Genomic DNA, 71,178 nt, shown 5'->3' with positions numbered 1-71,178 from the left:
ACGAGAAAGTCATCATTACTGATGAGATCTGCCAATAAAAATCTGTCATATGATTCAGAAGTGAAGTGTAGTCATATAGACACACACTAGAAAAACTTTTCGATTAACTATAATAAATAGTTTGCATTCATAGTAATCTCACTAATTAAAACCCAAACCGACATATTATCAATACTATGCCTTTTGGGAAGAATTTTGATACCCGAATTGGGTTCTCTAACATCACATTTTGTAAATTTCAGGCTTTAAAACCCCAATAAAACGCAAGTTCCTGTATCTTTCAGCAAAATCAAGTCCATAGCCCACCACAAAATAATCCGGGCACTGCCAACAGAAGAGAAGATAGTGTTATCTGGTTTCCTATTAGCCAGAAATAATAGTAAAGATACAAGTGAGGAATGACAACTCTTAGTAGGAATTTCATTCCAACAAACAGATGTATCTCTACTTGCAGGCACACAAAGGTGCCACTAGTATGAGATAGAAACAAGAATGCAAAATGATCACCTACCCCAACAAGATATGACCATATATAAATCATTAAAATTTTAGTAGGGAAATCAAAGATCATCCCAGCTTAGGGTAGTTTCTTGTTACATTGATGCACTAACAACGAAAATGAGTCTTCCAACATGTATTCAATCAAAGATCATCCCAGCTTAGGATAGTTTCTTGTTACATTGATGAACTAATAACGAAAACGAGTCTTCCAACATGTTTTCAGTCGCACAAGCCAACATATAATTTATATAAAAAAAATCTGCTAAAATCGTAAATTGCAACACTCACCAAGTGAAAAGATTTAGTTGAACACATTGTCAAAATGGTAATAGAATGCATTACCACCAGCTATATTTGTTTCTTAAACATCACACAGTTCTTCAAAAAAAAAACACAAAAGAATGCTGGACCATCTTTACTGCAAATTTTTCAGTTTGTATGAAGCTAAACAGAAGATGATGGATCTGTAAAAGATATTTGTTTCTCATAGAACGTTATAGCGGGAAGTGATTATAACATACATATAAGTTTATGATGGCCCCCACCCAATTTTTAATATATTGAGAACAAAAATAAGAGACTTGTGCTAGTACATTTATCCATTCCCTTGCAAGCATGATATAATTGTAGTGCATACATCTTTATTAGGTTGAGACTGTAAAGAGCTTAGCAGGCATAAAGCTTATGACATTCATCTATTTAGAGGGGCCATATCTTTTCATCTGCCACAGCGTGAAAGTTAATCACCCAAAAGTGACTTTTAAAAGAACAAGTAGAGAGGATGTATCTGAGGGTAAGATCAATTGACATAGAATATCTGCAAGAGATTGATTTATCAAATAGTTCTAGAAACAGGTGACATGGAAAATAAAATTACCTCAAAACCACAATAGTATTTTCCGTTCCCCACGAGCTCAAAGTTAACCTTTCGTCTCGATGGCTTATCAAGGAGAGTACACACAGATATGGAGGACGCCCCCTTCTTTTTCAAGTGAGCCACGAGGCAACATAATGTGTTTCCAGTATCTATTATGTCCTCAACCTGTTGCATCAACAAACAATCTTAACAAAAACAAAATGCAAAACAACCATTAAATATAATTAAGATGTTCCGGTACAAGCAAAAACGAGCAGAGGACAGAAAAAAGATAATCATAATATGACCTTACTTCAGCCGCCTAACCTTACTGCTAATTTCGTGTCAGGTTTGTTGACATTAGTGGTGGACCTATTACCAGCCCAGGATATGTTTTGGCCCATCTTGTTAGGCCTTCTATAAATAATTTTAAGAAATTGCGCACAATCGTAGCCCAATACATGTTCATGCAAATGCACAAAGAAAACCAGGTTTAAAAACAAGAATGCAGATTTAAACAATAAACATCTAACTGTTTGTTGATACAGGTATCCAATTTAGGTTTTCTCATCATGTAATCTATTGCAGTTTGCTATAGTTTGGAGGGTGAGTGCATCTTGAGGTCATTAAATACTGGTAAATTTTCATTTATCCAAATCTTTACTTAATATTTCAACTTCATTAGCAATGCGACCTTCAATTTTAACTACTGCACAACTTATATAGTAACTAGAAATTTCATTTTGTGTTAAATAACTATAGTTTTCTTGGCCCTTGAAAACCTCTTTCTAGGTCTGCCATTCCCAAATAATTGAGTAAGAAAAATCTTAACTAGTGATACAAGACTTATAGGGTTGTACTCTAAAGGATTTTTAGGATTTATGAAATCCGTACATGAAAATCTTAAGGTATTTAATGTGGATTTTAATTTGTCTTTAAATTAAAATCTTCGGGTATTTAATGCGGATTTTAGATTATCTTTCAGATTCAATCATGATTTTAAGTAAACTTTACATATCTAGTAGTGCTACGTACTCCAAATCTTGTCCTACATATCTAGTAGTGCTACGTACCCCAAATCTTGTCCTTTTTTTTTTTCTCAAAAAAATTGGGTCGTGGCGGACAAATGGCTTATTTTGATTTGTTGATGCATATATATTCGGACGTGGGGTCATATTATTATTAAAATGACAATTCACACATCAGCATTTGGTATAAATCAATGAAATTTATAAAAATTTGTGCTTAAATCCTTAAAATTTGGTATATTTGTGATTTTTGGTTTTTGTTCTATAACATAGCTATTGAATAGAATGGAAAACATATATGAGCAAGTAATAATAATCATATACGCCCAATGTCAAACAGGTGGTGTGCACTTGTAAAAAACAAATGAAGTTGTTATCATACCACAATCACATGCTTGTCTTGGATATTGAGCTTGACATCGAGTGAAAATTTTGGAGCGCCATCGGAATGAGTAGAAGAACCATAAGAACTAGCTCGAATGAAGTCAACGGATACGGGTAGATTGATTTCCCTGACGAGGTCAGCGAGAAATATAAAAGCGCCGGTGGCTACGCCGAGGAGAATGGGAGGAGATGGACATGATGCAAAATCAGCGGTGATTTGTGAAGCGAGTTGAGTGACTCGTTGAGTTAACGCTTCTTCGGTCCATAGAATTCTATCTATATCTTTCTCCATGCTACTACTGTGTGTTTAGTCAAAACATTCGGTTCAATGTCAATTCTTAAAACCCCTCCAAAACTCACACACATATGATTTTAGTAATTAGTTATTTTTTAATAAAGTAATTAGTTATTAATATAATTTATACTGAAAACACGGTGAGAGGGGTATATTGAATTGAGATTTTAAAGCATTTTTTTATTCATGAAATCCGAGGTATTTGATTGGATTGTTTGAAATCCATTAAAATCATGAGGTATTCAATTGGGATTTTAGATTATATTATAAAATCTGGTGGTATTCAATTGGGATTTTAAATTATGTTTTAAAATCCGATAATATTCAATTGGGATTGTTTAAAATCCATTAAAATCTGATGGTATACAAATGTTGATGATTTTTTTGGATTTCTCAAAATTATGTGTTTTGTGGCATTTTTCAGTGTATTTTAAATTTTTTGAAATCCCATCAAAATTAATGGGATTTTGAACCATTGTGCTTAAATCCTATCAACTCTGCGGCATTTTATCAATAATCCGCACAAAATCAAAATCACATACAATCGATTAATATACATCGACTAAAACAATCCATTAATATCCCAATCAAATACACCCCGTAAAACTAGATTTTTTATGTGTGCACAATCGAGTCCTAATTATATTATAGAAATATTATAAAAATAATAAATATATTATATATATATATATATATATAATATTATTTAAAAAAATCGGATCGGATCGGTTCCTAGTTACAACCGGAACCGAGTAATCGGTTTTGGGTTCGGATTTTATTTTTTCGGTTTCGGTGTGGTTTTATACGATTCGGTTTTTAACGGTTTTAAACGGTTCTAGTTCGATTTCGGATTTATTCGATTTTTTGCTCACCCTGTAATGGACTTCCATCGGCAATTTAGACATAAGGATTTTCTTTTTCTTTTCACAATAAAATATCACAATTTATGTTCAGCAAATGACTATCATGAACCATTATCACAAAAACAAAGAGTAGAAGGGCATTTTTCCTTTCTTTTATTTAGTTGAGCTCCAGAATCCAGATTCAGAATTATTTTTTCTGCTTGTATTTATATAGACATTTCTCCAAAATATACATCCTTATCACATTTTATACCCTTCATATTTAGATATGAGTAAAGTGCACATGGTGTACTTCTACGGGACACCATTTGTAATACTGTAATTCAAAATCGAGCACTTGAAATATTAATCTTTCTATTTCATTACATTTTGTTGTATTCCGTTAATTTAGGTTAACTCGTTAGTAATTTAAGGAGTGTACTCGCACTTTACTCAATAACATCACTTGCAATACTCTAGTTGAAAATTTACGTTCAGGTGCGAATACGCAAAATCACTTAAGTAAAGTGCGAGTACATAAAGTGCACTTTACTCTCTAATTATTAACAGAGTAAACCCAAATTAACGGAATGCAACAAAATGTAATGAAATACAAAAATCGATATTGCAAGTGCTCGATTTTGAATTACAGTATTGCAAGTGGTGTTTGAGTAAAGTGCGAGTAGAAAAAGTGCACTTTACTTTTTAGATATTCCGCTGAAAAATGCACCTCCAATATAAAAATATAACAATAATCTCAATAACCTCCCCCCTGGAAATAGAGAAAAGGTCCAAAAGGTAACTATTTTAAATCAAATGGGTCTGAATGTCATTTTATGGAAAAATGGCTCCAACTATCACTTCAAAACATGACTTAAAGCGGTTTTTTGATTTTTCCGAGTAAAACACGACTTCAAGTTGCGTTTTTAGCTTAAAACACGACTCCAAGTTACGTTTTGAGCTGAAAACAGGACTTGAAATTATGTTTTTGTCAACACAACACGAAGTTGCGTTTTGAAGTGACACTTGGAACCATTTTTTCGAAAAATAACAATAAAAACTTTTTAGCGTTAAAAAGTGACATTTGAGGTCAACACTCATAGAACAATATAACTTGGATACTCTTTTCTAAATATGCATACCCAGGATTCTCTTTTCTAAAATATGTTTGTCATCTCCAAAAAAATTTTAAAATATCCTTGTCATCTCTAAAGTTGATGTTATTTTTTATAAATCATGACCTTTATAAGGCTTGCTGTTACTCAGACAAAATATATTTATACTCTCAATTAACGATAATTTCCATCATTACAATTGTTCTATTCAGAAAAATATTTTGGAAGAACTGCTTCTCCGAAAATTTAAACTCATTCATTTTTAATCATTCTTTTCTCATACTTTATTCCATTTTCATAAAAAAAAATTACAATTTTTTCACTCTGTTCTTTCTCATTTCATTCCGTTCACTTCCGTCCAAGTAACCGCAATTCAAAACTACAGATATTTTAATCCGATACCTAAAAGTTGGTCAAAGACCACCGATATCATCGTCCCCTAATCATTTTTCAGCAAGAAACTAGATAACCCAAAATGAAAAACAATCTCTTTTGGCCTTCTGGGTTTATTAGTTGAGATGAAATTACAAACAAATACATTTCTCAAATCTTCTATAACATAAACAAGATTGTTTTCATCATCCATCAGTACTATAATATGTTCTTATAATATTACAACGGAAACCATAATCAATAAACAATAACCCTGACCAGAGAATATTCAAACCTAATGAACCCTGAGTCACCAAATTGAGGCAACTAACAACCAAAAAGTCTGCAAACCCCTTGGTGCCAAAGAAATATTGAAAACTAGGCAACACTAGTAGACTAAGCTTAAGATATACTGACCAAAGAAATAACCTATTAAACAACTTTTAATAATAAAACGCAGTCAAAATTATGATACCTATTCTTCCTTTTATGAGAAAGAATGCAAGTGAATCGACATGCCTTTTCCCTCTTAGGCAATTGCATATGGAATTGTCACCACCTCATTAGGACGCCACATGCTCTTTTTCACACACAGCAGGCCTTCACTGTCCCTAGTGTAGGTCATGCGGACCTCCCAATGCATAGACTTAAACATGTTTTCTAACTCACTGATGCTCTCTGCTTTGTCCCGCACAAGCAAGTGTCCTTCTGGTCTTAGAATCCGATCAACCTCTGCCACAAATGCCTCGAAATTACATCTGCGACACCAGGAAAATATAAGGATTTGCAAGGTATGTGCTCGTAAGATCTACAGCAAAACTTTTTAAGCAAGTAAGCTGTTGTATGAAAAAGATGCTCACTTCTGTTTTATCTTGGAGAAGATATGATCTGCATGAAGAAGATCATATGTTCTTGGATATGTGCTAAATGACTGGCACCAGTCGTGGTATATTCCAAATAGCCCTCTTTCAAATATTATAGGTAGTGTGTCCGGAGCATCAATGTTAACTACATTCATGACCCAAACATTCATGTCTCTCAGAGCAGCAGCAAATCTGCAGCAATACATATATTCACTTACAGTAAAGTAACACTATTCAAATAACAAGTACATCATGGTATAGGTAAGTCACATATATCCAAACTAAAGTTAAAAAGGGAACAAAATGCTTGAATTTAGACAGGTAAACTAACTTCATGTGAGAAACTCAACAAACAATTTAAAAATAAGTCCAGTAAAATATCTGATATCAAATGTATTTATGAAATTTTACTATTATAATAAAATTTGATTATGCAAAACCGCTCGGGAGCTGATGCTATATAATAATTAGAACATCATACTGTTAGGCCCTTTATTTGAGTCAAACATAACCAATGCTCTCTACTAAAGGTTTGAAAAAAAGGACGTGCTGAAACTGAATTTCAGGAGGATTTGGTGAAGTTAATTGTGTATTGTATCAATTACAAATATAAAAGAGAGGATTTGTTGGAACAAATAATATCTTGGTAGAGTATAAAATATAAATGGAAAAAAGGTTTGCAGGTTGAGGTAGGCATGAATAAGATATTAATGTGTGTGGGAGTGGGTAATCTCACGAATATCACCTAGTTGTGTGTGGAGAGGGTGATCTCTCAAATCCTGGTGTGTGCGTGTGTATATCAATAAAGAACTGTTCTTATTTGTAAAGATTTGCGGCACTGGCAGCTTTTATATATATAGTAGGCCTTGAGACCTGCACAGGTCACATACTAAAAAATTTAATATTTCCCAATAACACATTATCAGAAATTGATCTGCCGAAAAAGAAAAACCTAAAATTTATATAGTCTTTATGATGGAACTTAATCACTCCAATTCCTCAAAGAAAATGTCATACTTATTCATGCATATTGCCCATGAAATTATCACATAGCAATATAGCATCAAGACAGAAATACATAAAATTATTGGCTTACCCTCCGTATACGGCTCTCATATCCATTACATTTCTCACAGTAGACCAATTTATCCCCATTCCACTGATATATGATTTTGTTACAACACGTTTCCAATGTTCATAGTCTGCCGTGAAATCCTCGGGTGCAGCTTTTCCATAAACTCCAACCTGTGAACTTGATAACCAGTAAGGTGGCTTCTCCGCTCTTGCAGGCCACTGTTCTGGCCATTGTGACCCTCGCTCTGATGCACCAACAGGCACTTTATGTATGCACGCTTGTAAAGGCACATTCCTGAAATTAAAAAAGATGCAATTGAGCAACCATGAAAAAAGCTAACATTGAAGATTAATTTTTTTTCAGCTACACAGAATACCAGGCTGCATTTGGATCATCAAATTCTTTGCATAGTGGTGGCTCCATCTCAGATCTTGTCTCGTAGCACTCGTTAGAACTAGGCTTCTGATATATAGCAACACCAACCTTATTTACTCTATCTTTGCTAATAGACATAAGTTCCCAGCACAATGCCTTGGTTAGCTTCTTCATTGCTGCCAATAATTGCAACAAGAAAGACAGAATATGTAAGGCTTGTTGCATAACATGGCAAGAAAGGAACGTAAGGAAACTTCGTACCTTCCCAAATCTCAACATCTTCAGCAAGTTTCTGGTAGACAGGTGTAGCAGACCATACAAAGAAACCACCTGGGCGGAGCATTCGATTCAGTTCTAATAGAAGCTTACCGCCTGAAATTTCATGCCAAGCAACCCATTAATTAAGAGTAGAGGGACAAGCCTCCACATAGAAGCCGCCCATTATGAAACAAAGTCATCAGAAATAAGTAAATGATCAAATGAATCAAGGATTACCTTCAATGTGCCATGGTACCCTGCAACGCGCACAATGAACGATATCAAAAACTCTCCCAGGGAAAGGAAGTCTCTTTGTGCCCATCACAGCAGATAAAGCTGGAATTCCTCTCTCAAGGGCGAACTGAACTTGGGCTTCATGTTCATCTTTTGGGGCAAATGACATGGTCAGCACATCTCTATCGAAAAGAAAACCTCCAAAGCTAGCAACCCCACATCCAACATCCAATATTACACGAGAGCGCTTTCCCCAAGCAATATCAGGTACTATCTGAAGGAACCAGTAACCACACATACATCCATTAAAAATCAGGCTCGTCTTTAAGCAATACCCGCCAATTTCTGAAGGTTAGCAGCTACTTAACAAGCAAAACTAAAAAAAAATTACTGTTCTAATAGAAATTTCTGTTTTAGAAAAGTTTGTAACATTTTCTTGGTATCTCTCCTAAAGACAACCTAAACATCTACTTGTAATGACAGTAAAATAATTATAAAAAATGACATGATACAGTTAAATTTGGTGCACATCTCTTCTGATAAGAAATCATATCCTCAATCCATATATTGTCAACATTACCATTCTAGCTTAATTATTTATCCTCTATGGTCACAAAATAAGACTGACTTCTAATGTTTTTCTAATGTCTCCTGTGCACGCTTTATATTCTATAGTCCTTTTATTAAACTTCGCTTTAAAATTAAGGTTAAATAATTCAATGAATCCATGTAATGACTTAGTATTTAGTAACGACTGCATTAGAATGGATACAATACGGCTATTTATCAAACCCTTTTTCAAGTAGTGCAAGCACAAGTTTCTTTGATACCATAAAAAGCATATTTGGTGGCAGTATATTTGGCTATGTACAGAGATACTCTGTCAAAGTTGTATGTTGACGGTTCAGGAATTTCAAGCACTCAGGCTACTGTACAAGTCAGAGTTCAACTTTTTTTATAAGATGTATTGAGAGTCAGACAGAGTCCAAAGGATTTCAGTTCCAGTGATCTACTAGCATAATTATATATATATGAACAATAAGTTTCAATTCATGATGACGCTGAGTAAATTTTAGGATGATGAAACTGAATGGGTAGAAAACAAAGAATGACCACAGCAAAGTCAACGTATTAGGTTACAAAGTACACAACCACCAACTGCAACTGCAAAAAAATTCTGGCTCTTCAATTTTTAAGGCCATCTTATACTAAGATCATCCCCAAGCCCCCGACTTGGGAGAAGAAAGTTGTTGAACTAGGAGCAGAATAAAAGATTTAACAAAACAATGATCGAGCACAAAGTAGTGACTACTGACTATTATCTGAACAAATATAAAAATACAAAATAGAAGTAACAATAAACGATATTATGTGGTACACCTAGGATAATGTTTTGCAGTTGAAATATATAATGCAACTAAAAAATTCTTGACCTGTTGTATGAAGTCAATGTAATGTAGAGCACCATGCTTAAACTGGGTCCCTCCCCCAGGAAATGTAAGATATTCACCGTCAACTTTCACCCAATTTTGGTGTCCCTTTATTTCTGCTAGCTTTGTGTGTGGAACATTGTGATACCAGATCTGTAGTACCAAAGTTGGAAGTTCATGTAAAGGTATCGTCAAATATAGAAATAAAAACAGATCAATTAAAAAAAACACTGATACATTGTTGATCGAAATCGAAACGCAGCCACAAAATTAAAAGCACTGGTAATAAGTTAAATGCTATACCTTTTCCCTACTCGTGGGCCACTCAATTGAGCGCTGATATCCTTCGGGAAGAGAAACAAGGCAGGTCGGAGGATCCTCCGGACAATGCCTCTCCCTATGTTCATAATGCTTAGTAGATCTAAGGCTCCTGATTGCTTGCAAATTGTCAAGGCATGGAATGTAATCTGGCCCAGCAGTTACATTGCAAATTTTCCAGCTGTAACCGGTTTTTGTGTCTGATTCTAAAGATCCAGTTGTTTCCTTGTTGGACTCTGCTGCTTGAGTCGCCCATGAGGCATCCTGGGTCACAGTTTCATTTGAAAGCTCCGATTGAGCTCCAGAAGGAAAAACCTCCTTTTTCTCTTCTGGTGTCTGACTTTGAGCTTCATTTGTAGCCTTGGACTCATCAGATTTTTTGCCATCAGAATCCACTGGGCTCTCCGTAGTGGTGATATCCCCCTTGGTTGCATCCTCAGGTAAATCCCCAGGATTATCCTCAAACTGCTTGGACTGGTTGTCAGTGTTTACGTTGCTCTGAGTGGGTGTGTCGACCACCACATTTGTCTCGCTAACTTGGGTGCTCTGCTTCACCTCAGTCTCACTGTCAAGTACATTCTTAAGAGGGACGATGGATGATGATGACGACGACGTCATTATCCACACGCCAAGCAAACAAAGCGCAACAAAGACGACAAAAGTGATGGATGAGATATAATTGGTGGATTTTCTTCCATCGACCCTAGAATATTTTCCCAATGCCATGGTAATAACAACAAATTAATTTAGCTTTATTTTTCGTGTCAGGAAGAAATGAATTTAGTCGAGCAGCTGCAGGATGAAGAAGAAGAGGCGATGAATGGAGAGCAGACAGTTCCTAATAGTAAACAAGGATAAAGATGTAGTCGTTACTAGCAACAGTGAATTGATTCAGAGTATTAACACACAAGGCGATGGATGAGGCAGATCCGGGTGGGGAGGAGAGAGAGAGGGAGAGAGAGAGAGAGAGAGAGAGAGAGAGAGGGAGAGAGGGAGAGAGGGAGAGAGGGAGAGAGGGAGAGAGAGAGGGAGAGAGAGAGAGAGAGAGAGGAGAGGGAGAGAGAGAGAGAGGGAGAGAGAGAGAGTAGATAGATCTAGATGAGCTGAAGAACAAGAGAGATATAATAATCAGCAATCAGAGCAAAACAAAGGAAAGATGATAGCAATATTGGAGTGTGACAAGTAGAAGTAGCAACTAACTAGTAGCGGGGAGCAGATCTACGCGAAACACCTGCTGCTCAGATCAAACACACATATCTCCATCCATCCTTCAACTCGTTTTCAATGCGTGTCAAAGTGAGAGAGAGAGATATATAGATTTGAGGAGGGTCGGGGTCGGCCCTAATTTAGGCTTAAGTCTAATAACAGTAATTAAATTACTAGTGTAAGAATTAACAAACAGGAGAACTCACTCGAGAAGAGACCAGAGACTAGAGAGTAGCTCTGCTTGGACTGGAGCTTCCTTGTGTTTATTTCCCCATCCCCCGGTCCCGCTCCTTCTTTATTTCCCCACTCCTTCTTCACTTTTCACCTAAAATACTTACTCCCCTTTATTATCATGAATAATCATCAGTGTTTCACTGTCTATTATCCCTTTCAATCACTTTATGTTTTCTCAATAATTTATTTACACATGGTGTTTCACTATTCTTATCTTTTCCCATCCTTTATATTCTAATAATAATTTAGCTAAATATGATTTTTTTAATAATACTAGCCTTTAACCCGTGCGAAGCACGGGCGGTTATATAATTTGTGATTTGTTTTTTATAATTTAAATTTTAACATCATTTTATTAGTATTTTAATATTAGTGAATTGAATTTTAATTAAATTATATTAACCAATGGATTACATTTTCTCACGAAAATTTAGTTTTTACAATTTATTATCTATTTAAAAATATTTCTTTGTTATTTTTTTTTGACAAATTATTTTTGTTATTAATATGGGATGATTTATTATTCAATTGATTTTAAATTATATTTTTCATATTTCGTATAAATTCATATGTATGAAAAAAAGATATTTGTCGTGTAACGGATTAGAGTTAGAAAAAATTATGTAATTATTCGTGTTTGTATTGATATAGAACATGTTAGAATTCGAAAGAGTTATATGAAGGGTCTTGTTTAAAAAAATAATTCAAATCGATCCATCGACACCGCGATGATGTAGCCGCTCATCCTCGCGGGCTGCCCGCCACCTATGATCATCTCCAAACCCGAAAAGCTTAGCCATAAATGGCCCATAATCAGCCTCGTTGAAAGCGTTTCTCCGCTGCAGATGATCACATTTGATAAACTCTAAATTCAGAGTCACATTGTTAATCACGGTCACAGGCACATTGGAAGCCTGGAATAAGCTGCTTTGATCCTCAAAGAAACGGTAATATACATCTACGGGCGGCAGTGGAAAAGAATACTTCGCATAGTCTCTCCGCCTTCCTTTTAGATTAATCAAGGGATTGGCCTTCCCGTCACCTGGTCCCAATAATCCTCTCCCTCCATGACTTCAATCTCCTCTGTTTGGCAATGGAGGAGAAGTACTTCTTTCTAAAGAAGCTGACTTCTACTTTCCATGACTCGTTTGTGTAAAAAAGGAGAAGCACTTTTTAGAAGTGATAAATGCTAGCTTTTCTTTTAGAGATTCTGCTTATTTCCCAAACACTTGAATCACTTATAAGTCTTAACTTGTTTCTAACTTCTACTTTACTTTTTTACTTTAATCAAGAAGCATTTATTTTAAGCGCACCCAAACTACCCCTAGATTAATTTATTGAGCCCCGCGCACACTGCCTTAGTTTTGAAAACCTTTTTCTATACCACATCTGGGGTGAGCATTCAGTCAGTTCGGTTCAAAACCGGACCGAACCGAATAGACCGAGAATTCGGTTCGCTCCGGACTAAAAGAACCGAACTTTTAAAACTATGATAAAAATTATATTATAAATAAAGTTAAATTTTATGAATTTTTATAAAAAATAATATTTAATCACCAACACTTCATCAAACATAGATTTAATTAATTTGCAAATTATATATTATTATTATGATATATAAGATACATATTATATAAATATAAATATATAATATATATTATTTGGACTATTCGATGTATCGTTCCGGACCGAACATACCGAATTTCCAGAAAATCAGGACCGAACCGAAACGAATTTGCACTTTTCGGTTTTTTGGTTCCGATTCGGTTTTCTTACCCCCTCTGTATTTTTGTGAAGTCTTTCCATTTTCTAGTTGGGCACTCACATAAATCAGTTCTACACGACTCTGTTTTTCTCTTTACTCCTAAATTCAAATACATCTGTATACCGCCTTTATCTTAAATCTTTAAACCCCAGCTAACCCCATGTTATATCTCTTCCAAAACTTGTCATTTTCCCATCGAATCTCTTCCCTTGTTCTTGTCCTTCAGTTTAAGGTAATGATTTGATCTTGCTTCTCTTTCTTGGTTTTATATATACATACATACACTTCCATACTAGAAATTGGGAGCTCAGATGTTGGATTCTTGAATGGGTATGTGTATTATTACGAGTTGTTATTTTTCTTAAAATCAGTGGCCAGGGCTTTTCAGTGATTAAATTGATTTTGATGAAATGGGTAATTAGTTTTTGATACATGTGATTAGTGTGTTTTTGTGGTTTATAGTGGCTTTACATTTTATATCATATCTTTTATCATACCACTTTAGTGTACACAGGTACCACTATTTGTGATTTGACTATTTTCTTTATAAATGTGCTTATAAGTAAAAATGGGTCTGATTTTTTGTTCGGCTTTTGGATAGAAGTCTTTGATTGTTGCTGGGGGTGAAATAATGATAAGCCAAGTCCTGTAAGCTGTAATTATGGAATTTGTAGTTTTACCTGAGTTGTTACTTTTAGAAAGTGTGTTTAGGGGTCTATGATTTGTCATTTGAACTCTTGAAACTAAAATGTGGTTTGCAGCTTCACATTGTGATGGGCCAGTAAAAATTGTAACTAACTATTTAGATGGAAAAGAAAAAAGGCTCCGAGAAAAGCCCTGGTGATACAGGCAGTTCCGGATCTATATCTTCACATTCTGAGCGATACTCGGGTGAACAGGTATGTGAATGTCACCTGACTAACAAGAATACATTAGATACCCATTGTAAGACCATTTATAGGGAGTCTTTTGACTTTTTTGAGAATGCATTCTATGTCCGGCTTGATGCATCCTTTCCTATATTTTGCAGGATACTCTGAAGGAATATTCAAATCATTTTCTCCAACCAGAAGATACCTCAAAAATGGCTGCTCCAAATGGAGAATTTGATGATTATATTCAGATTCTGACAGAGAAATTATCAGCTGCTCTTGTTAATGTAGGTGTCAAAGAAGACTTGGTTAAGCAGCATGCTAAAGTTGCAGATGAAGCTATTGCAGGTCAGTTTTTCTAATTGCCTAGTTCTGACAGAACTAGCTTGTATGATTACCCTCTTACAGGGTTGTTAATATCTTATCAGTTATCATGGGTAATTATAATATCCAATTATATGTCACCGCCACACCATAAAATTGTTCAAGTTTTACTCCAGTAATTTTATATTGTCTGTAGTTACTCTGAATTGTTCTATGACATGCTACATGATCAATTTTGGAGAATGAAATGAATAAAGAACTAGTGACTTTTTGATGAAGTTTGGCTACATTCACTTAGACTAGTATTCTGTTTTACTTTCTGGAAATGTGTTAATTTTATCTCGATGTTCCACTTAGGCTGGGAAAAGGCAGAAAACGAGGTGGCAATCCTGAAGCAACAACTCGAGGCAGCAGTTCAGAAGAACTTAGGTCTTGAAGTTAAAGTGAACCATCTTGATGGTGCTCTCAAGGAATGTGTCAGGCAGTTGAGACAAGTAAGAGAAGAGCAGGAACAGAGAATAAATGAAGCTTTAGCAGAAAAAACCAATGAGTGGGAAACCACCAGAGTCAGTCTTGAAAGTGAGCTTCTTGGTCTCCGGAACCAGACAGAGGAACTTAAAGCTAAAATTCCTGTTCATACTGATCTTGGTGTTCATATTAGGCTGGAGTCAATAGTGAAGGAAAATGCAGTGCTAAAGCTGGAACTTACATATTTATCTCAAGAGTTGGATATTAGGACCATTGAAAGGGACTTGAGCATACAGGCAGCAGAGACGGCTAGTAAGCAGCAATTAGAGAACATAAAGAAGGTGGCAAAGCTTGAGGCTGAGTGCCGCAGGCTTCAATCTGAATTAAGGAAATCATCACTGGTTAATGAACACAAGTCCCCGGCTGCATCTTCTTTGTCTGTTGAGTCTCTGGCAGATAGTCAATCTGATAGTAGTGAACAGATAAAAAATTTTGAGGTCGATATTTTCAAGATGAAAGGAATAGATGCTTATGGCGGTGAACTTAAACGCTCTGACTCATGGGCCATGTCTGAAAGTACTTCAACTAAAAATCAGACATCCTGTTCTTTTGACATGGATATCATGGATGATTTTTTAGAAATGGAACGACTTGCTGCACTTCCCGAGGCCAAGAATAAAATCTGTGCGATTGGATCAGAATTTGTTGCTTGTCAAGCAAATACCAGCGAGAGCTCTTTGAGAGCTGAACTAAAAGCCACCAGTCAACGTGTTACTGAATTGGAAACTAACTTGCAGCAGATAGAAGCTGAGAAAAATTGTATTGCTTGTCGAGCAACTGATATAGAAAACACATTGAGGGCTGAACTAGATACAATGAGTCAGCGTGTTGGTGTATTGAATGATAAGCTGGAGAAGATAGAAGCCGAGAAAGCAGAACTAGAGAATGCCTTGATTGTGAGTACACAATCTGTTGAAGCTGCAAACACTCAGCTAATAATAACTGAAAACAAGCTAAAAGAGCTGCAGAAGGAGCTTACTATGTTTAACGAGTCAAAGAACTTACTTGAGTGTGAACTGGTTGGTATGGAAGTCGAGACACGTACTATGTCAAAGGAGCTCTGTACATCTGAGTTGGATGCAGAAAAAGAGCAAACTTTATCTGCAGAATTGGTAGCCAAGTGTCAAGAAATGGAGAACGAACCAACTATAAGAACCCAGGAAGCTGAGGTTTATCAGACTACAAATTTAGATGGTGAATTAACAGCAAAACAGGTAAGTTATGCATGCGTTGCACTAAATATATAGTTTGTTTGCATATATGCATATTGCCTCATTTTAGTGCTTTTATAGAACAATGGCTGTATTTTAGGGAAAAACTGTAATAAGAATTTAAATAAGAGTTAATTGCAAAACGCATCCTTTTACTTTGGGTCAACTGCACTTTATTGTCTAAACTTTAGTTAAGTGCATATTGCATCCCTTAACATATTTTAGCGCCACATGTTGGACCCTTTTGGCCCATCTTTGTCTATTTTGACCTATTGCTTTGTTGAATTAAAAGAGTTAAACAGGCTTAGGAACCTTTAAAATGTCATTTTAGTTAATTCTTAAGTCTATTTCACTCTTTTAATTTACACTATGATAAGTCAAAATAGACAGAAGTGGCCATAAGGATGCAAAATGCAGGGGCAAAACATGTTAAGAGATTCATTGTGCAATCATCTAAAGTATTGGTAACAATATGTAATTGATCCGAAATAAAAGGATGTGTTTTGCAATTAACTCTTTAATTACTACAACATATAGAGGCGGAATAAAGTTAAATGTATACAAAAAGATCTTACAACTTCTTACTTTTTAGAGACCTTGAATTTTGGTATTTCTATTTCTTAATGATTCACTCAATTAGAGAATCAATGTAAACAATATTTCTCTTTGAAACTTTTAAGTGGATGCAAGTTTACATGTTCACACAAATGTGATCTTTTATGATTGTTAAAAAATATTGTTCTGATGCATATCTATTGCAGGAAGACGTTGCTGCAGCTGCTGATAAACTTGCAGAGTGTCAAAAAACAATAGCATCTCTCGGGAGACAACTAAAGTCTCTACCAACATTGGAAGACTTCTTGACTGACACCCCAATTGTACTTGGGACTATCGGAGGGGGAATTTAAGAGTCCTCCAGCAGTTGGAGCAGTGCCATTGAAGCCTCATTTCAACAACAAAGTTGTGCCAAAGCATGATCAAAGTTCAGAACTATCTGCAGAAACTTGGACTCCTCTAGCCAATGGTAAACACAAAGTGTCACTGGCATCTGTATCATCGTCAAGTTCATCGGGTGCTTCACTTAATAATGCTAGCTCTGGTAATAGCACAAATTGTTTAGGGAAGTTATCTTCGAGTAGTAGTAGAGTAGAACTTGAAAATCATCAAGGATTATGATAATTGTGCGTAGGATTGACGGAACGTGTATGATTGAGCATAGGCTGTGTTACAAAGAAATTTTCAGTATCTGATAAAATTGATTTGTAGGCTTTTTTTTATTTACAGAAAATATTATTTGTAACGTGGCCACTCCTGTATTCCGATAACAACTTTTTGTAAGAAGGCTAGAAGAGTTTTTCCCCTCCGCCCGACTCCTGCTATGAGATATATTTAAAATTTGGATACAAGTTAGAGAATCAAAGATTAGATGTCTTTAAGTACCCTCATAAGTGGCAGCCTCCACCAGCGGATGTGCTCAAAGTCAATGTGGATGCATCAGTCAAGCCAGGGGAGGATTGTTTCTCAATAGGAATGGTTCTCGGGGACCATCAAGGCCAGTATTTAGATGGTAAAGTTATGAGGTTTGCTGGGTGTATATCAGTTTTAGAGGTTGAAGAAGTCGGGATTTAGAAGCTCTTTTATGGACAGAGAGCTCTCTAGCTCAAACCATTATTGTCGAGAATGATGCTCAGCAAGGAGTTACTGCGATCAACAGGATGAATGAGAACCTCTTGGAACAATGTGATATCATAAAGCACTGCAAGAGCATCTGGAGAGGAAAGCTGGAATTTCGGTTTAGTACATTAGAAAGCATGCGAACAAGGAGACACATAGTATGGTTAGGATTCCTTGCGAGTTTAATAGCTTTGTTAATACATATATTAAATTTTTGATAGACAACTTCATACTTAACAAAAATTATTTATTTGTAAACTTCATACTTATTAAATTTTTGATGAACTTTATTTGTAAACTTAATCTCTTATTAAAATTTAATAAGTTTTCTCAAAATGGCCTTAATATATATAAAACAAAAAGAGATAAATAAAGATTAAATTTTTATGGGTAAACTATTGATTTTGTGTGTGTGTATTTGTTTCATTTGTTAATAAGTTTCAAAATTTTTAAGAGAGAAAAATAGGTGATGCATGATAGATTTTAATTTTTTTTTAATTTTTAACAGATATTATGATAAGTATCCTAAATGAAAGTTTCTTAAGTTTGATGACCCGATTGCAAATTTGTAGTCAGTTGAGTGATCAAAATGCCGCTTCAGCTAACTATACATGCTATGATGGATTTATTTAAACCAAGTCACGGCGCTTAGTCAGCTTTCCATCAAATTTTTAACAGAGTGTAACGCTATGACTTGAATGAAAATTTTTAAGAGTATAGTAATGTGACTGAAAACTTTTTGAGTTGGATGACCCAATTGTAGGTTTCCGGTCGGTTGAGTGACCAAAACGCCTTTTAACCCAATTTGAAAATAAAGAGTGTTCACTATTCTGAGCGGCAACAACCATCCAAGTAACTGAGGGTACTCCGTTATTATGCAATCTTAGGTAGAATCGTAAAATTAATACACTTCAATTTACAGGTAAAAAACACTCATAACACTGCTAATATAGATGCTTTGGCATCACAGCTCACGTCTTAGTGCATAATCAATCAATATGACTGATATAGATCTAAGCCCGGTTAACTAGTTGAGCTGATCTAATGATATCAAAATTCGTCTCACCTCTTCTCACCACATAAGCTCCTGGCAGCTTGTAAAGCAAAATATGTAAGAATGATGTCAGCACCTGCACGACGGAGACACATTAATGACTCTAACATAACCTTTTCTTCGTCGATCATTTTAAGAACACCGCCAGCCTTGATCATAGAGTATTCCCCTGAGACCTGAAGCCAAGAATGTGACACAATATAAGCAACTTAAATGGACAAAAACACCCATACCTGGATGAGGAAAATCTATTTTATTTGAACTCAGGATTGGTCAGGCCAAAAACATGTTGGCTTATGATGACTACCAAAATAAAAGCTACAAAATTTATGTTTATGCTAAAGAAAATATGGACTCAAAATAGACTGCATATTACCTGGTAAGCTGCAATGGGTAATGATGAGTTATCCCGTAGAAGTCTTATGATATCCAAGTAGGGTAGACCAGGTTTCACTAGTAGAATGTCTGCTCCTTCAGACTCATCTTCACGGGTCTCAATGAGTGCCTCTCTGTAATTTCCTGGGTTCATCTGATAACTTTTTTTTTTGCAACAATTGGAATATAAAACTATTTATCAGTGATATGGTCTATTAAGCTTTAACTAATGAGAAATTGATGAATCATATAACAGACAAGAATTGTTAGATCTTATATGTACGTACGTCTTTTTGTCTCCAAAACGAGGATTTGAATCTAGTGCTTCTCGAAATGGACCATAAAATGAGCTTGCGTACCTATATGCACAATGGTCATAACAAAATGTTAAGTCTAGTAGGTATATAATATACGAAAAAAATACAATGACCTCAGAACAATCTTTAGCCTAAATGGGAACTTATAATGAAAAATAGATAAATCACATTCTATGAAGTGTGGCAGTATAAGTCCCGTCCAATCACCATGTACCTACATAAGTAATCTATGCTTCACACATTTACTATCAAATTGACCACAGTAGAAATATTAAATTAGCCTCAATTTTCTACTAGTGTGACTCCTATGAATTGCCGGTATAAGAGTGCTCAGTGGATACATAAATATGTGTTTTACTTAATTTGTTTTCAATTTGACCACAAAGTACAAATATTAAACCAGCCTCGATTTACTAGAGGTGTGACTCCCAAGAATTGCGAGTATAAGAGTGGTCAGTGGAGACACGAGAATATACAACCGAAGTAAAACAAGCTTGCCAACATATGAGATGTTCTTAAGTAAAAGACATATGTGAAGAAAGTTACTTTGCAGTATAGGACATGATAGACACATGCGAGAACCCTTCCGCATCAAGTGCAGCACGAATGGCACCAATCCGACCATCCATCATATCACTGGGACTGACCACATCTGCACCTGCTCGAGCCTGCACAGACAAGTAGAAGCTCAGAGTGGATCACAAACAAATAAATTGGATGGACACATACATACATGTGGGATATATTCATATATTATTCAACAAATTTATTCACATATAATCTCATTACATTATTATTTATATTTTATAATATGTTATAATAAAGAGTATAATTTTCTATGATAAAAATAATCCAGTATAAATAAATTTCGGGTCAAAATGGATCATTCTCGGGCTGATCGTGTAGATTGTGTTGAAATTTTGAACTCGTTTCGGGTTCGGGTCAGGTCCAGGTCGGGTTCGGGATGACCCGAAAACAGGACCGCGTAAAAAAACCCGACCCATTACTCGAAATTGCCACCTCTAACTAGTATTGAGTTCAAAAGTTGATGTAGACTTTTTTTTTTTTTTTTTGCCACAAGTTGATTGACTTTAATTGTGCTGATTGACTGCATTTGGATGATTGAAATGATAAAGGTGCTAGAATCTTTACCCTTGGTTTAACTTGATATTTTCATCCTTAGTATCTTTGATGCACTTGCACTTGCATTCTTGATTATCAAACATTTTAAATGTGTAGTTCCTTTAAATATTAAAATATATTCTTGTACCAAAACTAGTAGAGCAGTGACAGAACAGTATTCTTTCTTAGTTTGATAGGACAAGAACTTCGCATACGAAATTATGAACCTTAAAACTGATTGTTTATGCTCAAAAAATGTAAATCTACTTGAGAATGAATCATTTATTTGTTTGTTTGATCTATTTTGGTTTCTCCATTTTTTAAATTTCAAAGTGTAACCCAATTTTATTTTGACACATAACTATTTTTATTATTTCCCATTTTTATATGCTTATAATATATGTTTAATATGGGGTATAATTTTTTTCTATTTTTAAGCCAAATGATGTATCTTATACCGGAGAGAGAGAGAGAGAGAGCAATACTTGTTATGACTTAAAAAAAAATCTTTGACTTAAATGTAGACATTCAATTTCTCTCTCTTTTATAATTACAGTTCTCCATTGTATGCTTTTTTAAATATCGGCAGACATATAAGATTTTATATATGCCTTTAGTATTAACTGAACCTATTGGTGCACCCTGGTTTACGATAATAATAACTTGGTCTTGTTGTCATAATGTGTTTAAGAATCATTTAATTAACCTAGCAAATCTAGATTTTTAAAAAATAATTACTCTTTGACTTTATTTCCAAATTTCCTATTAATATAATGCATGTTTACAACACCATGTTAACTGTATCATTAAATATGAATTTACTTTAACTTAAATCCCAACAATTAACCGGTCAACTCTACTTATCGGTTCTATAATATTATGCATATAAAGGTTTTTTTTATGTATACTTATAATATTATAATATTAGTCTTATTCGCGATGTTTGTAGAAACATATTCATGTACTTTTTTTCAGAAGTTAATCAATATGCTTTTCCCAATATGATAAATCTACTTAAACCTAAGAATGGATCTTTAGATGCTCTGCAATCTTTTTTTTTCCTCGATTTTCTTGTAGTGTTTGAGAAGAATTCAAGATAAATTATTTTTTATGAACTTGAACAAAATTATGAATATCTTAGACGATGACCAACACGTATTAGCCTTATAATTATATATCAACTCAAAACATAACAAATAGTGCGGTTCGTTTACTACTTTCATTAGTTTCTTGGTTGAGTTTTTTGATTGTGTACTACTGAAAATGTGACGCGCCAAGAATCCCAAATTAAAATTTTATATTTCATTTTACAAACTTTTAGTTTTATATAACAAAAATTCAATATTTGTGTGATCTTTCATCATTTCTTTCCCTTTTAGAAGTTTTTAATTAGAAGTAAATGTCACAAATCATACTTTTAAAGAAACTCGAGCGATATATTTATACACAAAAAAGTGTATAAATTATACATATAATAACTATGAGAAACTGTTATTGTTTATGGTGGAGTTTGCATATATATATATATATATATCCATATATATTTAAACAATATTATACATAATTAAAATTATTACTTAAAATATTTTTCCAAAATTCTAATTGCACTGGTAGTCCAGGTAAATTCCCTAGTAACAGACAGATATGGTTTAAACTATATGTACAATACAAACATTTTTTTTTTGGCAAAGGAGGGGAAGCATTATTATTATCAAATATGGTATCACTAGATTATCATATTAAAGCGACCAAAAATTTTGTATGAAAATGCATATCATGATACAAATCCTCAAAAAAATATAAAATTTACCTGGGCAACAGCCTGTTTACACAACTGATGTACAGTTTCATCATTCATGATAACTCCTGCATAGTAGAGATAACAGTAACATCATAATGTAGCCCATCTTTTAGTAACCTTTTAGATTGCCCAAAAATATAGAAAGCATTTTAAAGATATAGTTAGCCAAAGAGAGTTGAAAAGGTCCGTCGTCACTAATTTAGTCATAATATATTTCATATACTTATTAAGCATCCTTCATCTGAGTACTTGCTGCATGCTAGAACCTGAACCCTGATGCACTTTTGCTACCTAATGGTTCTCAAAGATCACCTCATAAATTGATTCTAGGCATGCCATCAACCTTAAGCAATAGCATATTCGCACAAAGGTTTCATTAGACTTTAGGGACAACCCACCCCATATACTTTAACATGATCAGGATTCAGGACTCGACCAAAATTAAACAATTTTACCAAAGCAGGTGTTCTTGTATTTTTTTTTAAGGCAAACTTTATGAATGCAGAATAAAGATGGGAAGCAATTCTCTTAAACAGTGAAGTCCTTTTTATTAAGAAAATCTTCAACATGTTAATACTTGCATAACCAAAAAAGTGAAATAAACTTTCAACAATCCTGTGGCATTTACAAGTGTATAATGAGAACCAATGCCAAATCTGCTTTTGCTTAACAGAACACAAAAATAAAGTAAGCGGCTTCTTAATCAAGTTCTCCTTGATATGAACGTTCGTGTACTTGAGATACAGTGTCCTAATTGTTTGTAACATCTAAATTGTATATAGAAAGGAAAGCACTTACATGTTGCCATTACAATTTAAGTCAATTTGTTCACTTGTACCGGTCAGAGACTCAGATATGTGATCAAAATCCATTTATTTATGTAAAACAGGTACAAGATATCTCAAAGTGACTTCAGAAAAAACTGTGGGTTTTTGTCTGCCAGTTGAATATAGAAAGATAGTATCATTCTTGCATGAATTTCAAGAAATAAAAAATATGTAATGCTCAAGTCCCTAATATAATTAAAAACATAAATCTAATACAAATCTTTCAGGAGTGAGGTTTTTTAATATATACTCTTTAGCCATGTTTCTTTCTACATTGTCCCTGATACATATTCAATTTTTTACTGTCCTTCACTGCAGTTATTAACTTAAAATCCTTTCCCCCAATATATCACCTCCTTTTTCCAACTGATTGTCAACTACCTATAAAATTCAATGTATATTCCCTCTGGGATTTAGAATAATCCAAACTCAACCATTTGTTAAAGAGACATAAAAGATCGATTTACCTGAGTAAGTTTACTTTTGTTTGATGTTCCATGAATTTGTGATTGCAGTTGCTTTTAGTGCATTTGCTGAATTAATTTACATATATACCCAAACAACAGTTTCATATGAACTATTTCCTTTTTTTATGCTAATGGATAAGTTTCCTAGGAACTTTGTTAACTTCAATAGAGAATACAAATAATTAATAGAAGTAGTATTTCTTACCATCCTCTCTGACAATGCCATCATGTCCATCAGATGAATAAGGATCTAGTGCAACATCAGTGTAGATGATCTATTAAACACAGACAATATAATTTTAGATGTTACAGATTTAACAAGTTAACTATAAAAATCTATTCATTTTTAAAGAAACAAGTAACTTACAAGATCGGGGTATTTGTCTTTTAACAACCGTATGGTTCTAGGAACTAGTCCATTTTCGTTGTATGCTTCATCTCCTGTTGGAGACTGTAGAAGTACAATTTTTTTTAATCACATTTTAAAACATCTGACAGATCTGAAAAGTGCAAGAAAATAAGGTGATTTTGAACCTTCAATGCATCAGGAACTTTTGGGAACAACACAATGCTATTAACACCCACATCCCTTGCCCTTGCCACCTACATCCATAACAATAGTAGTCAAATATTAGGAATACAATATCCAATAAGATCTTTTTACAAAAATACATGCTCTACATGCTATTACTGAACAAACTCCGTAAGACTAATAAATCTATTTATTGCATATTTATTAAACAACAGCTTCCACCAACTTTCTGCATTATATTAGTACATCATAAAATAATTTTAAAACATATCACATTACCATCAGATTATAATATTTCAACATATAAATTTGTATACCTTGAGTTCTTGCAGCGTAGGGGTAAAAAGGCTGACATTTATGGACCGTATAGAATAAGTAACTCAGATTTGAAAGTAGAAAACAAAGAAAAAGGTAAAAACTGTGGGGATATTAAAAAACTCAGAAATTATCAGATTGTTAAGACACGCCTTGGCTGCTGAAACTGATAGTTGTTTAAGTGTGTCTAGTAAGTCTTAGTGTTTTATGTCTTGCTGCTGGAAGTTAAGAATTCGTAAATAAGACAGGGACTATGGTAGTTATTCAGGTTCTTAGTCTTAGTGTGTTTAATTGGTCTTAGTGTTCTGTAACTGCAGACCTTGCAGCTAGAATTGTAAGGATCAGAATGCTTTAAATTAGCAGTTATTGTTGTGTCCATAACTTCCAAAATTAAGATGTATTAGTTTGTGTATTGTTCTGAAGTGTGTAAAACAAATATGCAGTTTGTTTGCGTATTATATTCTGCAGTAGTTTACACACAAAAACCAACAGTTGGTATCCCGAGCCTGATGATTTTTTTAGGGATCTGTGTAAAATTAAGTGAAGTGCATTCCTCAAACACTTCCATGAATTTAAACTCTTATTCTCATATTTCAGACCCTGTTTTCACCAGTGGGAATTCCAAGTTGTGGGCTGTTGAGGTGACACTGTGACAGCATATTTGCTGGCATGCTATCTTTGGGAAGCAATGAAAGAAGATTTTATTGTTCCACCAATAACAAAAGGATGATTCCACATGCAACAAATTAAGATTCATAATGAGAAACAGTCGAAGATATACAAGACCAAAACTTGTTTGCTTTCTGCTCTATCTGAATAATTGTTTACTAGGATCATGAATCTAGAATTACCCTCTAAAACCTGGGAGTATCTCCACAAGAGTTTCAAGGAATACAAGAACAAAGAGCATGATCTGAATCTCAAAAGAGAATTCAAGTTGCAGAATATGAAGGATTCAGAGACTATCGACGAGTACGCAGATAAATTGTTTGAAGTTGTTAACAAACTCAGGCTCTTTGGTGAGCAGATGCATGATAGGTGGGTGGTTTAAAAGTTGTCAGTGATGTTACCCCAAAGATTTGAGGCCAAGATCTCTGCATTGGAGTAAAGACCTGTCAACAATAACTTTGGCTGAACTTCTTAGTGCGTATAAAGCTCACAAAAAAAGAAAGTTGATAAGAGATGAAGCCACTCTTGAAGGACTAAGAAGCAATGGAAGCAAAAGTGCATAATCAATCCATCTTTGGAAGAAAAAAAAGAAGGATTGACACAAAGACAAGGGTAACTCTAGCAACAGAAATGATGTGGTTGTACAGAACTCATAGATACATAACGTTGAGCTTTTCACACTTCATCAAAAATCAATTGCAAAGGTACAAGTTAAAAATGCACAATATACCTATGCAAAAGATAAAGGTTCCATTCCAATTGAAACTATATCAGTATTTAAAGCTTTACTGATGTGATATATGTTCCTGAATCCTGAGATTATAAAATTTTGCTAAATGTTGCACAATTATTCGAAAAAGGTTTTGAAGTGCATTTTGAGGACAAAATGTGTGTGATCAAAGATGCAAAAGGGCTTGATTTGTTTTCTGTTAAATGAATAGAAAAAGCTTTCAACTAGATCTCATGGAAACCCACAATAGGCTGCATTCCAAGCTTCCATGAAGACCACTGATTTTTTAAGTCTATAGCATCAAAGACAAGGATTGTTTAAATATGCCTTAGCTCCTGCAACTGATTGTCTTTAAGTGTGTTAATAAGTGTTATTGTTACATGTCATGTTGCTGGAAGTTAATACATGAATAAGATAGAGACTGTTGTAGTTATTCAGCTTTTGCAACTGCAGGCTTGTAACTACAGACCTGGTAGTATCTTTAACTTCTTTATTAAATATTTTTAGTATAACTGCTTTTTCTATATTACAACTGTTTAAAATCTTAAAAATTTTAACATCAATTCAAGGACTTTGGTGAAACCTTTATCAATTTCAACTGTACACAAAAAAACACAATGCACATTTATCCAATCAACCAAATCATCAAAACTTCTGGTATTTGTAAAAACCAGGGCATAGGAATTAGGAATTGAGTTTGAGGGCTCAATGATCATGTTTGTGGATGGGCACGTGCGAGACTTTGGATCATATTCGTACATGAAAGTTATGGTTTTAATATTTTTGAACAACTGGTACTTCGCGACGGATTCTTGTAGTACCTACTACATATTTCAGTTCAGTTTTGTACCAAATTTTTATTTGGTAAAAGTTATACAAATCCTGTACTCTAGAATTTCACAACAATCTTCGTGTATGAGTTTTATAGCATATTGTGAGCAAGCATGTGTGTATATAACACTCACTATTTTTTGTTATATATTAAGTTGGGGTCTTTACGGAAACAACATCACTACTCAGGGCATGGCCTGCGTACTACTCTAAGGATATGTTTGGTTTGGTTTTATTGTTATGAAGTGTGAAATGAATATGCAGTTTGTGTATTATATTTTGTAGCATTTTATATAAAAAAAATCACACAGATAACTAAGCTAGAACAATAAGGTTACTATCAATTCTGTCCCACACTACAGCACATTTCACAAGAGAATATTCAAAAGTAAAGATATATGAAGTGAAAATAAGTTGAAAAGCACAGATGTATCAGAAAATGCAATCATTCATTTCGAGCATGTATACTACTAACAATAAAGGTCGGTGAGAAAGACTAAACTGAGTTATAGTTGCTTTGCAGCATCTTTCTAAATATGTTTTCGTGAATAATCTTATAGCACGGAATGAGAATATGATGAAAACTATGGGTACTGACATCTTGGGCAGACGATTTCTTCTTAACAGCACATACATATATCACATAATATCCCAAATTTATTCGATAAAGTAATATTAATGATATCGAGCAGCAATGATGATTCAACGTTACAGGATTACAGGGCCTAGACTGCACACACAAACCTCTTCCACAAGTCCGTGTCGCCATCCTAGCCTATAACATCCCGGCATGGCACCAATCGGTGTATCCTCTTCACCTGTAGACGTATAAATGAGATGACATAGCATAGCATAAAATCTTGTTGCATAAAACTACAAGTGGACCGGGAGAATTCAACTACCAACCAACCTTCATGTATAAAAAGGGGATACACAAAATTGGCAGGGCTTAAGGTCGTCTCCTGGAATGCAGCTCTAAATACAGGAGATCTACGGTTACGACGAGGACGCCTACTAAGCGGCTGCAAATATTGTGTATCAGTAGGCCAAAACATGATGATATGCAATAGCAGTCTAGTATTTAACGCAATAAAAGAAGAATAATAGTCTATGATACTCCTTCAGTCTCACAATACAAGTCACTTTTGGAAGAAATTTTTGTCTCATAATACTTGTCCACTTCTAGTTTCCAATGCAAATATATCGACATTATTCCAAAATTACCCTTCTTTAACAATTAATGAGGGTTGAATAAGAGTCTATTCATGCATTTATGCATTTACCAGGGGTACAAGTGAGAAAATTTTATCTAATTAATGCTAATATGCGTAGTTTTTTCAAAAGAGACTTGTATTGCGGGACGGAGGGAGTATTCATGAATAAGGATAAAGAAAGGGAGTTACGAGGGGAGAAACAAGAGGAGTCCCGGGAGGCGAAGCAGGAAGCGGAGGAACCGGAGGAGCGGGGGGAGCATTTCCAGCAACCACAGCAGCCTCACACTGCGCATCGCTCATCTGCGTCTTCTTAATTGCCCATTCATTTCCGCTCTCGCTTTCTGCGGCTGCTTTCACCAGGACAACTCGTGGCTTCTGCTTGATGAATCCACCAATTGATGTAGGAGTTTGAAAATCAGATTTCAACGACTTGATTCCAACCACATTCACAAAACTTACAAAACTCGATGATGCCATAACACCAAAAATCGTGAGCTATTCCTGTAGATGAGAAAAGTAAAGTCAAGGATTGTGATGATGATATAATGGATTAGGCACAACTGTACGGACTACCGGTCAAAGTAAACATTATCCGCGTCAAATTCTTCCTATTTGGAATAGTCCCGCTAACTTGACACGTAACACGCTAACACGAAACAAAACGACACGGAAAAAATGAATATGAGTTTTGATTTACGAAACACGAAAGTATGATAGATTTCGTGTCGGATATGAGTTTTCATTTGGGGTACACGAAATACAAGAAAGTACACGAAATATTTGTTGATAATATTTATTATATATATTATGATTATGATATAATAAATATATAATTGTGTAAAAAGCATATATTTATATGTAAGTGAATATATATTGTAGATATATTAACAAATTTATAGAGAATTGTATACAAGTATAAATATATCATTCACATTTAATAAAATTATAAGGAAAATATATATTAAATCTATTTTTTTATTAAAAAATATATTCATATTTTTATATATAATACACACGAAAAGTACACGAAATATACACGAAACGTTTCGGATCGAATGCGGGTTTCAAATTAGGTACACGAAATTAATAACGGGCGAATACGAGTTCCACCTTCGAGTACATAAAACACGAAAATATACGAAACGAAACGATTGACACCCCTAATTTGGACATGTTTGTGGGAGATTTTTTAAAAAATTTACAAATTTAAGGAATTATTTTTTTAGGAAAAAAACAAATATTTTTATAATGTTTTTGGATATAAATGTTAAGTAGGTCTTATATATTGGTTATTTAGCAAAATATAAGAACTTATTTCAAGAAAAAGTAAAATTGTATGTATATTTTTTCAAAAATAAGTTTTTGTTTCTACAAAAGTAACTTCATTTTGTAGCAAACCGTTTATTAAGAAAAAATAAACAAACAAAAAATTTATCTCGTAAATGTCTTTTCTTTTTGAACATTAACTAGATACGGCCCCTCACTCTCTTTTAATAATATATATTTGAAAAAAGTTGTTTGTCACACCTTTTAAAACTTCTATAAATTAATGTTTCATAATTATTTTAGGAAAAAAAATTCTAAACAAAAATTTAATGTTTAAAATTTCACTCTGAAGCAAAAAAATTTAAAAATAAGTTATAAAACTATATTTTATAGAGACTTTAAAATGTGTGTCAGGTGATGCAAAAAAATTGTATATAAGAATGGAACAGAGGGAGTAAAATTTACTGTAATACCTTAATTTTTCGCGCACAATTTTAAAATATTAATCACATAATAAAAATTATTGTAATAATCTTAATTTCGGTAATGATAAAAGATCTTGATATATAACACTTTTTGATATATTTGAGGAACATTTTTCCGACCACGTTAAACAAGAGCTTGGGATTTTGAAATTTCGAACCTGGATTATTCTTATACTATGTAAATGACGATACGTAAAAGTTGTTAATTTTTAAAGAATTTAATTTCTGTCCTTATTTCACAGAATATTAATAGAATTATAGCACCACCGATATTATAGCACACCGATGAGTTCTGGGTTGAAATTCTTTTAATATATTAATTTGGATTTGGAGACACTTTAAATATCAAGGCTCCATTCATATCGGGTGAATGGAATGATTTTGGACGGAATGGAATGATCATTCCGTGCTAAATAAAATTAATTGACTTGTTTGGTTGGACAAGCAGAATGGAATGATTTATCCTGGTTCATTCTGTTTGGTCTGAAATAATAACAAATTCATTCCTTTTAAAATATGCAATACATATTCATTCCTTTCTCAAATTAAAATGTCGGGTAAGGAAAAGCAAAAATCTATACTATATGTCCTAGCAATTGTTCTCTCTGTATGCGATCTCCGTCTCCGATTAACGCGCACACTCAATCCCAATTAGCTCTCTCTCTCTCAATTTGCGCTCTCTATCTCCCTCTGATTTGAATACCTGCATGTATCAGGTTCGATCTCTATGCTTTCATCATGTGAATTAGTCATATAATCTGATTGAATTGTTGATTTTGATTATATATGCGTTGTCGATATATATTATGAACCATTTGATTTATATAATTGGGAATTCTTTTCAAGATGATTTTATAGGCTAGTATTTTGTGAGTATTGATGTGCAGTTTATTTATAATTTTCTGTTCTTTCTGCTGATATGTTTCGGTAGCCTTGGACCGACTTCCGTTGACTATGATTCAACATATTCGAAAGGAAAAAGCTTTTTTGGTATATACAGTATGGATGCGGATGAATTTATCGTGTGATGTTGTTTTCCATCTTATTTTTCTCTTTCAGTTAACGAGAAAATCGGAACCACATAATCGGTTTCGGGTTCGGTTTTTAAATTTTCGGTTCGGTTTTATATGGTTCGGTTTATAGCGGTTTTTTAGCGGTTTCGGTTTCGGATTTGTTCGGTTTTTTGCTCACCCCTATCCTAAGCTGTTCAATCTCCTTGAAGTTTATCCTCCTTGATTAGTCTAGATCCGCTCCTATAAATCAGGCGCCTTCAAACTCTGATATCGTTTGCAGGCTGTAAACTCTGATTTCCAGTTAAACTCTGATATGCAATTCTGAAACTAAACAAATCAGTTAATCAAGACATCATCATATATGTAACGGTCTTAGTTGTTTTCATAGTTGCTTTTGTGATATTGATATTGGTCCTGCAGGTACACTTATTTTTCTCATTTGCAACTTATTATGAAAATAAATGTAATTTTGAACAGATTTTTTCAAAATTACAGTTGTGGTTGCATATATGGTTGATAAAAAATTGCACATATGGTTGCAAATGCAACCTCCGTGTTTTTACAATTTTTTAAAAAAAATGATAGTTTTTTTTGGCATTTTTTTTGAAGTTTGGGTATGTAATAAAAACCCCTAAAATATTCATTATATATTTTTATAATACGGCTGAAAAAATAATTCATATATTTTTAGTTAATTTGATTGACCGAGTTTAAGTTTTTACTTTTCATGAAAATAATGTTGCACGGATAAAATGATTGGAAGAAAATTTGAGCAAGATCTGAAATTGATTAAAAATGATTTAAAACAAAATAACTAAATAAGACTGTTCGATTAAAATATGCAATTAACAATACCAATATTGTATACAACAGTGAACACTTGCTATTTGTTTTAATATAATAGTATCGAAAGTCAAGAGTTAATATTTTGAACTTTCTAAAATACATCTGTATCTTGCATCATCCTCCTGTAAAATATTTACTCAGACAAATTCAAAGAGATAACAAAGTCAACAATAAATAAATAATAAAGTCAACAATAAGAAAGAACATATGAAAATATTTTACCACGGGCATTTAAGAGCAAGTAGGACCTGTGTATAAAAAGTCTTAAAAATATATCAAAAATATTATTCTAATAATTTAAATTCATATTTTTCTATATGGACTACAATAACTTATTTTTAGTTATTTTCTATATTTAAAATAATAACATATTTGATTAGTACGGGAGGGAGGGAGGGGGGAAAAATTAAAAGACAGATATGTGTCTTAAAGTTTGTTTTTTTTTTTTGACAATGCAGGCTTAAATGCCTTACAATGAGCCAGAGTCGAACCCGGGTGTCCCGGGACAACAGAGGATAAGCCCACCACTTGGGCTATCCAGTCGTGCTAATCTAATTTGAAACTAATCTAAATTTGTTTGTTGGAAAAAATAATTTGGAACCTGCATTGTCTTAAAAATAAAATACATATCCCAAGATTTAGTATTTTAAGATATCAATAAAACATCGTTAAAACACTCATTCCTCGAATACCTTCCATTAGGGGTGATCGCGGTCCGGTTTGGTTCGGGTTGGAGGTAGAACCGGAACCAAACCATATATTAGCGGTTTTTCAAAATCTCAAACCAACCCGCGGCTCGCAAACCAATTAACCCGGACCAAGCGGTGTGGTTTTTAATGGTTCGGTTATGCGGATTGATCGGTTTATGACTAAGTCTTATAATCAAATATGAGGATTTATGAATAATACTAGAAAATAGAGGATCATTTTTGTCAACATTTACATAATTTCACATAGTTAAATTAAAATACAAATTTTAGTCTAATAAAATGCATAAAGTTGAATCGAAGTCGTGAATTACTGAATTGATATGACTTGTAGTTAGGTATTGATAAGGTAAGTAACTAAACAACCCAGCAAGTATAAACTAAAAACATTAATATATTTATATAAAATTAATATTATATATATATATATATATATATATATATATAAAAATATGCGGTTCGATTTTTTAACGGGTTGGTTTAATATAAAACCGAAACCAACCCACAAAACACGGTTTTTTAAATTAGTCGAACCGAAACCGTAAACCAAATAAAAAGTTAATGACACACATTAATCCACCTCCACCTGTGGGTCGTTTGGTTACTCAGGATCGAATCACATATGCGTTTTATTGATTTCAAATCCATATTTGACGTTTGGTTGTAAAAATTAAATAAATTCATATATGATGTTTGATTATGAAAATTAAAATATAAAACTCATACCCCAAATCACCCAAAATATGAGTTTTCAATAGGCAAGAAGGTTGGTGGATATTTTTTTATCTCTATTTAAATAATTAAATAATAATATTTAATACAAGAATTATCAATGATGCAAAATATGTAATAATAATTTTATTAATAATTTTAATTAATATATATTAATAACTTAATTCTTTTAGAGTTGAATATATTGATTCCAGCACCCAATTAAACACATAAAATCCGACATGATACCGTAAACCAATATCTCATGTTAACTCGATTTCTCGTTCCAACCCCGTAACACTTCACGAACCAAATGAGCTCTTAGAACAAGTTCAACCCTGTCCTAGTTGGAGTTGTAAATATAATATAAAAATTATGTTCTATTAATTCAAGTCTTATTTAACTAACTTTAACTTCAACAATGTGCCTTGTTCTCACTAAATGTTTAATATTTTATTATTAAAAATTCTCTCCTTCATCACTAAAGCACAATATAAAATAGAGAACAATAGAGAGTGTGTATAAGAATTTAATTACAAAATATAAAGTAAAAATCTTAAAATTAAGATTCGAAAAAGTTAAAAGCATCACTAGAATATTGTATCAACTTTTCTCATCAAATACCTGAAATATATGTTGGCTTGGCTCATACTTGTGGATTTTCTAAAGACCTCAAGTTAAAATATATGTCAACTGTCTGAATTAGAATTGCTAAGTAATTGTTTTTAAGCAAATTGAAACTCAAATTTCTGGAAGCTGCAATATAATTAGATTAGTCTCCTTCTAGGAACATTGTTTCTGGCCGCCCTTGTTGTCCACTTGAGGGGATACTACGCGGATCAGTTGCAACAGGGTTGTAAATTAACTAATTTTCTACATATCCAACTAGAAATTTTTTTACAAAAACCCCGATGAATGAGCTGAGGTTAATATTTTATACATGATTAACAACATATGCTTAAAACTCTTGTGAAAGTCAAATAGCCATGACATCTATTTAAGGGGTTTAGTTCAACTCCAACCTTCCACTACAATCACTCAATTAATCTTGTTGTTGCAAAGAGCACGGTTGGATAACTCAAGCGGTGAAGAGTTTATTCTCTGTCGTCTCAGGTCCTGGATTCGACCCTGGCTCATCCGAGAAATTCTTAGAACTGATATTCATTTGTAAGACTATAAGTCATATTTGTCAAAAATCTTGTTGTTGCAGATGGTTTTGGACGGAGCAATTGCTAGTGAGGCATGGTCTCAGCTGGTGCGCTCAATTCTATCCAATACTCCCCCGAGGGATATGTCCAGAGACTATTACTACACATCTCCAGAAACAGGTTCTGATTATTTGCACAAGCAATCCAAGCGTTTGGAAAGATACAAGTATAAGTTAGGAACCAAAAACATCCAGACCAGGATGAGATACGGTATGCGTTCTGAGCAAGTATACGAAGATGATGGAGATAAGCAAGGGATCGAGCATATCCGACCTTATCTCATTTCTACTAAGCACTCTCAAACCAATAATGCAGATGAAAGTCCTCAGGATATCGAGCATGTCCGAGAGAGTGAAAGATCTACTAAGCACTCGCAACCAAATGTGGAGCCTATTCCATATAGTCCGAGATCTGTATTGCATTATGAGAATCCGCAAGGGATCGAGCATGTTCAATATTCTCAAATCTCTAGTAAGCACTCTCAAGGGGTGCAAAGGGAGGAAGATGAATCTGAGCAAGGGATAGGGGATATTCGAGGCTCTCAAAGATCTAGTAAGCACAATCAACTGGTCAGAGTGAATGAAGATGAAGATGAAAATCTGCAAGGAATCGAGTATATACGAGACTGTCCAAGATCTAATAAGGTCTCTCAAGTGGTGCAAACTAAAAAAGAAGAGTATCGACAAGAATCTGCACAGGATCAATCAAACGAGGCTGGAATTCATATTGAGCATACTCGAGATAGTATAAAATCAACCGTCTCTTTCAAGCCAGCAGAATATGATGATCGTCAATTGATTGACGACATAAATCAAAAAAGAATAACAACGGAGCCAGAAGATGCCTATCAACAATGGAACAACTATAAGGACGCAATGAAAATGTCAACATTGTTCGATGAATTGTTAGAAGTGATTGAAAAAGAAGATCTGATTGGGCAACAAAAGCCAACTCTCCGGTTTCAAGTCCTGAAAGTGATTAAACTGTTACATCACTATGGGCTCGACATCATAAAGAGAGGAGTGGAGAAGGACCTTGAGGACGAGAATCTGAAGTGCGATGAAATGGAACAAAATACGGAAATATACTATAAGAAGAAAGGTCTGGAGACGATGTTAAGAGTATGCAACACAGAGTCATGTCAGGCCACTATTTACGATATAATAGGTAAAGCAGAAAGGCATCAGGTGTTCTTTATATAGTGAGGATGTTCTTTATTTGAGTTGGCAGCACAATGTGTAACATAGATACTTGTATTATTAGGAGGTGTATCAGCTAAGTTCACCACCCCAGCAATAATTCTTTTGCCGCTTGTTCAAGTCAAGTAATGTTTTAGGTTATCTGCTTTGGATGATAATCCTTGACCTCTTTGAAAAACAGAGTCAAGAGAAGTGTTTTGCTAGGTAAACAAGGAATAAAAATGACATCAATGACATGTTGGAGCAGGGTTTATATTTTCGGAGGGACTAGGGAGTAACTCAGTATTTATGAAACAAGAAATTATTTATGTTTAAAAAAATTATTGATTATTAAAGAGTAGTCAAAATAAGATCAAGATAAAAGTGGGGAATGGTTATCAAACTATTTTAAATTTAAAATATAGACAATAAAATTACAAATGTTATAAATCACCAGTAACATCGCGCATGGCAAAAAGTTTAAGAAACTGAAGTGTAGAATACTAGAATGACGTCGGTCTGTGTTTATTTTAGTGTTCGTATAAATAACAATAATATAATAATAAGTAATAAAAAAAACCCAGCAATTGTATTTTGTTTTGATGGCTTTTAAAATGATACACATATCCGTATTTCTACAAACAAGTAGAGCTGTAAATGAGTTGATACGCTCGATAACCGCTCGGTGTTCGGTTCGAAAAAAACTCAGTTCGAGCTTGGTTCGGTTCATAAACGAGTCGATCTTGAGCACAATTTTAAGGTTCGTTTTATAAACGAGCTGAACTTGAGCACAGTAGAGTTCAACTCGATAGTTTGTGAACAAGTTCGAATTATGAGTTCGTGAACTTGGCTCGTGAACTAGCTCGTGAACATGGTTCGTGAACTCAGCTCGTAAACTTGGCTCGTGAACATGGCTCTTGAGCGTAGTTATTAATGAATTTATGATTCCTCAGAGCATAAATTAAAACAGTGTTAGAATTTTAATTTATTTTTTAATTAAATTAAATAACAAACAAGTTCGTAAATAAATTTATGAGCATAAGCTAGCACGTTGGAAAATTTATTAAACAAGCTCGTGAACAAAATTAATGAGCGGTTGGTGAGCAAAAATTCGTGAGACATGTTCGTGAGCGTAATTTAAGGAGCGGTTCGTGAACAAAAGCTCGTGAGACATGTTCGTGAGCGGTTCGCGAACAAAGTTATTCATTAATGAGTCGATCGTCAAACAAAATTTTGGCTCGATCCAAGCTCAAGCTCGAGTAGGGCTGTAAATGAGTTGATACGCTCGATAACCACTTGATGTTCGGTTCGAAAAAAGCTTGGTTCGAGCTCGGCTCGAATCATAAACGAGTCGATCTTGAGCACAATTTTAAGCTTCGCTTTATAAACGAGCTGAACTTGAGCACAGTAGAGTTCGACTCGATAGTTCGTGAACAAGTTCAAATTATGAGTTCGTGAACTTGGCTCGTGACCGTAGTTTGTAAACTCGGCCCGTGAACATGGTTCGTGAACTTGGCTGGATTTTCAGCTAATATTTATCGGGTTAATTATCAAACTCATCATTGAAGTGGATAAATGGTATCAACTTCATCACTGATCTCCACGGGGTCTCAAGTTGCTCACTAAACTCGCTTAATGGTATCAAACTCATCACTGCCGTTAAAAAAAATAACGGATGTTAGCCGGAGAGACAGATTGGCGGTTGACGTGGTACATTAATAAAAAAGACCGAAGAAAAACAAACGAAAGAAAATAAAAAAAAGTAGAAAATAGAAATGTCACATAATTTGAAGTTTATATGGAAATAAAGTATGCAAAATTTTTATTAAATTAATTTTAGGATATAATTATCTAAATAAACGTATCGAACTAACTTTTAATATATAATTAACTAAACAATTAAGATTAACTTTTATGTTTTTTATTAGATTATAATTAAATAATATTGAAATGTTTTCTCCTTTAATAAATTTTAATTATGTGAATTTTGGCAAAAAAATAATTAAAATTTATTAAAAGAGAAAACATTTCAATATTATTCAAAAATAATTATAATCTAATAAAAAACATAAAAGTTAATCTTAATTCTTTAGTTAATTATATATTAAAATTTAGTTCGATACGTTTATTTAGATAATTGTATCCTAAAATCAATTTATTAAAAAGTTTGCATACTTTATTTTCATATATATAGACTTTAAATTATGTGGCATTTCTATTTTCTACTTTTTTTTATTTTCTTTCATTTGTTTTTCTTCAGTCTTTTTTATTAACGTGCCACGTCAACCGCCAATCTGTCACTCCGTCTAACCTCCGTTACTTTTTTTAACGGCAGTGATGAGTTTGATACCATTAAGCGAGTTTAGTGAGTAATTTGAGACCCCGTGGAGATCAGTGATGAAGTTGATACCATTTGTCCACTTCAGTGATGAGTTTGATAATTAATCCAATATTTATCAAACAATTATGTTCTGTTTTAATTTATTTATGTCGAACTTTGTGTTTTTTTTTTGTTTATTTTGGATTAAGGATGTGGGAGTTTTTATTAATGGATGATTTATTATGAATTTATGATTCCTTAGAGTATAGATTAAGATATTGTTAGAATTTTAATTTATTTTTTAATTAAATTAAATAACAAACAAGTTCGTAAATAAATTTATGAGCATAAGCTAGCTCGTTAAGAAAATTTATTAAACAAGCTCATGAACAAAATTAATGAGTGGTTGGTGAGCAAAAATTCGTGAGACATGTTCGTGACCGTAAGTTAAGGAGCGGTTCGTGAACAAAAGCTCGTGAGACATGTTCGTGAGCGATTCGCGAGCCGTTCGTGAACAAAATTATTCATTAATGAGTCGATCGTCAAACAATATTTTTGGCTCGATCCAAGCTCGAGCTGAGTTAACTATTCTCTTAACAAATCATATACGACCTGATTCGGCTCGGCTCGGCTCGACTCATTTACGACCTGCAAAAAAAGCACCAGCAGTAGCAGGCGACTTTATGTAGAGTAGATTTGTATGAATATGTTTGTCCCCTTGTCTCACGAACCAGGAGGTGATCACTACCCAACTTCTTCCGATCCAAATCTCCGTTGCCATGGAAAGGAACGACTATCAACACACTCATAGCTTCGCTTCTTCTCACAGAGACGTTACTTACAGGTCTCTCTCTCTAACTATATCTCTCTCCCTCCCCCATCTCTCTCTCCAATATCAATTATACTTGTTTAAAATTCCCGTCTCTCTTCCTTTGTTAACGGTATCAATATCAATTTAGTCAAATTCTATGATGTGTATATGTCTATATGCGTAAGATTGTATGTTAAATGTTTGTTTTGGGGCGCTACTAGAAATCTAAATACTCAGGCAAATGCATCCACCTAGGCTAGGATAGATATTAATTTTGTATCAACTCAAATTACAAACGCAAAAACTAAGTGATGGATTAGATAAATTTAATTCAAAATCATGAGTTAGCTTTTAACTTTAAGTCACCTAAACAAACAAACATGTTTGAGTTTTTCCAGCGTAAAGTTACTTTATAGCTCAAAGAAATATTAATCGTGAATATTATAAACCGGAAGGGACGGACCTCTAATTTATTTGTAAAGATCCAATCTTATTGAATCTTTATAATTGATTATATAATGATGATGATTAATTTGTTGTGGGTTGGATAAATGTTTTATCTTCCCACAGAGTCGGGGGAATCCGAGTGTCAAAACAATATTCGAAGATGAGTGGGATATGATTTGGTCTATCTGTAAAAGCAAACTATAAAAAAATGAAGAAATTAAGATTCTTATAAGTTGTTATCTATTTATATAGAAAGAGATAGATGAGGAAGGGGTAAAGGAGAGAGCGGGGCGGGGCGGGGCGGGGCGGGGCGGGGCGTAAATAATTTTTTGTAATTATTTTATGCCATGATTATAATCTTGTTTCTTTCAAATAAGATGCCCCTCGACATCTTTTTTCATTTTGATTAATAGAAGGACTTCGATTAAGTATCTTACAACATAAATGACCTGAATGTTGGATATATTATTAAGCGACCTAGATCTTAAAAAACCATATTCAAGTGACTAATTAATTGACCACCCTTATAATTATAACTGTAAAATATGTTGATATTTTTTTTGAATAATTGTATCTGCAAGGTGGTTGGTTTTCTACATATTACTGTTACGAATTTTTGTGATACTGGTTATATGTTCCCTCACCAGCTAGCATATGTCACGGTAATACAATTAAATAGTATGCTAATCATTAACCGTATTGTTCTAGGTTATTCATACGGCGTATTTGCAATATATTTCTTCCGCTTTAAAATACTCTGTCAGTTGATCAGGCTGCTCAGAATTATGGATTTATGAAAGACATTTAAAATTTGGGAGGTGGGACTTAGGTTGATAGTTCTTTGTGTTATCTTATAATAGTTAACGTGAAGCTAATTAACATCAATGGTAAACTCTCATGGAAATGGAAAAGTGTTTTTATAAGATTTGTAAGAACCATAAATTGGAAAAAAATAATAGTCTGTTGAGAAAGTTGATGAAATTTGTGAATAAGAAATAGTGGACGAATAAAATAGGCAAAAGTATGTAGGCAAGAAATCAAAGTTTTCATGTCGCTCGACTAGTCACGACAGTACTTGCAGGTTGACTCAAGTTGTCTACTAGGTATTTGTCAGGCACGCAGTTGACTGAGCAGTGTCACTTAGTCCGCTGCCCAGTCGACTAGTCGAACTACATAGTCGGTTCGGATCACATACTGGTGTTCAGGTCAAATATTGGTATAAAAATCCTGGTCGAAAGCCTATGTTGAATAGATTATAAAAAATGTACAGTAAACTCTTGATAGCCCACATCAATCCACAACATTCACTTCTCCACATGGATTAAACATCACGACTCCAAAATACTCACCGGGAAGATTTTGTAACTTTTCTTTTCATATCTGATTTATATATTAGCATAATCATATATACGTCTATATGGTATCTGTAATCGTATAGGTTATGTATATATGCATGTATAAACTGATTGATTCTTGATGTACTAGTGTCTATATGTGAATGACTTTATATAAATTGTGTTACTCTGTTACAATGTTTTGTAAAATATAATAGCGTTATATGATACAGAATTTGAATGTCCTACTACTACATGTGTGTGACTACTGCAGTTTTAATGTTTTTGAACTTAAACATGAAGTTAGAAACCTTAATTACATAATACACACATGTAGTTATAGTTATGGTTATGGTTATAATAATATATTATTATTTTTGTCGACTAGTCTGTGGGTAGGAACAACCACGGAAGAAATATTGAACCATAGAAAACTTTTCGGAATGAAATGACAAATGACAATCAGGAATTCTAGAGATGTGATGAGGATTAATTGTCAACCAAGGAAAGGACTCTAATAATATCCTTACCTCTTTCTAATTGAGTGATGAAAATATATCCAATAGCACACAAATAAGTGTAGATAGTTTTGCTAGTAAAATATACAGACCTCTGTAAATTAATAGCCAGTTTTTTATAATTTAGAAATATATTAATTAATCAATAAATATTTATTTATTACTTTAAAGAGTGGAATTCAATTCTCTTGAAAAAAAGAAGATACTATAACAAATTTAATATCAAATTCAAATGGGTTGTTTGATTCTCTAGTATGTAGAATGAGGTATGACTGAAATAAACAAAGCCAGGCTTTGAAAGCCTATACTAGAAACTAATCTAAAATTATAATCGAGAATTAGGGGTAGTTTGTATTTAAATTGTGATTAGTAATTGGCTTTCAAATCACCACTCGCAGCTATTTTCTTGCATTTCTTTATCCTGAAGCTCTTATTGTTTCATGTACAGGAGTGTTTGAGCTTGTACAAGTTAATTAGGATGGAAAGTCAGAGTAGTAGTAGTAGTCAGACAACATGGTTTACTTATTTTGTAGCTTTTTTGAGGAAATGCATCTTTATGGTTCTTTCTAGAGGTCCTATTCCGAGTCACATTGCGTTCATTATGGACGGGAATCGAAGGTTTTCTAAAAAAAATAAATTGATGGAAGGAGCCGGCCATAGGGTTGGTTTCTCTGCTCTTATGTCAATGCTCAGATATTGTTATGAGTTTCGTGTCAAGTATGTAACTATCTTTGCCTTCAGCATCGATAACTTTAATAGAAGGCCGGAAGAAGTTCAGTCGGTTATGGATCTCATGCTGGAGAAAATTGAAGGGCTTACTAAACAAGAGAGCTTGGTAAACCAATATGGGGTTAAGGTTCGGTTTGTAGGAAATCTTCAACTTCTGAGCAGACCTGTTAGGTTGGCCGCTGAGAGGGCTATGGTTGCTACGGCTGACAATTCTAAAGCAGTTCTAACAATTTGTGTCGCATACACTTCAACCGATGAGATATTGCATTCCGTTCAAGAATCCTGTGAAGAAAAAAAGGAAGAATTAAGTGCATTGGAAGCGACTGGTTCTGGTCCATATGGCTTGTTAGGACCAAACAGTAACGACAAGGAACATAAAGAGTGTTTTATTAATTCAAAAGATATTGAGAAACATATGTATGTTACACCTGATCCTGACATCATAGTTCGTACTTCGGGAGAGACTCGGTTAAGCAATTTTCTCTTGTGGCAGAGTTCATCTACTCTTTTGTACTCTCCCTTAGTGCTTTGGCCCGAGATTCAGTTTTGGCACTTGGTTTGGGCAGTTATAGACTTTCAGAGGAACTACTTATATTTGATGGGTAAACTAAAGCAGCAATAAATATTCAGGTGCATACCAAGCTATCAGCTAAACCATTTTTTTTACTTTCCTGTACATTAGATAGTTTGATAATTATAATGTTGTTACTCTTTTGGGTTTATTAACTAATACTTTATCAATTATTTCATCTTTCATGTATAAACCAAGATTTACTTGTGTACCTCTACACTTGTAAGTTGTATCAGGCCAGTGTTTAACCAGGTTGCCTCATTTAGAAGAAATATGATTCTCCCTTACAGTAAATTATTTAGTTAATGTTGCCTGTAACCGATGGGGTTTGAATGTTGTGTTTAGTGCATTACAAAAGTTGTTTAGTTTTTCTCAAAAATGGGTATATTTTATAAACAGTAGGTTGTGCGATTGAAATGTTTTAATTAGCTGTGTTCTTTATGTTAAGAATTTTAATGTATGTTTTAGCTTACATTGGTGTGTCTTGTGTTAAGAATACAGTATGTTTGTTGGCAAGCAAGGGTATGAAAGTAAAATAGTTTGTAGAATGTTCAAGCATATTTACTTTGTTTGGAAGATGACAGATAAAACTACTTGTGTCGGATAGCTTATATGTTTATCGGCAAGTCAGTTGACTATCTATATATTTTGGACTGCATGAATTCCTTAGCAAAATATGAATATCGAAAATCAGGAGCAGGGCCCTGTTTTGGACATTTGATCCCTTATGTATTCAGAAAATAGGTCATATGTTCTCTCTTTGTTTATAATTTTATGTTGGGCTGAAAGTTCTTCCAATTGTTACTGAGGCCGCTTTTAATTTTTATAATATAATTTGAATTAATCCATGAATGAACACAGTTATTTGCTCTCTGATTTAAGTGACCTTGGATTTTAATAAGCCAATCAAGATATACATCTGCTTTTCAGTTTTGTTCTTGGGTCCTGCTTCATATTCATGGTTCTAATCAGGGGCATTGCTGTAGGGTAATGAGGATACCTTTGGAGTAGTATGAAAAGTTTATATTTTCTATGTAAAGTATGTGCACAATATAAATTTGCTTAATTAGTCTAATTTCTGCTTTTTTAAAATCTTGCAAGTTGCGACCCACAGTCCACAGACATGGGTTCAAATCCAGTCTTACGTTTTCTTTCTTTTTTGCCCTACCTCACATGATGGTTTTATGTGTTCTGTCAAGAAGTCTACTAAACTAAAAAACCGTGATTAATATATTTGTGGATGTCTGGACCGCAGTAATGTCTAAATAGCTTTTGCATATAATCTAGGGAACAAGTGAAGGTCTTAAGACAGATTGGTGATCAGATAGAGTCAACAAATTTTCTTTTCCAAATCTATCTTTCTCCAGGGTCGTTAAATTGTGTTCTACCGAATTGTATGTTTATTGCTTTGGAGCATTACAAGTGGACTTACACTCGGATACTGTAAGATTGCATAAGGATTCTCTTCTGTGTTACTTGATTACCTCTGTTATTCCATAATTCTCACTATATGCATTTGTGTATTTTTGCTCACTAAAAAAAGTTATGCCATAATACAGTTATGCCAATTATGCATCAAAAGGTTTTAATAATAACGTGTTTGATTTAATGCCCAACTGAGCAGAATTCAAAGTTTTGATCTTTTTCATCCAATTCGTATTGTGGTTTCTTTATCTGGGATACCTTATTTGGTTTGTTTTTTTAAAAATATATGTGGTTTGATTTCTTATAGTAGTGTTTCTGGAATTCTGGGTTTTGCAGATTCACTTGCAGAGATCGACAAAGTTGTTGTTAATGCTTCCCTGTGTTCTTCTGTTTTCAGCTGGTGATTAATTATCCCTCCCCTGTCTTAAGTCTTAGAGCTGATTCATCTAGTAATATGTATGCACAATTCTAAGTTTTGTTTCTGGAATGCTGCTTATTCCTGTTTATATAAGTTAATGGATTTGTATGTCATGTTTGGACTGCAGGCTTCGTGACCTTAAGCAACTTGGTAAGTTTTACAGTTTTCTTGCGGTGTTCTGTTTGTCTTTTGGATTGAGAATGTTGTATGGTGGTGTCTTAGCTTTTATTGAATACAGTTTTGGTCTTTTCTTTTGCTTACATATGTTATCATATCATTTTTGGTACATCTTTCGATAATGTTGTTTTGGTACATCTTTTATTTTGTTACCGATGAGAGCTGCTATCCTTTTAGTTTCAATTTCTCTTCTCTTAAGTTTCAACAATTAGGTTGTTTTTTTTTATATTACTCGGATAAGTTGGCATCAAGTTTAGAGAGTTGTAGCCAATGGATAGTTAACAGTAAATTACCATGTACCAATGGTTCTGAAGTCCCTCTTATGAACATGGATTATGGGTAATATTTTTTTGTAGTTCCTACGATCAGAAATAGACTCTTTTCGTTCTATAAGGCCAATGGATCATGTTTGGCACTACAAATGTTGAAGAAATGTACTGTTGTGTTCTTTACTTGATTGGCCTTCTTCTTACTTCCTTATCTTAAAACTTGTGTAAGGAGTTAGGAGGAAATAAACTATCTACACTTATTATAGAGGTTTGTGTTTTTAGTCTATAAATAAACAATCTAGACAAGTCTTGGACTCTTGGTGCTTGTACAATAGAATGTTTACGAGTAGATCAACCTGCAATTCTCTTCAGACTGCCTTAATTCTCCCTTTTAGGAATCTTTATAGTTCTTCAGACTTGTAAAAATTTAAGTTCTGTTGAACTTGCTATATCGCTGTTTGCCCCTTAAGGCATTTAAAATGTGCACTAGTTGCAACTTTGGTATGCTCCATTTTATTGCTGACTAATATTTCGAAGATCATCTTCATTGCAGGTGGTCATAATGGGTAGTTTCTGTCGGAGCTGCTCTTGCTCCTTTTGAGAAGGAAGATTCATGTTCTTAAAAAATTAAATACTACTTAAAGTTGATGTAACATTGTTGTTTGAAACTGACTCAAAACTTTTATTTTGTAAAAAAAGTTGAGAATATACTTTATTTAGTTGCATGAGGTTATTATGATTTGTTTTATAGTTATGCAATAACTAGATTTTTTTTTTTTATGTGTTGTGGTAATATTGGATAATTAAAGCATGTGCTCGCAGGATTTTTCGTTTTTTTGTACTCATTGTTTTGATTATTTTTCATATTTTTAGTAAGACTTTACGGTTTTTGGAAAATCTAAGTAAATAATAAAAGAAATGAAGAATAAATTGATAGTGAAAAGTAAATGAATTTTGTATTATAATTTATAATATTTCAAATTATGAATTTTTTAAATTATCCATGTAAAAATTAAAATAAAAAGTAAAAAATGGCTATTTTTTTATTATTAAAAGCTTATAAGAAAATTTTAAAATTTTTAAAAAAGTATTCCGATTCCCATTCTAATATAAACCAAACAGCATGTAGTAATCTCAATCCAACTAGCTTTATATCACGTGCGAGGTGCTCTATATACAAGTTTTTTGTTATAAAATTGGATAGAAAATATTGCAGAATTAGATAAAAAAAAATGCACTGTTTATGGTGTTTTAACTGTGAACTTGTTATGATAATGAGAAGACTTGCTCGAAATAAGTGTTAGGTGTTGTAAAATGGTAGAAAGAGGTAGTTTTTCTTTCTACATTGCAAAGTTTTATACATTGCACTGGACACTCCTTAGTCCTTCCACAGATTTTTAAGAAATATTTCTGCTCTAAGAGGTTCCTTCTGATGTACCATTTAGATAAATACATCTCTCCGTGAATATAATTCTCATGTAAAATTAAATCTTTTAACATATATTGGTTACATGTGCTGACTACAGGTAAACAACCAGATAATGGCATCTAGAAAGGAGACTATTCAGAGCCCACAAGCCTGATAAGAACAAACAAACTAACCGAGCTTAGTTTGATAGTTCTGATCAAATCTTAAAAGTGTGAGCACAAGGAACATATCAGTTGCATATACATGAACATGGATAAAAGGAAACAATAAAGTACCATGAAGCTGCTTCTTTAAGAACAAATAGCAGCCCACCAAGTGGAGCCTGAAAAGCTGCAGCTACACCAGCAGCATCACCATTAGAACCAATTAAGGCTTATTGAGAGAGTTGGTTATCGAACAGTTTCAAATATTATTTAAAGGCATAATAGTATCTTCTTGACAAATTTATCTAATGTGTGTTCAGTGGATATGTGGCTGAAATAAGGAAGAGAAAATCGCAGGGCTGAATCCCCTAAAATGGTATTAGTGAAAATACATGGGAGTGGCTGCGAGGATCACTTGATGTTCCTCAATTCAGGTGGTGGCGCTGCACAAATTGTGTTCGTGAAGTTGTCCCTTCTACCAGTACTGCTGCTGAGGAAATATTGACTGCTGAATAGACGACTTCTTTGCATTTATGTATTCCTGGAATGGAAGAAGAGTCTTCACTTGAGGTCAGAGCTTCGGGAGGTAGATGAACTTAGTTTTATCTTGTTTTATATATTTCAATATCCATATTCAGTTAATTTTCTCCTGATATTATTTGCATCTAACAACTCTACTGCAGTGTCTTATCTTAATTGTTATTTATCTGAAACACAAGTTAATTTTGGACAGAATCTCTTGGAGGAGATGCTATTAAATCTCTTATCGAGGCCATAAGCATGGATGATAGTGATGATAAAAAGCGAAATCCCTTACACTTGTGACCTAGAAATACTAGCAACGGTGGCACTGGAAGAAATGGATTCTGATCTTCCTCCACTGCAGGAAACCTGTCCAAGATCAAGTGTGGAAGTGGATTCTTCATTTGAGCTAAGAACTGCAGGTAGAAGTAATTATATCCTATATATATTATCTAAGCATTGTACACTAGCATTTGTTTTTCTTTAGCCATTACAGAATGGTCTGCTAACTATATAGTTCGTATTGTGCTTTTCAATGTAGTTTCAGATAGCTGCAAAATATAGCAGAAAATTAAATTCATTAGCTGTTTTCACTTAAATGTAGTCAAAATTTAACATCCGTCCAATTACAATTTATGTTAGTTTTTGGCCTGAAGCTATTGTACAAGAGGGTGACAAAGCTCTGATTGACGTGGTTGACTTGGTGGACAGTGAAGACAAAAGCGAGATAAAAGAAGTCCATTCACTGTAAAAACATATGAAGATGGAAGATAAGGGGCATCAGCTAGAAGAGGTGCCACAAGTCATACTCCACAAAAAGGGAAAATGGTTAATCTCTAACACAAAGTTGATTTGGAGCAGATATTATTGCAGGAAACCCTGATAAAGAGCCAGTTGTGATCATCATATAGAGGGAGTGCCTCAACTTATATTCTGCAAGAAATAGAGAAAAGGCCTTCTTTTTGGACAAGGGTAAAAATATCATGACTGAAATTCAAGGTAATGTCAGACTTCTCACGCCCTTTATCCAACAAAGCTCTATAATCTCTGACACAAGCCGAGTATTGTTGGAGACCGATAAAGCAGTTATTGAGGTCTTAATCTATAACACAAGTCCATTGGGAACAGATAGTATTGCATGAGACCCTGATAAAGCACCTGTTGAGGTAATCATCTTGGATGACAGTGACGATGAAGGTGTACTTAAAAGAACCCATTCACAGAATCAAGAGCTCACAAGGGTGAAAGAAAAGGTATCATCTGGAGTAAGTGGCACAACTAATACTCTTCAAGAAGCAGAGAAAAGGCCTTCTTTAGACAAAGGTAAAAGTACCATGATTGAAGTTCAAGGTACTGGTCAGACTTCTCTTACTCTTCAGCTAATTCATTCCCTATTCAATGGTTTGCAATTTAAAGTCTCCTTGACAGTTACAGGAAAAGAGTTCATCAAACCTCAAGGGAGCGAAAAGGCAAAGAGGTTTTGTCCTTTCTCGCCAAATAGAGAAGCAATTTCAATAAAGCAATGAAAAGCTACTGGTAAGTAATCTCAACCTTGTGGACACTGTTACCTTTTTAATTGTTAATGATGATTGATTACACATTGAGAGTTATGTACGGTGATAAGATCTTTTGCTCAACAACTGTTGCCCCAGAGCAGAAGAAAATCAAATGGTGGGAAACCAACGTGTTTTTGTTCAGACATTGACTAAGGACAGCAACATGTCAACCATGAAATCCTGGAGCCTGATGGAAGTGGGGAGTTCTTTAGAAGGCCCGTTACTTCCAAGGGAACCATAAGTTGAGACTGTCGAGTATCATGATCCGTTTGTTTGCTTGATGTTAACAAGCATGGGTTAGAAGTTGGTGATATTAGAGTCGATACATTGATGTTATTACAAGGTTTTTCTGCAAGATGTTGTTTGCAGTTTACAACACATTTTTTGTCCGGAAAGAGGGGATGCTCTCTGTATATTGTTATCCATGTTTTGCTGCATCACAACTAATTTGATTTTGCGATAGATGAAAAGTGAGCCTAGGCCCTGATCCAAGCCAAACGTGAACAAAAAATGTCCAAAGCAGAGTAAGTGATTATGACTTTTCTGTTCTGTAGACAAGTTCGTCTTCATTTAGTATTTTGTGTGTTTATGAACATTTGATTTATCTTGTATGTCTACTGTGCATTTTCTATTCATGGCTTCCATTTAGTAATTGCCCTTCAATTCAAGGTCTTATTTCTTGTGTATTTGAGCTTCTTAGGATAAAGATGAGATAATGACATCTAAAATATCATTATTCATATATGATATCAGCTTTGTTATTTATGTATGCTCGATCACTTATATCTGCATATCTTTGTTTTAGAATTTTTTGAAATTTATAGCCAGATTACATTGACACAGCTGCCTGGGATAGTGTTTGCTCATGAAATATTGAATACAAGCGGCCAAATTCGAACACCTAAATTGGCCATGCTAAAGTCATTCGAGGGGAGCATGCACATTGATTCATTATCGGCATCGAAGAAAGCGGCGTACATAAATTAATTGTAACTAATTATAAATAATATATAAATATACAGCTATAATTTTTAATTTTACTAAATTGGAAGTTATTTACAACATCAGCTATAATTTTTATTTTTATTAAATTAGAAGTTATTGACAACATGAAAAGATCAGCTATAATTTTTATTTTTATTAAATTAGAAGTTATTGACAACATGAAAAGATTTGCAATGCTTTATAGCCCGTGCCCTGTGTTCTAAAAGTCGACGATTAATCGGTAATGAATCACTGTTCGGTCGGCCACCATCTCGATTAAGCGTTAATCGGTGAAAAATATCATTTTTTCAGAAAATCGGTCAAAGACGGGATTAATTAGTAAAAGTCGACCATAAATCGGTGAATTTAAAATTTTGAAAAACGCAAAGTAATTTTTTTTAAAAATTAAAAATTTAATTTCAAATAAAACAAAAGGCACGGAAATGACAAATCACGGAATTTAAAGTTATTTTTATTACCTTTCACTCTTTTAATTACCCCTTGAACTCTAATTACAAAAATCTGTAATATCTTCTTTCGCAAATTCGATCAAATTCATGTTTATCTATAAGATGACAAGACTTGTATATGTATATATAGGCATGTTTTATGTTATAAGAAATCATTAATCTTTTAATTTTATAAGACCATAAATTTATAGTATATAAGTATATTAATATATATTATTTAAAATATAATATTAAATTGATTACGATTAATGGTCTGATTAATTACTCCGATTAATCCATGATTATCTTATTAATCGCTAGATGATACTTCACCGACTAACTCCGATTCTCGATTTTTACAACAATGTTCGTGCCGGACACAAGCAACCTGGAAAAAAAAAAGAAAAGACACAAACAAGCAGTAGCATACGACTTTATGTATGTGATAGTCCCCTTGTCTCACGAACCAGAACGTGACCACTGCCCAGCTCCTTCCGATCCAAATCTCCGCTGCCATGGAAAGGAACGACTATCACCACACTCATAGCTTCGCTTCTTCTCACAGAGACGTTACTTACAGGTCTCTCTTTCTCTCTCTCTAACTATATATATATCTCTCTCTCTCCCTCTCTCCAATATCAATTATACCTGTTTTAATTCCCGTCTCTCTCTTTGTTAACGGTATCAATATCAATTCAGTCAAATTCTGTGATGTGTATATGCGTAAGATTGTAAGTTAATTGTTTGTTTTGGGGTATGTTACTAGAAATTTAGATACTCAGGCTATTAATTTTGTATCAAGTCGAATTACAAATGCAAAAACTAAGTAATGGATTAGAGAAATTTTATTCAAAATTATAAGTCAGCTTTTAACTTTAAGTCACCTGAACAAACAAACATGTTTGAGTTTTTCTATCTTAAAGTTACTTTATAGCTCAAAGAAATATTAATCGTGAATATTATAAACCGGAAGAAACGGACCTCTAATTTATTTGTAAAGGTCCAATCTTATTAAATCTTATTAATTGATTATACAATGATGATGATTGCTTGGTTGTGGGTTGGATAAATGTTTTATCTTCCCGCAGAGTCGGGGGAATCCGAGTGTCAAAACAATATTCGAAGATGAGTGGGATATGATTTGGTCTATCTGTAAAAGCAAACTATAAAAAAAATGAAGAAATCAAAATTCTTAGAAGTTGTATATCTATTTATATAGAAAGAGATAGATGAGGAAGGGGTAAAGGAGAGAGCGGGGCAGGGCGTAAATAATTTTTTGTAATTATTTTATGCCATGATTATATTCTTGTTTCTTTCAAATAAGATGCCCCTCGACATCGTTTTTCATTTTGATTAATAGAAGGACTTCGATGAAGTATCTTACAACATAAATGACCTGGATGTTGGATATTTTATTTAAGTGACCTAAATCTTAAAAAACCATATTCAAGTGACAAATTAATTGACCACCCTTATAATAATAATTTTAAAATGTGTTGATATTTTTTTTGAATCACTGTATCTTCAAGGTGATTGGTTTTCTACATATTACTGTTATGAAAGATAATTTTTTGTGATACTGGTTATATGTTTTCTCATCTGCTAGTATATTTCACGGTAATACAATGAAATAGTATGCTAATTGTTAACCGTATTGTTCTAGGTTATTCATACGGCGTATTTGCAATATAGTTCTTCCGCTTTAAAATACTCTGTCAGTTGATCAGGCTGCTCAGAAAATTGGATTTATGAGAGACATTTAAAATTTGGGAGGTGGGACTTAGGTTGATAGTGCTTTGTGTTATCTTATAATAGTTAACATGAAGCTAATTAACATCAATGGTAAACTCTCATGGAAATGGAAAAGTGTTTTTATAAGATTTGTAAGAACCATAAAAATTGGAGATCAATAATAGTCTGTTGAGAAAGTTGATGAAATTTGTGAATAAGAAATAGTGGACGAATAAAATAGGCAAATGTATGTAGGGAAGAAATCAAGGTTTTAATGTCGCTCGACTAGTCACGACAATACTTGGAGGTTGACTCAAGTTGTCTACTAGGCATTTGTCAGGCATGCAGTTGACTGAGCAGTGTCACTTAGTCCTCCGCCCAGTCGACTAGTCGAAATATGTAGTCGGTTCGGGTCACATACTGGTGTTCAGGTCAAATATTGGTATAAAAATCCTGGTCGAAAACCTATGTTGAATATATTATAAAAAATGTACAGTAAACCCTTGAAGTCCCAAGGTGATCCAACCACAGATAACTACTACCTCAAGGATTTCTCAAATGCTGACAATAAGAATTAGCTGGAATCACAACCCATAACAAGAAACAGTTCTCAATTCAATAAAAATCAAATATTTATTAATTATAAAATATCATATCTTCATGTATAGGAGTACATCATAAACTTAGTCACCAAGAAAAATCTTTACTAATGAAGCAAACATATCCTGATTATATTCCTACCATAATTTATATATATGGAACATTCCTAATAAACTATTTATATTATATATAGTTACATTCCTTACAAAATTAATTCTAATCCTATATAATAACACAAATATATACATATTAATATACAGTAATAATTCTTTGTTCTGCATTGGTGGCAGGAACTATGTCATCCGTGCTTTATGCTAATTTAAATTTCTATTTTATAATATATGTAATTAGTTATAAAGTTTTCCTTTTTTATCATACTATCTGATAGATATTTAAATATTTCATTTTTAAGACCTTAACTGTATTATCTTTATCGTGATTTAGCTGTGGCTCTTGTGGATTTGATCTGAATTTGAGTTCATCCTCTCGCAATACATCTGCAATTGGATCAAAATATGGAAAATCAATAAAGAAAGGAATCATCTCGTTTGTTCATATAGATGAGAGCAGATTTACTCAGTTAGAAAAATTTCAGTGTATTCCTTACTTCATATCCAAACAGTCGTGGGGTTTGTTTCAGCGCAAAACCAAACTTATGTGTCGAAAGTGTGGAAACTATATTGGGGTTTCTTATGATGACAATGCATCAACTTATCCAATTGTATCTGATGGTTTAAATTCAGCATCAGGAAGTGAAATTTCAGTCTACAAAAGATATGATGTCAGAATTCGGGCTTTGCAACCTTCCTCTTCTGCCACATCTGGCATCGCATCTGTTTGATGCTTATGTAACAGGTTTTATTTGCAGAGAAGGATGTTCAATCAGTTTCATTAAAACCAGCTCATGCAATGGCGATGATGTTTATGCCTCACAAATTTTGTTTCAGAAGTAGCATGTACATCTATCTTGTATACCCTATATGTAATGCCTGTTTACTCAACACATAAAGATGCTTTAGATGACCCGGCTTGGAGTGTAAAGGTTATTTGTTGTTTATGTACAAAATGTATCATGTAAAAGAATCTGTGACTAGATGATTACTTAATATTTGTTTACTGATTTCTTACTTGCTAGAGGGAATTAAAACAGACTTCCTAGAGAATTTATCTTATACAATCATACTTTCGAGTTATGAAGACGGCTAGAGAAGTGGAAGGTGTGTTGGAAATATGATTGTGGTTTATAATGTGTGGGTTAACATCGTTAAATTTACTGTAATAATAAATACTTCATTTCTGTTTGGATGCAAAATTTTAGTGTGCCCGAAGGCAGACTTTCACTCGGTCTTTCTGTCTTTACAAGACTCTTGACTGTAATAAATAAATACTTAGTTTTCGTTTGGATGCTAAATTTTAATGTGCCCAAAAGCCGACCACTTACTCGGTTTTTGTCTCTACAAGACTGCAAAGGACGGTCACAACATTATTTGTACCATGGCGATTATATAAGATCACTTATATTCTCATTTATTATATATTGGGATTAAGATTATTATGAGATCACTTGTATTCTCATCTATATCATTAGAATTATTATGAGATCATTTAGGGAATGTTTGATTCGAGAGAAGGTGTGAGATTAAAATTAGGAATTAGGAATCAGGTTAAAGTGCTATGAGATTGGGTATTATTTCTGATATCATGTGTTTGATTGTTTGATTGAGTGGTGAAAAGAATGTAGTTATCAAGTGTAAATAATTTAAAATATTCTTCGATTAATATCTTTATATAATTTGAGCTTTTAATTTTATTTTATATCAATAATTTACATGTAATGGTATAAATGAAGGTGAATAAAAGAATTTTTTTTGATTGCTAAAACCTAAGTTTTATACCCACTTCCCTTTAGGTATGAAAATCTCATATCATATGGGTTTGGGGTATGAGTTTTCAAGATTTTCTTTTAATCAAACACTAAATATGAGTTTGGAATGAACAAATTTATACATAATACCGAATTTTGCTGAACCAAACAACCCTTTTATTTCATTTGATTACAATATCACCATGATTATTATATTTACATGATCCTAAATACTAAATAAATCGGCCTATGTTCACTTGTATTCTATTCACATATAATATCATATCATAATGTGATCGATTAAGATCTTATGTATGATTAAAATGGTTATACATCACATACATGATTAAAATCAAGAGTAAAAAGAGAAGGGGACCGGGGATCGTATAATCCTACTTAATTAATTTCTAAAAGAATTAATATTATTGTAGAGTAAGGATCGAGGGTCGTATAATCATGCTTAATTGTTTTTAACAAGGATTTATATTACTGTAGACTTTCTTATTTCGAATTTGAGGTGCTCAACTACATCATAACTTCTATAAGTATTGGTGTACTCTTGGAACATGGCTGAATGGTATATATAACTTTAAACATTAAAGGTCAAAGACGCAAGTTCAAACAGGTCTTAAGCAAGCTGATCAGAATTCTCTCTCTGACTGATCCATTTCTAATTAATAACAAAATCATCTTTTCGGTATGTAAGGTAAATGAGATCTTTAATACAAGGTTGAGGAATGGAAAGATTAAATTGGACTCCAAGTACATAGAAAGCCTTTTCTGATCAATTACTTCAGAGATGGAATTCAAAATATCAACTTAAGAGGTTAAAACCTATCTAGTTCCAATCCAGGAACTCTGAAATACTTGGATAAATAGTTGAAGATGAAGTGTTCAAACACGAAACAAGGAAGATATGTAGTTGATTATCTCTATGCCTAATGGCTAAACTACGCTACTGTTGGAAACCAAAGTCTCAGTGCTATCCACCGACAGAAATCGTATCCACGACCTCCACTCGACCCATCCAAACTTCCTAAGAAAGAAACTCATGTAGTTTCATTCAATCCACTAGGAGTTATTTTCTGGAAGAGGAAAAGTGAAGAGGCATCAAACCTTATCAATGATGAAATTGGTGATCTTCCATCAAAAGAGATTATCAAGGCCGTCAGAAGGGGTAAGATCTCATGCATTAAAGAAGATAAGAAAGCTCTTAGACCTCTACTAGAAGTTCTCACAATAAAGAAGACAATTAAAACAATGCAAGACACCAGAAAAATTCGAGGTTAACCATCCAGGGTAATCATGACTACATAATGTATGTGTTTGAAGTTGTCTTTCAGGGAGCTATGAGAAATGAGACATATTTCCCTCATTTGAGATGTTGAAGGTAATGTTTCATGTACTAGAAAATGCCTTAGAATAAGTTGCACTAAATTAAATAACTACTATGATTGAAGAGCTACATTAGAAGCATGAAGAGCTAAGGGAGGACATGATTGCTAAGAAGAAGGATCAAGATGTAGAAATCAATGCAAAAGCTAAAACATCAAGAAAGATTACTTCAGACTAGAGGAATGAGTCTTAGTTTTTGTATTTACTTTTGAAATCTAGAAATGTATCAAATTATCCTGAATGCATTAAAATTATTTCCTATCCTAAAGTACTTAATTGGTTTTTATTGTTTTTACTTAAGTTATCCTCTATGGATTTACTTGTCGAACTCTAAAAATCAAATTGGTGGATATTGAAAGGCATAATATAACGTAGTATGTAATAGAGATAATGATAACTCAATAAAGTAACAAGATATGAAACAATTAGTAAGTCTAATACATGAATCGATAGATTGACGAACACATACATATAGAATCAGATAATTAAAAGATTGAACAGATCATATAATGACCAGAAGAATTAATAAGTTGTTTAGGTTTCAGTGAAGAATAAACTACAAGTTGTTTCAGGATTCATAAATTGTACATGTCTACAGATTCAGTGTGAAGAATAAGATTTAGCTGTGTTAGCATGCCGTTAGTTGAGATTCCAATCGAAAAACTAGTCAATTGCTGTTTAAGCTTTTAATAGCTTTTGTTTACTGTTAAATTTATCTTGTGATTTTCAAGCATATTGATTTATATGTTTGATAAACTTTTGAATTACAACTGTTTAGAATTACTTCAAAAGTTGCTTTATTCCAAATACTCAGATTTAATTCAAAAGAATTATATCATATGGCTCTTGCCTTTCATATTATATTGCCGAGCATTTTCGCTCACCCTTCCTATTATTTCTAACCCTTTTAGTTAGGGATTAAGATGGTCACCTATGTAAGTTGCGCATAAGAGTAAGGCTAGCCGAGAATGCCAGGGAGATGTCTGTGAAACCAGATATGGTTAGAATTGTTTTATTTCAATTTAGTTGTATAATAGATTTATTATTGGTTATTAGTTACTCTTCTTATCGAGCTTTAACTGATAATGTAGTTTAAGTTGTAATAAGATTTGAAATTTTGGTTTCTGATTTCAGTGCTGTAACCTATTAGCGATCCTGTTTTTAGGGGGTCAAAATGGTTTTGATTTATATCTCTTTTAAAATGTCCAAAATTTTAAATATTTGTTTTACCTTCTTCCGCAAATACAAGTTTTTAAATGATTTTGTTTTAGTGGCACCAAATCCAGACCCCTGGATTTGAGGGCTGTCACAATTTGTATCAGAGCTGTAGGTTAGAAGTTATTGAAATCAGAATGTAGGTTGTAATAGGATTGTGTTTAGTGGAACCTCATATAGAGGTAGTCAAGACTATTTGGTTTTTTTTTGTGAACTCTATTGCTAATACATGTATCTTTTTTTTTTCTTTTTTTTTTGAAAGGCACGTATACCCCAAAGCTCCCCTTCGCTTAAGAATTATAAACTTTAAGCTCAAAAGGGAATAGTCAAATTCTACGTCCGGCTCATAGATAAGACTCAAGAAATAAGCTAGTATAAATCTTGTCGCAAGAACATTTATAGTGTAATTACAAGTTCCGCACAAGTAATTTCTAAGCATGCAAGACGTCACATATGATCAAGATTACTAGCCAAGAAATTATGCAAATAAACTCATCATAGGAAATTGACTTGGTTGACAACTTTCATGAAATTATGCAAATGCAAAGCAAAAATTTTTTTAATAAAAATAAAAGCCTACTAAAAAATTGCATGCCAAATTAAATAACAATATGTAACTATCATGAAATAAAAATACAAGTCTACTAAAAAAATGCATGCCAAATTAAATAACTATATGTAACTATCATGAATTTCCTAAATTTAAGACAAGGCAATATATAATTTTATTCTAATTATTCTAATTTTTTTTCATTTTAATATTATTCGTGAGAACACATCCCCACACTTAAATGGTTCATTGTCCTCAATGAATAATAAATAATATATAATATATTTAAACAAGAATATATCATATGATAATTTAATATATAAATATAAAGTTAGAAAAACTCCCATGAATTTGAGCTGCCTAGAAATTTTTTTGTGAATCGTGGCATCTAATTTACAATCAGCAGGTGTGGCCAAGTGGTTGATGATTGCTGCTTGTATCTTAGAGTGTCAAGGTTTGATTCCTCTCTCCTGCATATATTTTTTTGAACAAAGAAATGCAGAAAGACCAAGGCCTGGACATCAGTAGATCTTAGCTCAGCACACGCATATCAATCAGGTCTTCGATTACTGTATAACGCGCAGAAAAAAACTCCAGCAACCACCGTGACTCTAAAAAACTGCTCCTTGTCTATTTTTTTTGTCTGTTTTAATTCCCTTTGAAAATTTGAGCATCAACTAATATTTTTTTCTGTAAAATTTCTCTCTTTTCAAGATCTTGGGTTGCCTCTCAAGAAGCGTTGTCGTTAACGTCATTTAGCCGGACGCCAGTATCCGCATTTTTATGGGGGTTCCTTCAAAATTATCTCATATGACCCAAGTGTCAAATCCGTCTCCTTCAAATTATTTGCTCAGAAATCCTGATAATTGTTTTCATTAATTTCAGCTTCATTCTCGCGAATATCATCAGTGACTTCCTTCACAAGTTCTTCGAAAATATCCACGGAAAAACTTTCAGTTTCAAGTGACGGTGCCTTCATAACTTGATCTAGATCAAGCTCAACTTTTTATTCTCCCACATTTAGTGTAAGCTTGCCAGCCTTCACATCAATACTTGCTCCAGCAGTGGCCAAGAATGGTCTTCCCAATATAATTAATTGGAATCTCAACATCCTCATTTATCTCCAAAATAACGAAATCACAAGGAATAACAAATTTATCAACATTCATCAAAACATCCTCAAGTATTTTTTATAGTTCGATCCGCAAGTTGATGTGATATCCTTGTTTTCTTTAACTCTCCCAAACCAAGTCTTTTATAGATAGAGTATGGCATCAAACTCACACTAGCTCCAAGATCACACAATGCTTTTTTTACTCTGACTTTCCCAATAGTGCAAGGCAAAGAAAAGCTCCTAGGATCCTTTAGTTTAGGAGGGATCTTGCGTTGAATAACCGCACTACACTCTTCATTAAGACTGATTTTCTCCACCGCCTCTAGCTTCTTGCGATTAGATAATACCTCTTTCATGAATTTAGCATAAAGGGGCATTTGAGCCAAAGCATCAGCAAAAGGAATGCTAATGTGTATCTCCCGAAACATCTTTATAAATTTCTCGTATTGCTTCTCTAACTTCCAATTTGTCAATCTTCGTGGAAAAGGGAGTGGAGGCACATATTCTTTCACATGAGCTTTCGGTGGAGTCTCATCTTTTGGCTCATCCGCAATCTTTTCAGCTTTTTTCACAGTAGTTTGATATGACCACTTTCTCTTTTTAGGAGGAAAAGTTGCATCATTCAATTTAGGAGTTTTAAAATCTGGTAACTCTCTTCCACTCCTCAACGTGATAGCCTTGCAGTGTTCTTTAACATTCACATCTGGTTGACTAGGTAGTGATCCCTGATCTCGAACACCTACCTTATTAGCGATTTGGCCAATCTGCATTTCCAACATCTTCTGTGATGAATCTATTTGATCAATCCTTGACTCAACCTTCTCGAATTTAGTCTCGATATTATCAAAAGCCCTAGTAGTTCCTTGTATCATCTTGCTGAGTGCAACTTCCTAATCAGCAAGTTCTTTCTTTTCCTTTGTTTGGTGCTGATATTGTTGTTGGGGTTGAAAATCAGGAGGTTGATTTTGCTTCAGAACTGCATATTGTGGATTAACAGCATGATTGTTGTTATAGGAAAGATTGTTGTTAGGCCTCTGATTTGGATTGTAATATGAATTATTTTGAACAGGCCATGGTTGTCTTCCTTGAATAAAAGATGCTTCCCCAGGAAATTGTTGCGCATATATGTTTTGATCAACACCATGATTATTATGCCCTTCCATTGGAGAAAAAATAGCATTGACATTTGCCCTTTGTCCATGAACCTCTTCAGTAAGTGCATCCAATTTCAAAGTGAGTAAGTTCATCATCTCGGTGTCTTGTGCTGATTTCACCGAGCTTGTACCACTAGGTGCCCAAGCATAGTTATTTGAGGCCAATTCTTCGAGAAGTGCCTTAGCTTGATAAAAATGTGCTTTCTAAAAATTTTCTCCAGCTGTAACATCCAAACTTAGCCGAATATCAGAATTTAAAGCTCCATAGAAAGTACTCAGAACCATCCAGTACTCGCAACAATGATGTGGACACTTTCTCAACAATGCCTTGTATCTTTCTCATGCCTGATACAAGCCTTCACCTGGTTGTGCTTTGAAAGTAAGAATAATTGCTCTCATTTGCTGAGTCTTGTCAGAAGGATAATATTTGGATAAAAACTCAGTAGAAAGATCATCCCAAGTAGCTAGAGAAGTATCTGAAAGTTGTTGAAACCATTCCAAAGCTTTCCCTTTATAGATTAAGGGAACATATGAAGACGAATCTGATCAGCTGTAACTCCATTGATTCTGAATGAACCACACATTTGCACGAAGCGCTTTAGATGGCGGTGTGGATCCTCTCGCTCAACGTCTCCTTAAAAAGCTGAATTGCTCACCATCTGAATTAAACTAGGATTGATGTTATATTGAGTTGCACCAATCGCAGGAGTCTTGTACATGCAATTAGCAGGATTAGGGGTCTCATGATCCTGAATGGATGACTCATCAGCAACAACAATATTGAGATTTCCGTTTGGATTATTGTTATCACCCATCTTGTCTTCCTCTTTCTTTCTCCTCGCTTCTTGTCTTCTAACTCGAAAAGTGCGCTCAATTTCTGGATCTGGTTCAAAATTTCCAACACTTTTCGATCTTCGCATATATAAGGTGTACCTGAAACGAAACACCAATGAGATAGATCTTGGAAACAAATTTAATAAAATCTAAACAATAAGAAATAATTAACCTAAACTTAATATTGTTGCCTTCCCCGGCAGCGGCGCCAATTTGTTGCAGTGAAATTATGTAAAGTTCGTTCTCAGAGAAGGACTGAATACAATATTAAATCAAGTATATTACTCCTTTCTATTTAGAAGTTTAGAGAATAATTGTGAATTTTTTATCAACTAAATTAAATTAATGAGCAAGTAAAAGGATGAATCAACGATGGTAAAAAGCAATTCAAGAATTAGGTTTCTTTGCTGGCTACAATGGAAGTCAATCAATCTTGATATGAAAGTCTCTACTCTGCTAAAAATAGTCCTTCTATTGATTATAATGTTCTCTCCCAAGATACAAAATAATACCTATAATTTAACCTTGAAGTCACTCCTATGATCAATCAAAATGAAATTATAAGCTATCACGAACCAAGGATTTTCTGTTTCACAACTCGCCTAATAATCTCCCGATTAATTAATTGAGTTGTTTCTGTCATATCATGTACAAAAAATATAAATCCTCTCCTGACTCATTATAATCCTACAAATACAATTACAGGTTCGCGACTCCTATAACTGTGTTAAGCGCTCAATGACAGATTAGCATACATTGAGAAATCACAATATTAGATCAAACCAACATATTAAGCCAATAAATACTCCCCAATCCTTTGATTATAGGATTAGTTACCCATAATAATTAAAGAAAACACAAATATATATCACTGAAATCATGTCACAAGAGTACAAGAGTAAAGAAAATAAAACATGACGAAATCTCTCGAACTTGGACTGAATCCCTTCAATCTTTACTCAAGTTCTCTCCCAAATCTTTTCTTTCTCTCTCTCTCTCTCTCTCTCTCTCTCTCTCTCTCAATACACACAATATTCGATATCTCTCTAATAATCCAAAACCCTAATAATAATAGTGTTTTTAATGGTTTCCTTGAAAAACAGATCTGATTTCCTAAAACAAGTTGGATTCTGAAACGAGATGGCTGAATTTCAGGCCTGATTCTGGTCTGATCCATTTGTCTTTAGATAGCTGGACTACTTTAAACTTGTATAAAATTCCGATATCTTTGCGTGGGCTGTTGAATCGCCCAATTCTGACGTTCAGAACTCAAGTTATGGCCCAAACAAGATTTGTTGCGCATGTAACCCATAAAATCCGAATTTCCATCAATTAAAAGCCCAAATAAGCTAGTTTCATCCGACTTGAGGAATATTTATTTTTTTGCCGTTAAACACTTTAAATTAATTAGTAATAACCCGATTATTTATAAAATATTAAAATTACGGGAATAAAATCATATAAAAGCATATATAAATATATGCTCTCAGGTGGTTATGGATCAACTGCGTTCTGCCATTTCCAAAAAGGTACATGTTTATCATCGCTTTGTCACTATGTTTTGAATCATATTGTGATGTTATTGATAATGCTCCTAACACGAAGGAGTGTTTTGTTTTGAAAAAGAATACACACACTTCACTTATTACTTCAAATCCACATATTAGCATGAGATTGCACTACACCAAGCACTTGAATGATCACGTGTCCAACCTTGATTCTTCATTCACTGATGATCCGGTCATCTTTTCTTAAGAGGATGAAGATAAAATAGAATCAACCCTAGCTAACCCACATTCGAAACCATAAATTCCACTTAGGCACTCTAGACGACCTAAATCCCTTCAAGAGGCCCAAATAGAAACCATGAAAAGACCCATAGAAGCCGATGAAGGTGATGATGGGAATGTAGAGGGAATAACAGTCCAAGATGCAGAAAATAAGGATGGTGTTGTCGAAGAACCCACAGTAACTCCTTCTGAGCCTAAGGCAAAGAGAGCTAGGAGGACTAAAGTTACTGTCAGCCATGCTGCCTCTTCCCAAAAAGATATAGACATTACAAAGAAAGAAAACACATCTCTGGGTGTCTCTTCTCAACAAGAGACATCTCTTGAAGTTGTCTTGTCATCTAAGGCACCTTGTACAGAGTCTGCACAAACTCAGATACACACTTCTGAAAAGCCTACACTTGCAGAAACACACGTAGATGTAGGGCACAGTGAGGTATCTTCTCCTAATCCGATTGATGAGCCACAAGTTACCTCTGTGACTCAGCCCCCATTCATTTCTGAGATTTTATCTTCTACTTGTCCCACATCATTTTTTTCTTCTTTTACATCTAGAATAGAGGACAATCTCATCCTCTCAGATGTTGATCTTCCATTTTCTCACTTTGAAGAGCCCCATTCAAGTGGTTCACAAGAACCCATTACTCAAAGTGTAATGGACATCACCCCTCCAAACACCGAGTTTGATCAAGGTAGATTATAGTCAGAAATTGAAACACCTACTACCTTGGTTGATCTCCCTTCAGTAACTTACCATACGGAAGTTGCTGTCATAGCCTCTGTCGCTGTTAATGACTTTGCAGGTACCACATACTCCATTGTTGTCGACACAATACTTGATTTCAAGTCTTCATTTGTTGTCAGCAGCCCTCATGTTGTCACAGTCCCCACTGTTGTCTTCACTCAGATTGACATCATTATATCTACAAAGCATGATGTCACCTCAACGCAACACCTTCATCCAGGTGTGATCATTGAAGATGGTTCTGATGATGAAATTTTTCCACTTTCTACTTTATTTCCGGTACAATCCCTACCTACTTATTTACTGCATTGCAGTACTTCTCATACACATGCAACTAGGTTGAATGAGGGTGTGAAAAAGAAAAGAGAGCCACACCTATACATGCATTAGGCCTTGAGAGCTCAACTGTGAGAAGTGATGAGATCACTTTAAAACATAATGAGAGTGTTAGATCCCCAACAGCCTTCAGGTCCCAGTCTCTTCCTTCCATTCTAAAAGGTTGAGAACTAGTGTCCCTGCTATTCAAGCATCCTCCAGGTTATCCTCATTAGAAGAGAAAGTAACTGTCATGAATGACAAATTGGACAGTCATTCTCGGTCTGTTGCTGATGGTTTTTCAAAGATTCAAGCTGCACTTGACTCCTTCTCCAAACTCCTTCATCCTGCCAACTTACCTAAGGGGGAGAAAAATGATAAATCAGATAAAGGTGATTCAGATCAACCTCGAAGGGAGCCACAAGGTGGAGCAAGTCAGAGGGAGATAGGGGGAGCTAGTCAGGGGGAGAAAGGTAATGTCCCAGAGAAGTCACAAGGTGGAGCAACTGAGGGGAAGCCAAATAAGGATGGTTCTAGTCGTAAGGGGGTGCAAGGAGCATCTGCTTTGGAAAGGAGACACAAGTAGAGGGAAGAAGAAATTTCCGAGGGAAAAGGAAAGGGAAAGCTCGTTGAACAAGCTGGATTATTTCGTGCCTATGGAGATGGTAAAGAATTCTATTTGGATCAAGATTTTCTTATCATGATGGACAATAATGAGAGTGTAATTCACAATCAAGACAATTAACTTGAGAAGCTCATACAAGATGCCAAGGCTGGAATAGGTAACAGGCTAATGACCTGGTCTGACAACATCAAGGAACAAATTGTAGATTTCTGTGTCAAATTTAATGTGAACCACAGATGGTTTGTCTATGTTTATTTGAAGAATCAACATACATTGTATATCACAATGGAATGTCTTCAATCTCATCCAACCATTGTTCTGTTTGATATGTTATCTAAGATGAAAAAGAAGGAGTTTTCAGTCAATCAAATGTTGAGAGATAATCTCATGCACATCATTGATGAGAAAGCTCTAAAAATTCATATGGATCCTTGCACTATTTACTGCCGGATGAAATCTGCTGATAACACAATCACGTTTGGAGCTGTAAACTTGAATGATACAAGAATGAGATTGCCCAACCTGAAAAATGTTCTGAAGCAAATTCTTGCTTATCCCATCAGTGTGGAAAGGATTGAAACTGTGAAAAGACTTCACTCCATCATCATTCAAAGGGATAGTTCACAGGATAGACATATGAAGAGATGGATAAGTTGTGACGCCCCCAAACCCGTATTTCCCGAGTCTGGGTCGCCACATCAACATAGCATAGCATAATCATCTTATATTACAACTCACACTTCCCACAAGTCCAGGGATCGATACAACACTTACACATAGTCTTAGATTATGATTACAATAATAAGTCCAAAGGTACCAACTACTACTATTATTATAAAGTGAAACACCCTTGCTGTGAGAATCTGTCTCCGTACCCTTCTCCTTGCATTGACTTTACGCCTTGCCCTTTCCCTTGCCGTGGTACGCTTCCTGATTGTCCTCTTTATTCGAGCCATACTCTGTCTTTACTGTTAAAAGGAATAGATATTGCAAGTATGAGCAAATGATTTGCTCAGCAAGTTCTCAATTCAAGTGCAACTTTACAGATATATGTATATCAACGAGTTTAAATAGATATAACAATTAAGCGGATTCACAACTTAGAATCGCATGTAATCACATACTGAACTTCAGGAATCAATGAGCAAAAGAATAATACTGTCTCCATCTTTGATGGTTCCACCTTATGGCTCGATCACCGCCACTAAGTAGATACCACCCCGTAACGCCTTCGTAGTCTAATCGCGACTTCGAATGGCGCCACACAGTTTCCCCCGTTTATTGCTAGCATAAGGGTTATCGTTTTCAACCCTTTTAGTTGTCCCATACAGAGACAATAATAACTCTTCTCTTCCACGAATTAGAATCATTCGTGTTGACCAGTTTATAAGATTCTTCCCCAGAGTACAAGAAATGCCCATTTTTATCAACAAAGCTCCAAAGTCACTTTCTGGTGTGAACGAATGCACCTTTACGATATGAAATTAAAGTCTTTTTGGATTACGAAGAATCATGTAATCCAAACCAAACAACGAACGAGAGTGTCGATCATACTTGGTTGTCAAACCTTGTACGGATCATTTATCCCTTTAAGAATGGGGATTTAAGATTTAAATAAGATACAGAATATAATAAGAATTTAAGTCAATTATACCCTTCGGAAATAGGAATAGAAACAGTTGCTAACTGAAAGTGGTACAAGAATGTCATATCTTCGTTATAATGAATGAATTCTAGTTAGGGATCTAGATACTTGAATGACCAAAATTGGTGAATAATCATAAATTAAAATGGCTAATTGATTTGTTCTTGAAATGAAATAATGACTCAAAGAAATGAATTAGGCATTTGAGAGGAAAGCAAAGTGAATAATTACATATCGAGTTAGCCTTATAGCAAAACAAAAGTGCCAGAAATATAATATTATTTCGAAAGGTTTACACAAATATAAAGGTTCGAAAATTGTTAATCTCTTTGACTGGTGAGTAAGCCCGAACAATGGGTAAACTCAAATCACGAAATGAAATTATATAATAAATACACGAACTGAACGTCAATCTTCAATCTTCAAATAACTGCTTCTGCTCGATCTTCAGGAATACTCAAGTATAACAGTTTCGGAATTGCAAGCAGAATTTCAAATACTAAGAATTTTGTCCAACAAATAAATAATGCACGTTGGCATAACAAGAGTAGAGATTAGATAAACTTGCCTGTCGTCCTTTGTTATAGTATTCTGTCTCAGATAGAATCCGCCTTTCCAGACAGTAAATATTCTAGATCACATAAAGTAGTGAATTTAGTATACTTTACTTCGAAGGAATTAATCTCAAAAGATTCTGTTGTAAATATTTATATTCCCCTTTACTTGGATTATATTTAATAATATTATACGTATCCTTTAGATCCTTCACTAAGAAATCTACCTATTTATTATTTTATTTAGATAATCACACCTAAATATTTATAAAACATTTCCCCAATTCGCTAAGCTCATTATTAATTACTCTTTTCTAATCCAAAAGATCCACTAAATTAATTAATAGCCTATTTCCACTTCCAAATTTTTGGGGTTTGTTATTTAAATCTGTAATTACAAAATTAGTGATAATAATATACCCCAAAATCCCACTCTCTTAAAATATTTCTAATTAAATCTTACCCGTTCAATTAACTTAATAATTAAAGGTGTCCCACACCATTAACCTCTGTTAAGTCCTCTGATCTTTAATCACTAATCAGCTATTGTCTACCCCCTTTGGTTTTAATTAATCAAACACCCAAATTTAAAATCTCAAATTTTATTTCTTCCATCATTATTTTTTTTCTTCATGATTTAGCAATTTACCAATATACCCCCATCTTCCCCAACCATCCATTTTCTTCCCCACCCACCTTCTCTCTCTCCCTCCTCCGGCCTTGTCCTGCGGCTGTCGGCCGGAGCTCGGCTCCGGCGGCCTTGACGCCGCCCCGCTCTGCATCTCTCTCTCTCTCCCCCCCCCTCTCTCTCTCTCTCTCCTACTCGAACCACCATCACCACCGCTGCTGCGGTGGCCCATCCCTTGCAGCACGCACCTCGCCAGCCTCGTGCTCCACTGCAGCGACTCCCATCGCCCTCCATTCGCGCGCGTATACATACACCGCTCGCGAGACCACCGCAACCACCGCGGCGCGACAACGGCGTCATCGCTGACCTCGTTGCTGCAGTGGTTCGGTATGCCGACGCCGTGGTGACTTCTCCGACAAAACCACACCCATAACCAACAATCAGATCAAGCAATCCATACCCAATATACAAAAGCCCCAATTTTTGTCAAGAACCCTGATTGCAAATAAAACCCTAATTTATCTCAGATCCCCAATTTTTAAATTTAGGGGAAAGTCATGTGTTGATAAATAATAACAGATATGCCCTATATATATATAGGGCATATATATATAGATATATATAGATAAATAATAACAGATATGCCCTATATATATAGGCTTATTATCAATTAGAAACCATCATTAAAATAAAAACTAAAAACCAATTCCTTTATACTCCCCAATAACTCCACCTTATCTCTTTCATCAACCACACTTCATCTCTCTCCTCTCCTTCCACCTCTATTACTACATCTCTGCCCACACACTTTTACCAACACTGCCACCCATGTCATTGTTTCTGATTTCACCATCATCAGCACCACCTGTTGCTGATATGTTTACAAAATCCGTTAATATTCTAATATACTATTTAGTGATATCAGCTATACATTTTAGTGATATACACTTAAGAAATTAGTGATATTCGCTGTTGAAATTAATGATATTCGTAAAAATCTCCAGAACTTGATGTGAACTTCCAGATCTGTTTTTATTTGTTGATTCTAGTCATGATGGCGGTGATGGAGATGGAGGCGGTGGACATGAAGGGGGCGGGGGCATGGAGGATGAAGGTGTGGGAGGGGGAGGGTTAGGGTTGAGATGGTGGAGGTGGAAGTCGAGGTGGAATTATGGCGGAGGTAGGGGCTGAGATAGCACGCGGATGAAGGTGGTGGTGGCAGAGGTCGAGATGAAGGTGGTGGAAGAGGTGGAGGTGGGGTGGGCGTTGGTGGTAGAGACGGTGGAGGAGGAAGGGAAGGATGGTGGACATGAACGGGGCGGCAGCAGGCGACAAATGTGGAGGGAGCGGCGGACATGGTGTTGCCGGAAGTGGAGGCGTCGCCGGAGAAGATGGAGGTAGGGTGGTGTTGTTAAAAGATTTAGTGATATCGTGTTTAGAATTTAGTGATATTGCAGCTGGGTTTTTAGTTTCTAGAATAAAAGAGTTTGTATTGGAGTAGTACTCTCTCTCTCTCTCTCTCTCTCTCTCTATATATATATATATATATATATATATATATATATACAAAGTTTTATTCCAATAGAAACCTCCTTATCCTAGAAACTAAAAACCAAACTGAAATATCACTAAATCCTAAAGCAAATACCACTAAATTCTTAAACAACCCCATCTCCACCTCCATCTTCACCAAACCCACCTCCATCTTCACCAACCCCACCTCCACCGCCACCACCTCTGTCGTTGCCTCCTTCATAACCACTACCACCTCTATGCCGCCCGCCCCCTCCATAACCACCACCTTCATCTCCACCTCCATTATTTCTCTAACAACACAACCTCCACCTCCATCTTCACCAGCCCCATCTTAATCGATGTTTCAACCTCCTTCAACCCTGTTTATACTTCTTTCTCCACCTCGACTCAACTTCAAATGCGGAGCCGCCACTATTCCGGCAACGCTCCAACCCCCTACTTCAAGCCGCCCAAACCTCCGCTACAATCATCTTTCCTCCATCTCCACCTTCATCTCCACCACTATCACCACCATTTGAATCGAAAACGTGAAGGAGATTCCAAGCTAGAACATATCGGGAGATTAAGTTTTCACTAATTTCTGCAACACATATCACTAAATCCTAAAGAGAATATTACTAAATTGTACAGAGAATATCACTAACTTGTATTGGTTTATAGTTCTTATTTTAATATTGGTTTCTATTTGATCATGAGCCTATACACACACACACACACACACACACACACACACACACACACACACACACATATATATATATATCTATATATGTATATATGTATATATGTATACATATATATATATATGTATATATATGTGTGTGTGTGTGTGCGCGCATATGTATATACATATATATGGAATTGCTCAAATAGAAACCACTAAAATAAAAACTAAAATGGAAACCAAGAGAAACTATACCTTAATAACCTCACCCACCCCCTATATGTCATCACCCACCCCCTATATGTCATCACCCACCTAAGCCCACCCTCACCTCCACTCAATCCACCCCAAGCCCGCTAGAGCCTCGCCAAGACTCCTCAGAGGCCCTGGACAGGCTCCAGACAGAAAGAGCCAAATGGTTATCTATAAATTATCTATGTTTATCAATAAAAAAATCTCATTAATAATATTAAAATTATCTATGTTTATCTATGAGATTTTAAGAAACAAATGGTTTTCCATGAGACTCGGTTGTCCGTATAAAATGATTCTTCATTAACAAAGCCTATATGGTGTGTGTGTATATATATTGTATTATTATATATATATATTCTAAAAAACCCAAGATTAACATATAAAAATTTAAAATATAAAATACCTAACATAAAAAATTAATAAAAAAAATATTTACGGGTTAAACAATTTTCAGTTACAAACTTACAATCATTTTTTTAAAAATTTCCTATGTGTTAATTATTAATTACATGAAATACTCATGTTGAAAATAATTGAAAAATATCATTATTTTATTGGAGTGATATATATAATTTGGTTCGTCATTTTCTTAACATATTTTATTGAATATAGTTAATTTGTATTAAAATAGCACATAAATTAATGGTGTATTACTCCTCCACCCCTCTCAATTATATACATATGGAATGGACGGAGATCAAGAAAAGTGTATAAAGTAGTATAAAGTAATAGGAAAGAGAAGAGAATGTGGGTAAAGTGGTGGGACCCATCAATATTTAATATTTAATAGATAGATTTGAAAAATTAGATGAAAGTAGTGGGTGTGTGAGATTTTTATATTATAAAAATATGCTATTTGGGAAAGTTTTGAAATGTATAGAATTAAGCGGGACATCGAGAAAAGGAAAGTATATAGAAATCACTGGGAGGGAGGGAGTACACAATTAACATGTTATGTATGTTTCTGTACCTTAGATGATATTTGTGAACCAAAAGAATAATTTAAACATTACTACAAAATTTATATAACACACTATTCATGTTAAACCCTAGTTATAAATAAACGTGGTAAATTAAAACATGAGTTATTTTCAAAGTTGATGATATTTTTTTCAATTGTTTTCAACAAGAATATTTTAAATGACTAAATATTAACATATCGGGAAATAAAATAAAATATTATCAATTTATAACTTAAAAAAATACAATACAGACAATATTAAGAATTAGACAAAATATTTATAATACATATAATCAAATTTAATGAAAACAAAAATCATAAGACATTAAATACCTATAAAACTTTATAAATAATAAGAACTTAAATATATAAAAATACAAATTGAAAACTTAAATATATGAAAAAAAATATAATTTTCACATATTTAATCATACATGTTCTGTTTATTCTTGTAAACTATTTGTTTTATTGATATTTTTGGATATAATTTTTTTAAGGTAATAAATTACATGCATACCTAAATGCATGTTAGAATATAGAATTAAGGTATTTCTGAAAATGTATATGAACACGCAGAAGAGTTGCATGTTACTAATTACTTGTTACATAATTGTTTTTCATTTTTTCATATACACATCAAAATATTTTAGTTAAATTTATTGATTTATACAAGAATTTCCTATCACCACAAATCAGTGTGTATGACTCATGAATTTTAGTATACTTATTTTTTTTTCTCTCCTAAGTATCAAATTTTAACCATAGTCACAATTCAAATTGTAAACACAAGTGATATGTATAATATAATTTCTTTTTCATATGTAAAAAACTAATTTGATGTTTAATAAAATAATAAAAAATGAGTTATTATACACCTTCCTCTTTTTATTTGTTTAAAATTTTTCTTGCACATGAATTAGTTGAAACATCAAAAATAGGTTAAATAAAAATATTTAATTTCAAATAAAAAATTTATAAGTTCTTAAATTATTGATATTGTCCTGTTTTTAATTTATTTTAATTTTCCTATTTCAATAATGTATTTCTATGTGATCACCCGGTTTAGAATTATATAATTAATATTTGTTAAATTTCAAAATAAAAGTCGTTTTGACGTTTTGTATATGTAATTTGAGATGTAAAAAAACATACTTCTACATATTATTTTTAATTTTTTTTCCTAAATTAGCATCTATATATTTATTCTAAAAATGAAAATTTAGAAAATAAAGTGTAAAGACATGTTTCCTTCACCTCAAATTATGTCTAAAAAAAAACGCTATTATTTTGAAATGATAAAATTATAATTTTTGTAATATATACACACACACACACACACACACATATATATATATATATATATACATATATACGAGTTAAGTTCTATGGAGCACATAAAAATATTGGAGTATTGGAGTACAAATCATAATTTTTTAGTTTGATCAAAAATAATATCTCTGATTATCCAAATTTATA

General features: G+C 33.9%; 7 protein-coding genes and 1 long non-coding RNA gene across 18 annotated transcripts; 4 read left to right on the top strand and 4 right to left on the bottom strand.

Moving 5' to 3' along the window:
- Positions 1 to 87: 87 nt before the first annotated feature.
- LOC108220819 (uncharacterized) lies at positions 88 to 3,108 on the bottom strand. The gene is made up of 3 exons (XM_017394679.2): positions 2,768 to 3,108; positions 1,379 to 1,543; positions 88 to 324 (listed from the first exon to the last, which is right to left on the bottom strand). Exons 1-3 carry the CDS (start codon positions 3,059 to 3,061, stop codon positions 223 to 225), a joined length of 561 nt encoding a protein of 186 aa, XP_017250168.1. The 5' UTR covers positions 3,062 to 3,108; the 3' UTR covers positions 88 to 222.
- A 2,432-nt stretch (positions 3,109 to 5,540) lies between these two features.
- LOC108223035 (probable methyltransferase PMT26) lies at positions 5,541 to 11,467 on the bottom strand. The gene is made up of 8 exons (XM_017397080.2): positions 9,932 to 11,467; positions 9,632 to 9,781; positions 8,202 to 8,472; positions 7,968 to 8,078; positions 7,708 to 7,882; positions 7,353 to 7,625; positions 6,254 to 6,448; positions 5,541 to 6,151 (listed from the first exon to the last, which is right to left on the bottom strand). Exons 1-8 carry the CDS (start codon positions 10,670 to 10,672, stop codon positions 5,923 to 5,925), a joined length of 2,145 nt encoding a protein of 714 aa, XP_017252569.1. The 5' UTR covers positions 10,673 to 11,467; the 3' UTR covers positions 5,541 to 5,922.
- Positions 11,468 to 13,190: 1,723 nt separating this feature from the next.
- LOC108220351 (filament-like plant protein) lies at positions 13,191 to 17,363 on the top strand. Of its 2 annotated transcripts, XM_064093363.1 has the most exons (6): positions 13,260 to 13,383; positions 13,756 to 13,799; positions 13,913 to 14,050; positions 14,182 to 14,371; positions 14,705 to 16,089; positions 16,848 to 17,130. In XM_064093363.1, exons 3-6 carry the CDS (start codon positions 13,958 to 13,960, stop codon positions 16,992 to 16,994), a joined length of 1,815 nt encoding a protein of 604 aa, XP_063949433.1. In that variant the 5' UTR covers positions 13,260 to 13,383; positions 13,756 to 13,799; positions 13,913 to 13,957; the 3' UTR covers positions 16,995 to 17,130. The 2 variants fall into 2 exon arrangements, with proteins under 2 accessions (XP_017249578.1, XP_063949433.1); XM_017394089.2 differs by lacking the exon at positions 13,756 to 13,799 and having other exon boundaries at positions 13,191 to 13,383; positions 16,848 to 17,363.
- Positions 17,364 to 18,607: 1,244 nt separating this feature from the next.
- Positions 18,608 to 28,597, bottom strand: LOC108224051 (delta-aminolevulinic acid dehydratase, chloroplastic). The gene is made up of 11 exons (XM_017398597.2): positions 28,204 to 28,597; positions 27,711 to 27,822; positions 27,545 to 27,618; positions 24,258 to 24,326; positions 24,091 to 24,174; positions 23,929 to 23,998; positions 22,439 to 22,494; positions 20,053 to 20,174; positions 19,477 to 19,548; positions 19,191 to 19,350; positions 18,608 to 18,990 (listed from the first exon to the last, which is right to left on the bottom strand). Exons 1-11 carry the CDS (start codon positions 28,489 to 28,491, stop codon positions 18,823 to 18,825), a joined length of 1,275 nt encoding a protein of 424 aa, XP_017254086.1. The 5' UTR covers positions 28,492 to 28,597; the 3' UTR covers positions 18,608 to 18,822.
- A 9,785-nt stretch (positions 28,598 to 38,382) lies between these two features.
- Positions 38,383 to 45,192, top strand: LOC108219788 (dehydrodolichyl diphosphate synthase CPT3). 7 transcript variants are annotated; one of them, XR_010292212.1, is made up of 6 exons: positions 38,383 to 38,592; positions 41,307 to 42,217; positions 43,446 to 43,601; positions 43,920 to 43,983; positions 44,129 to 44,151; positions 45,001 to 45,192. XR_010292212.1 is itself a non-coding variant. In XM_064094177.1 (3 exons), exon 2 carries the CDS (start codon positions 41,337 to 41,339, stop codon positions 42,207 to 42,209), a length of 873 nt encoding a protein of 290 aa, XP_063950247.1. In that variant the 5' UTR covers positions 38,383 to 38,592; positions 41,307 to 41,336; the 3' UTR covers positions 42,210 to 42,217; positions 43,920 to 44,114. The 7 variants fall into 7 exon arrangements, 1 of the variants encoding a protein (XP_063950247.1); XR_010292213.1 differs by having other exon boundaries at positions 43,920 to 44,039; XR_010292209.1 differs by lacking the exon at positions 43,446 to 43,601.
- Positions 45,193 to 45,728: 536 nt separating this feature from the next.
- Positions 45,729 to 49,081, top strand: LOC108222692 (uncharacterized). 4 transcript variants are annotated; one of them, XR_010291998.1, is made up of 5 exons: positions 45,730 to 46,605; positions 46,753 to 46,963; positions 47,184 to 47,540; positions 47,670 to 47,864; positions 47,976 to 49,081. It is a non-coding gene; the product is annotated as an uncharacterized LOC108222692 (long non-coding RNA). The 4 variants fall into 4 exon arrangements; XR_010291996.1 differs by having other exon boundaries at positions 47,184 to 47,864; positions 47,976 to 48,077; positions 48,194 to 49,075; XR_010291997.1 differs by having other exon boundaries at positions 47,184 to 47,864; positions 47,976 to 48,077; positions 48,199 to 49,074.
- An 839-nt stretch (positions 49,082 to 49,920) lies between these two features.
- LOC108220543 (uncharacterized protein At4g08330, chloroplastic-like) lies at positions 49,921 to 52,988 on the top strand. Its single transcript, XM_017394345.2, has 2 exons — positions 49,921 to 50,110; positions 52,306 to 52,988. Exons 1-2 carry the CDS (start codon positions 50,046 to 50,048, stop codon positions 52,700 to 52,702), a joined length of 462 nt encoding a protein of 153 aa, XP_017249834.1. The 5' UTR covers positions 49,921 to 50,045; the 3' UTR covers positions 52,703 to 52,988.
- A 5,076-nt stretch (positions 52,989 to 58,064) lies between these two features.
- Positions 58,065 to 58,871, bottom strand: LOC108221231 (uncharacterized). The gene has a single exon (XM_017395127.1). The coding sequence runs from the start codon at positions 58,869 to 58,871 to the stop codon at positions 58,065 to 58,067; it is 807 nt and encodes a 268-aa protein (XP_017250616.1).
- Positions 58,872 to 71,178: the final 12,307 nt, after the last annotated feature.

Source organism: Daucus carota, chromosome 5 (genome assembly GCF_001625215.2).
Source record: "Daucus carota subsp. sativus chromosome 5, DH1 v3.0, whole genome shotgun sequence".
Taxonomy (NCBI): Eukaryota; Viridiplantae; Streptophyta; class Magnoliopsida; order Apiales; family Apiaceae; genus Daucus; species Daucus carota.
This window is presented reverse-complemented; position numbering and strand designations above follow the sequence as displayed.

Excerpts from the sequence above, each read along its gene's own strand:
- LOC108220819 (XM_017394679.2), bottom strand. The coding sequence starts at position 3,061 with ATGGAGAAAGATATAGATAGAATTCTATGGACCGAAGAAGCGTTAACT. Across the intron at positions 1,544-2,767 it reads AAGACAAGCATGTGATTGTG|GTTGAGGACATAATAGATAC; the intron begins GTATGATAACAA and ends TTGATGCAACAG. Across the intron at positions 325-1,378 it reads AATACTATTGTGGTTTTGAG|TGCCCGGATTATTTTGTGGT; the intron begins GTAATTTTATTT and ends TTCTGTTGGCAG.
- LOC108223035 (XM_017397080.2), bottom strand. The coding sequence starts at position 10,672 with ATGGCATTGGGAAAATATTCTAGGGTCGATGGAAGAAAATCCACCAAT. Across the intron at positions 8,079-8,201 it reads GGTACCATGGCACATTGAAG|GCGGTAAGCTTCTATTAGAA; the intron begins GTAATCCTTGAT and ends ATGAAATTTCAG. Across the intron at positions 7,883-7,967 it reads AGATGTTGAGATTTGGGAAG|CAATGAAGAAGCTAACCAAG; the intron begins GTACGAAGTTTC and ends AATTATTGGCAG.
- LOC108220351 (XM_017394089.2), top strand. The coding sequence starts at position 13,958 with ATGGAAAAGAAAAAAGGCTCCGAGAAAAGCCCTGGTGATACAGGCAGT. Across the intron at positions 14,051-14,181 it reads AGCGATACTCGGGTGAACAG|GATACTCTGAAGGAATATTC; the intron begins GTATGTGAATGT and ends TATATTTTGCAG. Across the intron at positions 14,372-14,704 it reads TGCAGATGAAGCTATTGCAG|GCTGGGAAAAGGCAGAAAAC; the intron begins GTCAGTTTTTCT and ends TGTTCCACTTAG.
- LOC108224051 (XM_017398597.2), bottom strand. The coding sequence starts at position 28,491 with ATGGCATCATCGAGTTTTGTAAGTTTTGTGAATGTGGTTGGAATCAAG. Across the intron at positions 24,327-27,544 it reads GACACGGACTTGTGGAAGAG|GTGGCAAGGGCAAGGGATGT; the intron begins GTTTGTGTGTGC and ends TTATGGATGTAG. Across the intron at positions 19,351-19,476 it reads CGTTTTGGAGACAAAAAGAC|TTATCAGATGAACCCAGGAA; the intron begins GTACGTACATAT and ends CAAAAAAAAAAG.
- LOC108219788 (XM_064094177.1), top strand. The coding sequence starts at position 41,337 with ATGGAAAGTCAGAGTAGTAGTAGTAGTCAGACAACATGGTTTACTTAT.
- LOC108220543 (XM_017394345.2), top strand. The coding sequence starts at position 50,046 with ATGGAAAGGAACGACTATCACCACACTCATAGCTTCGCTTCTTCTCAC. Across the intron at positions 50,111-52,305 it reads CACAGAGACGTTACTTACAG|CTGTGGCTCTTGTGGATTTG; the intron begins GTCTCTCTTTCT and ends ATCGTGATTTAG.
- LOC108221231 (XM_017395127.1), bottom strand. The coding sequence starts at position 58,871 with ATGATACAAGGAACTACTAGGGCTTTTGATAATATCGAGACTAAATTC.